Below are 72,089 nucleotides of genomic sequence, written 5' to 3'. Positions count from 1 at the left end.
AGAGATTATCTGAAAACAAAAAAGGACAGGAAGTTTTTGACAAAGTGCCCCATGATATCCTAAGTAGCAAACTAGCTCAATGTGGGCTAGATGAAACAACTATCAGGTGGATTCACAGTTGGCCACAGAATCCGACTCAAAGACTGTTCATTAATGGCACCTTCTCAAACTGGGGAGGGGTAACAAGTGGGGTACTGCAGGGTTCAGTCCTGGCTTGGTGCTCTTCAATATTTTTGTTAATGATTTGGATGAGGAAGTGCAGGGAACAACTATCTGACTTGCAAATGACACAAAACTGGATGGGATAGCTAATACCTTGAAAGACAGAAAGAAGATTCAAGGTGATCTTGATAGGCTCAGGGCTAGGCTGAAAACAACAGAATGTATTTCAGTAAGGACAAATGCCAAGTCCTCCACTTAGGAAAAAGAGATCAAATGCATCATTACAAGATGGAGAATAGTTGGCTCAACAATACCGCAAGTGAGAAGGATCTTGGAACTGTTGTAGATCACAAACTTAAAATGAGTCAACAATGTGAGGGGGCTGCAAAAGAGTCAAATGCTATGTTGAAGTATCACTTCCAAATCCCATGAAGATTATCTATTGGCTTGGAGGAGAATGTTGTATTTTAACTAATTCAGTGAGATTCATTAGGGACTTCTCCAAGTAATTCAGAATGCTTCTACTAAATAAGATCCCTCATGATAACATCCCCCTCTGCTTAAATTTCTTACATCAAGTTCAAAATAAATGCCAGACTAGTAACCCTTACTTCTACAATCATTATCTCTTTGTCCTGAATCTTTGTCTTTATACCCACTTCCATTGTGTTTATATTTTTCTCCCATTTCTATTGCCCTTCGTGCCTTCATTTCTCCATTTGTTAAGCCATTACTGTCCTCTTCAGGTCATGAGTGCCGGGGGGAAAAGGAAGACCCATTCCTGAACTGATTCCACCTACAACCTTGCAGCCACTCACACCTCCTATTTCTAGTGCTCTTTGTCCATTGTTGGGTATCAAGCAAAAACAGGGATGTAGAATGTGTGGTCTCCAGATGTTGGTGGATTATAAGTCTCACTTAAACAGTATGGAGTAAATGTGAACAATAATCAAGTGCAAAGTTAGAATTTTTGCACAAGGACTGTCAACATGTTTTGAGCTCTTTGGGGTATATTATAGAAAGTTAATAATATCACAAGAACCGTCATATGAGAAATGAACTCTTTCCAGGGGATTCACTAAAATGTGATTTCTGTACATCGCTGAATATAGTCCAGTAACCTCAGATCATGCTCACTTCCCCAGAGTAGGATATGTAAGTTCTAGCCTGATATAGAGATATACACAGAGAAGTTATTTTATAGGGCCCTGAGATCCCTATATCTTTTCATCTTTTATTCTGAAATCTCAAGCAATATTTACATGATTACAACATAGCACAGAATACACACACACACACACAGAGATTTTAACAAGTAAAGCACACTTCAAAAGTCTTTCAAATAATTGTTTCAGGAGTCTGTCTTTTTCAAAAGTGAAATGTCTTCCTTCATGACATTTCTGATCTGTCCCAAAAGGAGTAGACAAGGAAATGTGTTCTTACCCTGAAGTCTCTCGGTCCCTAATACTATATTATTTCTTACGAGCTGGTTACATGCTACTTAATGAAAGGAATCTTTAACAAATGCTTTCTATTTTTACCTAAATTTCCACATTTATATGAGAGTAATATATTGATTGTATTTCTTGTCAGCACGGATGCACAGCAGATGTCCTTTACATGACCAAAAGAGAACATTCGAGGGTCGGAAGTAACTTCTGATCTCTCTTCCTCAACCTCTATGATTTTTGCACTAGTGTAATCCTGAACTGCTTTCAGTTCTATTGTCTCCCTGAAATGTTTCGGCTCACCTTAACTCATGTTTATCATAAGCAGAAAATATTAAGAATAGCATTCTTACTATCCAGCCATTCCTTCTTCAACTGCTTATTAGAAACAAAAGGTTCTACCCTCTGCTTTGTATTCTACTTGTCATTTGGCTTAACAATGGCAGGCTAGGATGTTAGGAGAAAATACCTTGAAAAGTCAGACTGAATGTCTTTTCTAGAATCAAAATGGCTCAATCTTCGTATAAAAGTGTATCTGATATATGCTCTTTTTCTGTGTCCATTCTTTGTGAGAGTTGTAGGTTCATGTGGAAGGTGTAGAGAAGAAAAAATATATTTAATCAGAGTGAATATTTGTTAGGCAGCCTATTACATTGGCTGGTGCAAGAGTCTTGCAAGGTGCAGACACAAGAATTTGCTGGAGCAGATAATTATGCCCCTGAAATGAAGAGGATAATATGATTGTAGCATTGGCTGTTGGGAACTGATGGGGAAATCTACGGAGGGCCAGTACATAACATGAATGCATAGTTGGGGCAGGTCCAGAGAAAGGGGAGGCATCACGGGCAGGCACAATGTAGATTGTATGAGTCAACTCACAATCACACATTCGAATCCTTAGGAAACTGGCTTTTGTTTTCTGTGGTACATCTGAAAATAGGAGAGGCCAAAACTGAGGCTGTTATCTTTGGAACATCTTTTATAAAACTTGAAAAGCATCACTGTGACACAAGCCATTTGAATTGTCTCTCTTTGCATGATGAGTCCTTGAGGACATTGTGGGCACCAGTCACATGTGATCTGGCCCTTATTTGATATCTAAGCCAGTCCTTTTCAAACAAGGTATTTGCAGGGCATATGATATGAACCATGACCTATGTTTGCATCTGCTGTGAAAGGATGCCATGCAAATGAATGCTACTAAATGAAAGATTTCCAATACTGGAATGTTCATATTAAGAAATATAAGCAAGCAGGAGAGATGACAAGAGACTATAATAAATCCTGTACTAACATAAAATATGTGCTTAGCAACACCACTCTTAAAATGAGTGTCTGAAAAAAGATATCACCGTATATTGATGGCTGTAAAGGGTTTAATGAAGAGTTCATTTCCACAGTTGATTTGTTAACCATTAATCTTCCTGCAATAACTGTAAAAATGAAGTGAAAGTAATAGGAGCTTTGATTTACTACATTCTGTGCCTTGGTGTTGTATAATTCTGAGTGGAGAAGAAAGATCATTAATTTCATCATCACTATCATGGTAAGCCCTGGCTATTTGAGATTTCATAATCATGGACAGGTTAAAATGTATTATTTCACTGGGAAAATACACATCTTCAAAGCTTCTCAAGGGAGAGGGTATGATCAGTAAATTGTGTAAATGATGTAGGTTGCAATCTAAATGAATTAAGAAAAGTGTAGCAGCTGCAAGTATATTTCAGATTTTATTTACAGCAGCCAAATCCTGCAGGGTTTTTAGTTCCATCCTGTTTTAAATTCTGTATTGCATTTTAAAGCTATCTACTGCTGCTAGGTTTTATACTAATTCTCACTTTTATTGTATAATGTAGTCTTAACTATTAAATTGTATACTGTATTTACTGTATTGTTATACTGCTATTTTAGGTTTTAAATTGTTTTTAAATTGTTGTGACCTGCCCAGAGAGCTTTGGCTATTGGGCAGCATAAAAATGCAATTAATTAATTAAACAACATTTGAAAACTTCTCAATGGTATATTGGCTTGTCTGTTTGAAACTGGGAGGTGCTGCAGAGAAATGCTCGGAGTATAATGCAGCTATACAGAACATTCTCTTACTCATGTGGAAATGCTGTTTTTATATTGCAGACCCTGAATGAGACTTCAAGGTAAGATTAAATGAGTATTTGGGGTTTTGCACTCTCTACATGAAAGGCACACATCTGAAAATATTGTTATCACTATGTTAAGGGATCCTGAAAAAGAAGAAAGTATCAGATCCTGGATGCTGACAGGAAAGTATATGGAAGAGAATACTGACATGTGTGGAAACCTCCCCAGTTATGAATGTGGTTTTCAAAGGAGTAATTGAGATAGTTGAACTAATTAAAATGTGGGCTCCACTGAGGATTTTGCTGGATTTTTTTTAGGGTACAAGTCAAGTTTTCAAAACAGAGTTGGCAGTGAACCATTGTTGCTGGAATACTGACAGCTAATTGGACATATTGAGACCTAGTTGTGTGTACTCTGCAATAAGGAAGTCTGGTTAAATTGATATCTTTTGTTATTTGTTTTTCGGCGCCAGGCCAAGATCTTTTTATTTAAAAGTTATTTTAATTGTTAATTTATTGATTGTATTTATTGGGTTTTTATGTATGTGCTGAGATGTTTCCGGCTTTTTAAGGCTAATTATATAATTGTTTATTTATGTTGTAAGCCGCCCCGAGACTTTTTGCGAATGGGGCGGCATAGAAATTGTTTAAATAAATAAATAAAATAAAGACTTGAGGGCAAAGAGTTTAAACAGGCAGGGAAGGCTTTGAGATCAAATTGAACCCTTTGTTTTGGGATTTTAGAGAAAACACACATGCAGGATTTTCTCACTTAGAATTAAATGCAATATATTGATGTGAATTTATAATACTGGTGCTAGAATATATTTGTGACTTGCAAACATGTCTGTACAAATATCATAAATCTATTTCTTTTTTTATTTGCTACACAGGTTGGCAAAGGGTAAATCAGGATCTATTCATTAATCTCTAGGTGCTTTGCAGTTGGTCAGCAACGGTTTCTGATTTTGGTTGAGAATAGCAGCATAAAAACTCTGTACTCCTCTGCTCAATCTGCTTCATTGGCCAGTTGCCCTCCATGCCTCCGTTCTCTATAAAATCATTCCCATTTCATGCTTACGAGCCCTGGTGCTACATATCTTCCTTCAAATCAGAAATACACCCATCTTTAACATTACTTATCTCCCCTAATTAATATTAATATGAATTATGCATTATCAATTATGTAGAGATATTAGTTAATTGCCTGTCTGTCTTTGTGCAGGTCTGCCAGCCAGTTCGAGTGTTGTGTTAGAATCCCTCATAGGCACCAACTCTGATATATACTTGTCTGTGCAGGATATTCTGATGAATAAATAGCTCATAAGGTGTGCTTGGTAAGTGTCTTTATCTCCTGAGCCAATATTTGCATCTGTCTCACCACCTTTTTTTAGTCCCTGCTTTGTACCTGCAGGTGGATCTTGGATTTCTAGCCCCTAATTTTTTTAAAGGTCCTCACTAGCCTAAATTTGACCTACTCCTGATTTATAGCATATACGGAGAGCCTGAAATGAATACTCTAAAGTCAGATCTGAATATGCTGAAGTTCAAATATACCTAGAAATTGTGGCCTAAGATTAAAAGGAAGGGAAAGTTTTGTGACAGTATTTCAATTAAAAGAATTTACACTTTGTCTGATGGATCAACTACATCCAACTAAGGTAATAACAACAATAATGCATACATGCTCTTACTGTGATTTTTTAAAAAGTTTCTTAATGCTCTTTCTGGAAGTGTTTTATTCACTGAGGACCTCACCATTCATTTGAAGAAACATAGCACATTTTCATCCTTCTTACTGTCATTTAAAAATAAAAAAGAAAAATATAATGTATTGCCCAAATGAATACAAAAGGCTTAGAGAAACAACCATGGCCAACAGCAGCAAGAAAAGGAACTGCTAATGTATTGTTCTTTAAACAGTTTGAAATGTATGATTATTTAAAAATGTTATCATTAATGCCTGCCATTTTACCATTTTCACACACTATTCAGAGGACAGAAAGTATATGCTGCTCTATAATTTTAAAAAATAAATACTTAAAAGTTTTATGACTTGGATCAGCATTTCTCAAACTGTTTATCAGGTGGGCCACACTATTTTGGGCAGAGAAGCACTGCTTTTCACCTCTCCATCCTTCATCCCCACATATACCTCTTAGCATGTCGGGAGGAAGGGGCAGAGGAAACATCATGACCTCTCCTCTCTTCTCCTCCCACTGGAACATACCTTTTCTTTCCCTTCAGGGTCACATTGACAAGTTCATGAAACAGCCAGTGTGGTTCTCCCTTTGGCAGCTGCAAGGGGCAGGAGAGGGGTCAGATTCTAGAGTCCATCTTCCAAGGTTGTTGCTGTCCTCAAGGCCTTCAGGGGATAATCCTGAAGAACAACTTTCCTCATAAAGCTGCTTTAGCTGGGTTCTTACATCACATGTGCTTGGTTGCCACTCCTAATAGGTAAGAACAATTCCCTGAACTGTAAATAGGTTTTCCTTGAGATCAAATCCAGATAAACCAGAACAGAGGCTGTGCACATGCCTTCCTCTGCCTCCAACTCTTCCTGAGCCTTTGGCTTCTCTAGATGTTGGAGCAACTATTCACTGATGGTCTCCTGGGTCTGATATAAAGGAGGAACATGAATACATTCTCATGAGAAAACACATTCACATGAATATATTTTAGATGCCTAGTTTAATTGGCTCATTCAATTATCACATTTGGTATACTGCATTAAAAAGTATCATTTGTTCAGATGACAATTATCAATGTACTTAGTCTGAAATGCTTTTAATTTCAGTGATAAATCCAATGATATGAACAAACCAAGTTAGACATAATACATTTTTCCTCCTAAAGTTATCAACGCCTAAACTACACTGGAGCATCTTTTGACAGTGAGCCAAGTCAATCACTTTTAGAGCACGCATTTACTCCTAGGAAACACTGGAGCAATTCATTCATTTTTGAGCCAGTATAAATTCTGCTTTTTTTTCTGTGTCATATTATTCTTAACCTTTATTACTTTTGGTATATCTGGGTAGATTTTCCAGTTTAGTAATGCAGTATTTTCTGCTCTGTTGTCATATAGCTATTACAAACAGGTATAAATAACCATTTTGTTTGCGTTATTTCTTTTATTTACTATTCCTTTGCATGCATGCAGGTTCACAGGTATGTGCAATTTTTTTTTCTTACTTTTGCTAGCCAGTCCTATGCAAGTTTGAACTCGCACTCTCAAAGACTGATGATACCTACTAAAAATGGATGTGGAGGCACTGCAGATCTGCCTAGCAGTGCTAGCCATACTTATGACTTCAGTGACTTCTCCAGGCTTGTGTTGAGTTTGAAACCAGACATGCTTTGAGACAGAAGCTTCTGTATTCAGACAACATTATTAAGACGTATATTTATATGCAATACTGGAATAGAGTGACTGGAACTGTTTCCAGTGTTCTGAATGTGTATAGACCAAAGATACACCAGCTGTCTTGGGTTCTGCTTATCAATCATGACTAGTGAAATAATTTTGTCCTTTGAGATTGGACGATGAATAGTGCCTGATGTATTTCAGTATATTCCATATAATGATTTTTGAAATTGCCAAACTGTTCTGCTGAATTACACAGGACAAGTCCACAAATGTATGAGCCTGTCCCTGTGGTCAAGTATGTTGGAGACTTGCCAATCTTTGCATCAACCTATCAGACAGCATCACAATACATAGGTGCTGATAGGACAAGAACTGCAGTCATTTTTGTCAAATACTGCTTTGCTATGAAGCATTTCTTACCGAGACTCACTGTGAAGCTTGAAACATCAGGAAGGTACTCCATGTTTGCAAACATATATTTGTCTATTTGCAGATCCACACCTGCATGTCAACTGTCTTCATGTATAGTGTTCTCTTCAGAGTATCATGTCTCCAGATCTACTGTACTGAAGCCCCAGCATTCCCAGCTCCAGGAAAATGCAGAGAAGGAGAGGGTATTTCAGGACAAACATACCTCAACATGTTTTATCCGTGTTATGACTAAATGAACAGTTTTCATCAGATAATGGATCATTTTAGAAACCTGAGATTTTCCCACTGTGTTGGAGTGTGTGATGGATGCCACATCTTCATTGTCTTGCCAATTAGACAAAGTAATGAGTTCATCAACAGGAAAAATTTCTCTCCATTTTACTGTAAGGCACAAAGGATGCTCCTCAACATGGAGGTTGGGTGAGTACACCTATATTTTCTACAACTCAGCGCTCTTGGAGAGCACTGGACTTTTGTTCCCAGGAACTCAAGCATTACATTGGATAGAGGACAAATCCCACTGCTCTTGATGGCAGGTGGAGGACAGCCAATAAAAAAATGCTAACGAACCTGCATGGGTGGATCCTTAACAGAGGTCAGGCACAATTCCACCAGTGCCTTAACTGGGCAAGAATGTGGTTGTCTGTGTCTTACAGGATGATTCGAAAGCTGATGGCGTTGCCTCACACTGAAGTTGGCGCTAATAGAGGAGAAAGTGACCTCCATCATAACATATTGTATTGTGATTGAGATGTATTGTGATCACTTTGCTATTTCATTTTTTTTATTGTATGTTTAATCTTATTTTTAATCTTGTAATCAGTTCTGAGAGCAAATGGAGGATGGTATGTAAAAGCTTGAATAGCAGCAGCAGCAGGTTGCATTACATAATATCTGCATGAGACATGATATCCATCGGAACAGAGCCAAACAGGGCCATGAAGCATACCAAGGAAGGAGAAGTGGTCAGAAATGCAATCACTGACATTTTTGGTCTGTGTGTGGGTAGCGGTAAGAGAGTATCCCTGCTGTTGCATTACGGAGTTAAAGCTAACATTCAAGTTCAATCTGCCGTTATGCTTGTTAATACATTTAGTTTCAATTTTAGTGATGAGTTCTGCCCTCTTCTGTTAAAAAATATTCTCCGGGGAATGTGGCATTGTGTCATGCAGCAAGGTTTAGAATTACACAAGGATACTGAACAAAGAGAATGTTTTTGTGGCACGCCCAAAAGAAAGTCTGCCTATCCAGGAGAAAGTGTGTCTATCACACACACCTGCACACAGAAAGCAAAGGGCAGTTTTATGGTTAGAACCAAGGGACTGACTTGTAAATGAAATGTAGCAATGACACTGTGGGCCTCAGCGGTTGTTATAACTTGCTGCCTGGCTGTTCCTTGGGCTTGTGGGTGCATGGCAAAAACTTACAAATTGCTGATGGGGTTTGCCTGCCAGTAAGAGCAAGTTCATCAAGGGATCGATGGCTGTCAGTGGCTGCAAACTTATATCAGCAAGTAACCACAAAGTGAAATTCATCGAGCTTACAGTAGCAGCCCTGCAAACTAGTGGAGGAAAGCAATTTTGCATAAATAAATAACCCTCATCAGGAAGTTAGTCTTTCACTGCAAATCTATTCTCTGTGAACAATACTTTCCTGTCAAAAGTGGCACCAAGCAAGGTGCCATATCAGCAAGATCCAGAAATGGAAATACTTAATTGATCTTTCTTAGAAAGTGGCTTTGTGGACAGCATTGCACAGAGCTCTTCCTGCAATCCATATTTTTGGGAGGCTTGCAAGATTTTCCAGCTCTGGGTACCCCTGGACCACGATCCATTGCAGAACAAAGGCAACTCCATAAAGGGGCCCTTCTTTGACGTCCTGGAATGGGGCAATGGAAGCCCTCCGTGTGGAGGCAGATCCCATTGCTATTAGGAGAGGCACCAGCAGCGGGTCAGGGTAGGAAGACCACATGGGTCTTTATGATTTCTATACTGTTTGTAAGCTGCCCACAGAGCTTTGCCTATGGGAAGTGTGGAAATATTAGTGTCGATAATCATAATAGTAACAGGCCGGAGTGTCAACCAGCCAATCAACACTCCCTAAGCCTAGCAAGCATCCCAGGCAGACAGCAGCAAACCACTGCTCACAATTTTAGCCCACCACAGGGTCCTCCCCGCAGGACTATTTTCCAGTGGCCATGAGAGCTGAAGAACGATTGGCAGCTGTCAAGCGACCTATTTTCTGAACTGTAATTCATCAAATGCACTGTTCAATTAAATAAATTGGCAAGCACCACAGGTACCCAACTCCATTTCTCTCATTAATGGGACCGCCCTTCCCCTTTCTCTCTCTCTCTTCCCTACAAAGGAGAAACGGTCAATGATTGTGCTGACTGGAAGAGGAGCAGCACTGTTGTTCTTGCACCTGTGTCTCCTTGCATGCTTGCTTTGAATGCTCCCAGCTGCCAGCTGCTTATGTCTTCACTGTGGGATGAACCTCACATGCAGCACCTGGCTTGGAAGCCGCAGCCCCAGCCCCACAGGGTGCCAGAGAGAACGGCTCAGGTACAAGGATGGCCATGACAGCCACTTCATCTATTTTAAAGCATCCCAGAGACTTGCTCCAGTAAGAGGAGCAATAATAGCATCTGCTCTTAATGGTAAATACTCTTTCACCACTTTTTTAAAAACAGTGTTATCTAGGAAATAGTTTGCCTGAGCCTAGTTTGCAAACTGTCCAATGAGCTTCAGCTATTAGGTGGTGCAGAAATGAAGTTAATCACCCCCGCCATCACATGCTGAATTCTGAACATATGTGAAGTGCATCTGGCAGTGACAACGCTGTCATTTGTTTGATCCCTCTTCTCTAGAACTTAGCAAAGATAAGATCTGGAAAATGCATTGAATGGAGAGGAGAGGAGAGGAGAGCCAGCCTTCCTGAACCACTCAATCCAATTCATGAGATGAACATGCAAATCAACCTATCACTGTATAAGTCATTGTGCTGTATCTTTAGTATGAAAAAGCTCACTACAAGGCAGATTGCAAAACCCACGACTGGTTTCCCTTTTTTGCCAAACAAACAAAACAACCCCTAACCAAAAAAAGTCCCTTTCTTCCAGGCATAGTAAGAGATGTCTGTGCAGGGCCCATAGTATACTCGAATTCCCTAGGGATGAAGGAAGCCGTGTTCGGAGCTGCCCTCTGCTGCAGGCTGGACTGGCTCGATGCACCCCGGCTGATTAACGCTACATCCACGATTGTGACCATGTTCTGGTCCCCACAGCCCCACACCCCAGTAGTACCGGCAGCTCTCAAGGCTCATGAAATGGAAGACCCTCCAAATCTCCAAGAGGAAGAGCACGAGAAGATAAGCAGCGCTTTCCCCCTCCACACGGACAGAAATTTTGACAGAAATTTTTATAATACGCTTTGCATAAAGTAGTTCAAACAGCAACTGCTGTACCTGTGTAATTATTCCCTTCATACTTAGGCACAAGGTTTTTCAGCATGAAGACAAGGTAGAATGTATTAGACTTCGACATACCCTGTGAAGCAATTTTGATAAGGCACAAATTTATTCAGAGGACTGGGTAAAACAAGTTAACACTTTTTTAATGGCGTCATTCTTACTTGTAATCCAGAACTTAATTCCCTGTAATATATGGAGTGAAGCTCTGCATCAGGGTTTTATGGATTGTATTTAATGCTTTTCATTTTTTAAAAGGAAGGAAGGATAGTTCTCCATCTCTCACTGGATTAGCACTTCCTCATTCAGAAAGCACTATTTGTGCTGTCAGGGTGCCACTATTCTTCTTGGAGTCACTGCTCAGGGCAGGACTAGAGATTGTTCTGGTGAGCAAAGATGCAGAGGGACAGTCAAGGGACAGCCAGTCACGATGGACAACCTCTGTGCTGCATTTCTGGCACTTTGTGGCTCCCTGCAAAGATCACATGCGTTCTGAAACTCATGGGATGGGTTTAGCCTGACCGCATGTGAGGAAATGTGAAGCAAACTGCTTCTCACTGATCCTGTAGCACTGAGACTGGAAAAGCATGTTTTCCAATTGGAGCATGGCATCTTCAAAGCACAGTGACTCAGAGAATGGCTGCAGGAAAGGAAGATTCAGATGGAGGAAACAAATACTTCTATTTTTATAAACATATTTAATATTGTTAACAAGCAAATTAAAAAGAGTTTATAGGAGCCCTAACTTAGCAGTTACACATTCCTGCACTCAGACATGGAAGACTCCAGATCAATGAGATCCTTTTATCACAGCACCTCCCATGCTATAAGCATAATGCTTGCAGTCTTCAGAAATCACATAGCTGATGCCATTGGAAAGAGTAACGGCATTATGGCTCTTGAAATAGTTCCATATCAAAGTAGGGCATTGGGTTCTCTAACATTCCACACCAATGGGACAGATCCTAGAAACAGGCCTGACTTATCCCAAATTCCCCATTAGAGATCTGAGCCAGCTTTGCCACCAGCCTGGAATCTCCCGGTGCAAGAATCTTGGCCTTGGGATCTGAGCAACTTTTAGCTGCTTCTCCGCGAGGGGAAGGAACCGAGCTCTGTTGCTGGGCTCTGAGGCAAGGAAAGGGATTCTAGGGAAGGACTGGAACTACTGCATACACTCCCACAGAGGTCTGGGCCACCCCTTTCACCTTGGCTGGAAACTCTTGGTGCTCTGAGTCCATGCATGTCATCAGGACAGATCTGGAACAAGATCAGAATTGAATCCAAAGTAACTCCTCAATGCAGAGATTCCAGGGTCTAAAGTCATCTCCTTTGGAGTTTTTACTCCACATGAATCCAGGCTCAGGAATGTCCATAAGTTAGGAATCAGCCCCAAGCCAGATGGTCTCTGGGCTCCCTTGGTGGTGAGGACACGTATCCAGGGCCTAGAAGCATTCGCCCTCTATGAAAAGGAGCATCACAGCCCTTTTCATGGTAGGTTCTTAGCAATAAATGTCCAAAGGAGGGAGGGGATCCAGATTGTGTGGGGGGCATGTGCAGAGTGCTGCATTCAGCTCAGACAATGGAAATTCCAAACAACAAAGATACAGGCAGGAAAGAGGAGATGCTCTTCTCAAAGGCAAAGACATTGGAAGCAAAGATGTGGCTATTTTTTCCCTTTGACAAATCTGCTAATTGACCCCTCTGACTAATCCCCTCCTCAGATCCATGAGGACCCTATCAGGGGGTGGGATGGGGCTTTCACACACCCCAGGCTAAGTGCAGTCTTGCTAATATGAATGAGCTTCTGCCCAGGACCGAGCTATGGTGGTAGCTGTTGCATCTGACTTTGCTTATCTCAAATCAGCTTAGGTTCAGATCAACAGGCGGTGTGCCTCTGTAAGGGAAGGTGTTGATCTGAACCTAAGTTGGTTGCCAATGACATCGACTTCCAAAGATTCCGCTCAAGCTCCTCCTCTGAGGAAAACAGAATCCCCTCCACCCCGCTGACATTTTGCACATACATACCACCTTGTAGGAAGAGTGAATTCCCACTAGAATGATTGTTTCCCAATAAATTTTCCAGATATTTTGAAGCCATGGTGGGGGAGTATATGTTTTGAGGGTGGGTCGTGGGGAACTGAAATTCTCAGGGAGTGCCACTGATGGGAACTGACATTCAAGTATGTCTCTGAGGCAGTGGTGGAGAGGAAGAATTGACTTGCTCATTTGAATAAGCTAGTGTAGGTTTGGGAAGGCAATATTCTTGAATTGTTGAAAAGGGCCTGCTTCTTAGCCACTCAGAGCTTTTCCTTCTTTGGGAATACTCCAAATACTCCAATACTGAGTGTACAATGGAAAAATGACCGTGGAGTTTTACTCTGAACCTCGTACAGGTAAGTTCAGACGCCATGCTAAGCACACATTGTACTTTCCATTGAGAGCCAATATTAGTGAATTCCTTTAAAGGGCTCTGCTTAATTGGATGGCCTCACAAGTTGTGATTTATCTGCTGACTGCAGCTCTTTGTATTGCCTTAAATCAAATGTCCTCCCTGTCAGTTGTCCAGAATAAATATGTGAGGGCCAACTGGACAATCAGGCTAGTTGTGGTGAATGATGGATCATGATATGCAGGGCTCCTTTTCCTCCTTCCAAAAGCAAATGAATCTGTCAAGCACTGTGCCACTTACATTGCAATCCTTGACCTACTTAGCCCCATGGAAATCAAATGAACTCCAGCTGGACTACACTAGAGGAATTAGTTTGAGGACTTTCTGGGCTGCCCATTAATTTCGTGGGCATGAATGCTGGAAAGCTTTTCTGATGAAACCAAGGTTCTCATAAGTATCAGCAATTATAAACTTCCCATGTGCTCATGGGTGAATCTTCCTTCCTTCCTTCCGTCCGTCCTTCCGTCCATCCTTCCTTCCGTCCTTCCTTCCTTCCGTCCTTCCTTCCTTCCTTCCTTCCATTTGAGAGAGAGAGAGAGATTTCCTGTCATTATAATCCAAGAACAACCAGCAATAGACAACCCTTTCTGTACTATAATAACGTAACAAACACATTCCGTGCCTCTTTGATCATGTTAAAATGCAGTCACCTGCAGAGATCAGTTCCAGAGAGTGGCACTGGGGGACTGTGTCTGAGCCCCCTGGCCATTTTGCTTTGGGCTGCCACAGAGCTGTTGCTAGTGCTGGCCCCACTGGGGATTTGGGCGACATGTCATCAAAATGCAGGGGACACCCAGTTCTTTGTTCTGTACCATGTTTCCAGGGACAACTGGAGACATACTTGTTTGTCCAGGCATTTCCCTGACCATTAGTAGTGTCCGCTACCACCAGTTATTTTAATTAAGATGCCATTGTTTTAACACTGTTTCTAATTATAGCATTATATTGCACTCCACATGGGGCTGTCCTTGAAGACGGTTCAGAAGCTGAAACTTGGGCAAAATGTAGCAGCCAGATTAATAACAGGGAGCAGATGGCCCAAACACAAAACAGTGGTGATGTGGGCATCTGCCCGGAAACTGGCCCTCTTGCATTGGCTGGACTTCTTTCCCACTCTCAGCCTGGCCGATGAAGGGAGCTGAGCTGCAATCAAGTCCACAAACACTCAGGAACGCTAACGGGCTCCTTCTTTGCACTGACTGCTTGTGCAAAGTATGCAAAGCCATAAGTCATGTGTGCAGAAGCAGAACTATGCTTGCACGCTGGGCACACAGGCAGTGTGTTCCCAGGGCAGCCTTGCTAACTATACCTGCAGAACAGGAATAACTTGCTGTCAGAAGCCCATGAAAAAGTTTGATGTGAAGCAGGGAGAAAGCAGTACGGAGTCCAGGGAGCCAGGCTGAGGAAATCCAATGAATTTCTACTCCAAACCAGATTTCTCACACATCATCACTATATAACACCAATTCTGTCCCTCACGTATATGCTGCAAGCCCAGTTCAAAGTGCTGGTTTTAAGCTATAAAGCCCTGCACTCTTGGGACCACAGTACCTGATGGGACACCTCTCCAGCCACCATTTTCTTGGGTACTGTGTCCATGATCCAGGGCAGGCCCTGCCTCCATCTGCAGTCTTCATGGGACACTTAACCCATAGAAAGGCATTTTCAGTGGTGGCCCTCTGGTTATGGAACAAGCTCCTCACTGTGGCCCACCCAATGTCAACCTTAATATTTTTTCAGCACCAGGTTTAGACTGCTCTGTGTCACAGGCATTTAATTAGTTTGCTGTTATATTGTGACTTATGTTAGCTTAAACAGGTCTTATTTAATTTGTATAAGCTATTGTAGCTTTTTATATTTGTTTAAATTTGGCTTTTAAATTTTGAATATTAATTTTATGATGTTTTATCATCTGTATTTTATACTGGATTTTATGTGCTGTAAATCATCCAGAAAGCTTTGGCTATTGTGCAGTATAGAAATATAATGAATAATAGTAATAGTAAAGTAGTAATAGAAATACATAATTTATCATGATTTGTCAACTGCTTAGTGATCTTCTTTTAAAACAATGAAAAGCAGTATAGCATGTTTTTCTTTCTGGGAAAAAAATATTATGGTATGGTTAAATAAGATGGAAAAGAACTAAGATTTACCCAGGTCCATACAGCAAGGATACATAATGTGCTTGTGATGAAAAACAATTGGGGTGGGGGAGGGGCAGGGGGAGATAGATTACTTTCACACCATTGTTCACACAACGCCTCCACTAATTTGATAATATGGAAAATATGCTTCTCAGACACACTTCTTCCATTGGAAAAGTTCTATATTCAATGATATTGAGCCATGGATTTCTGTGATCTTCTTCCCCTCTATTCAAGTTCTAGATGACTTGTTTACACTGCCCTTTCTTCAGTATTGTCAATCCTGCTGCAAGAATTCTGCTGCGAGACTGATAATTTGTGGGCATTGCAAATGCAGAGTTATAGAAGCAAGACTCCTAGGCAAACTTATCAAAAGTAAGGCAGAGTTCATAACGGCTGCCAGAAAGGTTGGATCCTGCTTTGCAAGAAACAGGACTGTCACTCAAATTGTGTAAACTGTCAGATTTTACAGCATTTTAACATAAGAATAATAATAGAACACAACATGTTAAAGATTATATTCACTGCTGAATTTTGGCTGGTATTTTAAAAACACTGTGCCTGATTTCCTAGATATCGATGCTTTTTAGAGGGGTGTTTTGGAGGAATAGAATGATGTCCGAGGTAAACAAGTCCTTGCATTTGATAATTCAAAGTATTCTAAACTGTGCACTATTTCTGGCTTACTATTGATATTCTTTGCTAGCTTTGTATTGCATCATTTAATGGACAATGTCCTGTGTAAAATCTAAGCCCTCTAGGCATTTTCCATTTATGTATGGTATATAGCAAAGATTTGCACTGCTCGTATATTTGGTCATTTCTTGACAAATAGCAGTACCAACTGCAATGGTAAAAATAGAACTCGTTTGATAGTTCATACTAGTTGCTTCCACATGAGCTTTTCCCTCAAATTCCACTCTTCCATTCATGGAATTTTTTAGGGAGATTTGTCCAGATGTTATCTTCTTCTGTGCTTCCTTCCAGGTTCTTCCATCTTTTTTTCTTACCAGAAAATATCAACCACAGAAGAAAAGACCTACCATCTTTTTGGCAAGCTTGCAGCTAGCTGCTGTTGACAATGGTGACACCAAGTTGCATTCTCCTCTGTCCTCAGAACTGTATACAACAATGCTCATCCTTCTGAGTTTCCCCACCTTTGCTCCTCTACATGGACTGCATGGGGAAACCACTTCTTTATTGGGCAATCCCACCGGTGGGGTTCTTTTTTCCCCCCCTAGCAACATTTTTATATTTCAGGGTCTAACTGAATTCTGTTATCGCTCCCTTTCAAACTGCCCTTTTGCACCTAGATAGAACACCCAGTCAATCAAGGTCGAATGCTTCCCAGACCAATTAAAATGGAATTTACCTGATCCAGGTCCCATCTATCAATGCTAAAAGTCAGTCACTCTCTCTCCTCTTTCAGGACTTGGCACTAAGCAGTTACTATGGGTAAACAGGCTTTCAGTACAGTAACTAGACTAGAGCTCAGATACATTATAGCCTCACAGAGACAATAGGAGGTATTTAAAAAACAGAGTAATATTTGTTATTTAGCCTCACAGAGTAATATTTATCCTCACAGAGTAATAAATACTTACATGGCATTTCTTCTCCAGAGTATTTCTTACATGGCATTCTTCTCACAGAGTAATATTTATCCTCACAGAGTAATAAATACTTACATGGCATTTCTTCTCCAGCTGACAATGTGAGGCAGCAAACCTTGGAGCAGTTTTTATTTTCTTTAAAACTACATGTTCACTTTGTTTTAATTCAGTGAGTCTTTATATTAATATCATTATTATAACGATTATCATCCACTTACATTAGTCTATAGCACACAGACTGCTTGCGAGATACAGGACAGGAAGCATGGCCAAGCTGGTGCCCCTCCACTCCTTCAGTGCACGCTTCTGCTTTTTTATAGCTCTTGGGCAAGATAGCTCAGTGGGGCCCATGCTCAGTTAATCTACCTCCTCCCCACCAGGCTCAGCGGATACGTTTGTGCTTCATCCGCCTTCCCATCCTTGCGTGCTTGATGAGCAGAGAGATGGTGAGCAAGTTGACCGCAGCCTCTCCTGTTCCTCCTTCTCATGACCAGACATGCCTGGGCCTGGGGAAACGGCCAGTGGGCAAGCAGCTTGCAAGGGTGAAGGGGAGCCCTTTGCCTCGGCAGGAGCACCAAGGAGGCCTCCCTCCAGTGCGGGGCCAGCTCTTCCTGAACCTTCGGATGAAATGCAAGGATGTTCCTGAGTTCGCTCTTGCTTTGCAAACCCTTTGTTCTTGGAGACCAACTATGCAGAAGGAAAATTTTATATATGTCTAATATTTTCCAATATTAATTACAAAAGTACATGGAACCAACGTTTCACATTTTGTGATGGTAATGCTGAAATTAAGAAAATGTTGCTTTTGTCTCCACCTCAGTGGAGTGCCACTGAGGTTCGACTCTCATGCTGTCTTTTGATGCTATAAATCCAGTGTTGCTATCCAAAAGTGAATATTAATTTGATTGTAGCCTTGCTTGGTAAGCTCTGGAATTTTGTCATAAGGAGTTCCTTTGAAAAGGCATGCTGTATCTATATGATAGAAATTATAGATAATGTATAGGCACAAATAATATTTTTAAAAAGCTGTTCTATGGAATTGCTCTCAGGAGAACATTTAGGGTTGCCACTTAATGAGTCAGTTTGCATGTGTTTTTTCAACACTTCAGAGTCATCATATAACAATTTATTTTGTCAGTTTTATATGGTAAGTGTTTCTTCCAAATGCGCTGCCACATAATGATATCTGCTTATCTGCCATGCCAGGGTAAGCGGTGATAAATGCCAGCCATCATCATTTAGCGGGTATGTTCTAAATAGCAATTTGCCACATGTACTTTACAAGATAAAGTAAATCATGCTTTGCAATAAGTAACATGTGAATCGTCCCCAAGTCCTGTGTGACAAATTGCCTACCCTACAGACATTTTATGGCAACTAAGGAGGCATCAGGAAGTTTAAATTGCTTGTGTACAAATACAGACATTCACTTTGCTTTATCCCATGCTTTCAGCAATGCATTTCCACTTAACTTCACATTTCTTGGTGGAGACAAATGAAACTATTGACAGTTATTGCCTTGTGAAGCTTAATGAGCAAAGAAACATTCTTAGACCATTTTTGCAGCGATTGGGCCTTCACAGATGGAAAATAAGCCGTGGTGGCTGATTTCTCCTTGTGTGCATGCCGGTCAGGAACGGTTTGCAACCTAGCTTGTGGCAGCCAGCCAGGGTGGTTGGGAGAGAGGCAATGGGGCAGCTCACCCATCATACTAAGTTACATTAGGTTAACTAACACCCTGGGCTTAGTGGTGCATGTGCTAAATAAACATTTTGCATATTCAGATTGCAACTGTGGCTTGCATTGTGTGAACCTCCTGAGGTTACTGGTATGCATGACAAACTACCCACACCCCTCTGGCTGTGTTAGGCTTATGGGTAATTTGTTAATCCCAACAACCTACCCAGTCCAGGTTTGCACAGCACAACAAGCTGCAGTTGCAGTTGGAATACACAAAAGTTTCCCAGCGCACATTGGCAACCCACAGTGGCTGAACTATACCACAGTGGGCTATGGTGACTGTGCAACTCAGTTCAGTGTAGGCAGGAGCTGGCCTTGTTCTTTATTTTCTTTTTAATTTCTTTTCCATTAACCATTTTTATTGCTCTCCTCACCTCCCAGGTAGCAAACAAACAAGAGGAAATGTTGCTCTTTTAGTAAATGTCAGTGTTGGAGTCACGACAAGTTTTGCTTAACATCAGGAATAAATGAAATTATTACCAATGTACATTCAGCATTTTTCTAAGCACAGTTTAGGTGCTTCCTTTAATACCTAAATTATTTGCAAAAGTTTCCAATATGATTAGATTCACCATTATGAAGATGGCAACCATTGGCAGCTACTTCATACAGCTCAAAAATTATGCCGCATTTAATGCACTTGGTCTTTCCAACTTCTTATGTACCCAGAACAATCTCTATACAGTAACTTTGTGAGCGCACATGCTAATTAAAATGTTGCTTCAGATAAGCATGAGTTAGTGAACAGAGAGCCAACAAGCCTTGTCTTTTTTCTTCTGTACTTGATGCTCCATGTAGTTTTGTGGCTGCGTTTAACAAAATTTGAATGAAAGCATGACATGATATTTGCAGGTCATACATCAAGACTTCTTCACAAAGGAAGTCAAGTGAACTAAAAACTGAGAGAAGATAATCTTCTTGATATATTCATGAATATGCCACCACCAAGAGCTAATTTCCAACTGATAAAACAAGGGTCCATATGTGCTGTTGCTAATCTGAAGTTAAACTAGAAAATTATCTGTGATTTCACCACTGTGGCTGTGTACTGCCTGATTTAAATGAGTGGCTTTTCCAGGTAGGAGTCAAGCACCTCAGATGTTTGTATATAGGAAAAGCTCACCTTGTGCGAACTCTCAGCTGATGACTTGACACCCAGCTGAAAAAAACCCTTCTTACAAGTTGGTCTGCTCACGGCAAAGAGTCCTACCCTGCCATTCTGAGAAGGAGCCTGGTGGCTGTACTTGCGAGCAGGTCTTCTCCTAGGTAGGTTAGCTTCTACAAACAGTTACTCTTCAGAGCAACCCCTTCCAAGAAAAAAGTCTGATCAGCCTTTTGTGCCCTAATCAGAAATACGTCCTGTTCAGACTGCACCGTTTCCTAGGACATATTCTGGGGGAAACAGCTGGTGTGTTGATGCATCTGAAGTCATACCACCAAAATGTCCATGGGAATTCTAATGGAACCCCTTTCCTGAGCACCCTCAGGCACAATGATTCCCCCACTCACTCCTGAAGAAGATTCTTGTAACCTCAGTGTAACTCCAGCTTAGAGCTCGTTTTTGCCATGAGCATATTAATAAATTTTCTGCAATAATTCAGAAGTGTAAAGAGACACCAGTGTGGATGCATCTGGGAACTCTGGTCTACTTAGGATTCCCAGGTGTGTATAGCCATCCCGAGATGCCGAGGCATGTGGTGACAGGATATAAAAATGTTAAATAAATAATAATAAATAAATATATGCAGGTGTTTAAAGAAGGGATAGCTCAATCTATTTTTGGTCCATATCTATTTTACATCTATCCATTCCTTCATATTCCCTTTTGTACCTTTTTGCATTAATTTTCATTTTAAAAAATGACTGCGTGGACTTTCATATTTAAATATGCATTTATATGTTTTACTGCAAAACCATAATATCTAAGCATATACTGCCTTAAACTAGGCATTTCTATAAGTGCTTTAATAAATGATTTAAAATATTTTGACACTATTTTGGGGCTGAGGGCTATATCTAGACATTCAGAAACTGTGTTCTGCTCCTTACAGTAGTCAGGCAAAGATCAGGACAATTTGTTATGAATTCACAAGACTCAAACACCTTGTGCTTTCCTGGTTTAAAGATGCAATGGACACAGCTGTACATGATCAACTCTGTATGGGCTTGTTGACTAAACCCCTTGATTAACACTTGTGTACACACAGGAAACCCAGTAATGTGTGGAATTTCTACACTTATGCTCTTAAGGGACCTTTTGGGAGAGGAAGAGCCCTGCTCATGAAAGCTGCCTCCACTAGATCTTTTGATATGACCCCAGCTCATCCCATTCAGTAGTGCCTCCTGGCTCTCTGTGTAGCATTTTTAGGGGGCTGCAGAGGCTGCCTTGGGAAAGGCGTGGGGGGGGGGGCTCCACTTACACCAGCACAGTTGGTCCAGTATAAATCTGACTCCCACCCCTTGGGGTTTTGTATTTCTGGGGTTGGATTGTCTTTCACTAGAAGTCACACATTCCGTACAAAAAACAGACACATTTTGTATCAAAAGTAATTTTCATTACAAGATGCAAAGTACTTTCCATTAGTGACTTTTAAAATACCTCAACAATTTAAACATTGGGGCATTTGGGCATTTTGTTGTGCTTTTGAAAGTCTTGCTTGGATAAAAACAGGCAACTCTTAAATTCCATGCCTGTGCTTGCAGCATATAATGAGCGTAAATTCAAATCTTGCTAGATTTTATGCTGTTTCCATGAGTCAAAACTCATGTCTTTAGAGGTCTAATTTTACTGCGCTGGTGCCCTTCAAAGTGTTTGCTTAATCTTAATTATAAGCCAGAAGTCACGACCAATGCACATTTAATTAACTGCTTAAAAGGAGAGGGTGGGGCAATTTGGATTTAACACAAAGAATTTTAAACCACTTCCACAATAAAAGAAGCATTGCTGAAAGTCTCTGGAAAAGGAATTAACCAAGAAACCCTGTAATTTCCTTACTGCATTAAGAATGAATATGTATAACAGGTCTGTGCTTTCTTTCTATCACAGTGGAAACAACAAGGCAAGGGTAACACCAGGACGCCCTGCTTCTAAGCCTCTCAGAAGCACCCAGTAGGTCACCATTTCAAAAAGGCTTCCAAGTTTTATGGAACTGGCCTGATCCAGTAAGGCAAATCTTATTAAAGGAGACATGCTGGTGTCTCCTTTGTGAAGTCTCATCAGAAAAAAAGGAAGGAAGCAAGCAAGCAAGGAAGGAAAGAAGCAAGGATTCTACCATGTAAAATAGTAATTGGTAGGGCTGGTGTGACTAACTTGTACAGGACTTTATTTTCCTGTTGTCAGGTATATTGGGAGAGGACATCAATCAATGAAGGAGTACATACTTTGCAAAGGATCCCAGATTATATCCATGTAGGGTTAGGAGAGAGTCCCATGTGAAACTCTCAAAGCCACTGGTAGTCAGTGGTCCCTAACCTTTGGGGACCTGTGCACCTGTTTGGCATTTTGAGAGTGCCATGGCACCCTCACAACTTAGCTGCCATGGGAGGCACCTTGTGAATGTGGGCAAGGCCAGTAGCAGAACATTCATTTTCCAAGAACCTTAATTCAAAGCTGAGGTATAAAACACAGCCATTCTTCTGAATCCAAATAAAAGTGATGTCGGAAGGCAACCCTTTGCTTTGCATCAAACCAGCCTCACAGACTTCCAAGAAGTTCTGTTTAGAAAAAATATTAAGAATAAAATTGAAATCATTAGTGACGAGGAGCTTGGTGGATGTATTGGCATCCATAGGCACCATGCTGGAGCCCTTAAATGTGTGAATAGTACTAAGCTAGGTGACCTGACTTGGTATGAGGCAGTCTCATACATAAGGAATGTACCATGTATCGTCTGTTAGCCAACATATCTGTCCCATAGTCCAGAGCAGCGAACATCCAACATCTAGGGCACTGTTGCCTACATGGTGGTAAGCAATGGTCTGGATTTAGTGATGCTTAGTAGACTCATATAAATCAGTGGGACTTAGATTAGTTAGGACTAACAAGTCTTGTTGAATTTGGTAGATGCACTCTAAGTATGATTAAGTGGCGATCCAACCCACTGTTCCTACATCTCAGCCACTCTTAAAAAGCACTGAATTAATAGAACTTCTCAAGAAATTAGTTTCTGTGACTGTTGTTATTGGGGTGCTATTTGGTCTCAGCCAATGTCATGTATTTCAGCTAAATCAAAAACCAAAATCTCCCACTTGTTTTTTAAACAAAAGTTATCCAAGGAAAGACAAGTGCTCTAGAGGGTTGTGAACCCCACATGGCTATGCTTTGGATTATTCTCCTACTCAGAGTTACACTGGAATCTTTGTTGGGGTAGTAAAATATCCCCTCCACCTGCTACTTCTGTGAGAATTCAGTGGCACTGCGTGAGGACAAGGAATGGGTGAGAGAAGCTTTGCTTCATGCCAAACAGAAAGCAAAGAAGGTGCCACAAACATACCTGGGGAGGGAATTTCATAATTTGGGAGCCTCCCAAAATATCCTTGACCAAGAGAGTTCTTCTTGGCAAGCCAAAACACCCCACTTCTTAAACCCAACCCAATTTAAAAGTACTTAACGCACTTTAAAACTGCCAGCCATGTTTTTTCTATATGAATTCTCATATGAAACTCTGACCTTCCTGTTAAAGTAATGGTGGTATTTAAATAAAACACAAAATAGAGATCATAAGGGAAAAACCCCTCTAAGGTGAAACATCACTCTCCTTTTTGTTATTCTTAGGGTGCTCAGCCAAACATTTTTCCTCTGGGAATTTTTCCTGGTTCTGACACAAGAGCCAGCAGCACAGCCAGGAGTCAGCAGATGGCCAGGAGGACCCTCTCCTTCCAGCTCAGCCTCACCCCAGCACTAGCAAAATGGAGTGCTGCAGCACCCAGCCAGGCCAGTCTGAGGCACCGCATTTTTGAAGCAGCTTGTTTTCTATTTAAATCTTGAGTAGCTGCAGGGTGAACCAGTCAGGTGCTGCGCTTGGTGCAGGGAGGGTTAGGAAGCAAGGTAAGGAAGACGTGCAGGGCTCCCTCAAAGCTAGGCGAGCCCCTGGTAAAAAATGTCAGAGGGGCACTGCTGCCTCAGTACCAAGGCTCTGTCTTGTCCAGCATCCTGTCTTCCCATCCTGGCTGACCAAATGCCTCTGGGAAGCCCATGAGCAGAACGGCCAGGTATCACCACACTCCCACCCATGTTCTCCAGCACCTGGCACTGAGGATACTGCTTCTATCTGCCTTGACCAGGAGCCATTGATATCTAGATGCTCCATGTATTTGTCTAATCCTCTTTTGAAACCATCAATATTTGTGGTCATAATCACACCTTGGGGACTCGAATCCCACAGTTGAGCTATAGACTGCATGGAGAAATCTCACATTCGATCGATGGGATAATCAAAGCAGTTGTTCTTAGAGGGCATCTACAGGGGTGCAGGATTGAAGGGCTCCCAACCCCACCTGAAGCATTCCCTTCTTCAACAAATCACTTTGATGATGTTTCTTCATCTCACTATTTGCAGTTTCAGAATGGCTTAATAAGCTCTTACATTTCACTTTACAACCTCACCACCTAGTGGAAGCAAATGTGATTTTTCATAAATGATACATAGGGACAGAGGGGACTTGGGCTGAAATGATCTGAGTGGTTAAGATAAAGAGGCATAAATAGTCTTACCTTGAGCCTTATTCTTTTTATCCTGCATAGGTGACAAAGCAAATACTTGAAGGAGCACCAAAGGAATTCGGTGCATTAGCAGATCGCAAATACCTGTAAGCAAATACCTCCAGTGTAAGCAAATGTAGCTAAGTGAAGACATCACTATCACCACAGTTAATTACATGTAACAACTGTATTATTGTTAAGAACTGCATTCATATACACAACTGACAGGATCTCTCCTGCCAGAGAAAATCAAATGCAGCACCAACAATACAATCTTGTAAAATTTAATGCAGAAGAGATCTTTGGCTATTAGCTGGCATAGAAATGCAAAGAATGGATGAACCAACATGCTCAGTGCTCAGTGAGACTTACGTCTTATAAATGTGCATGGGACTGCAGCCAAAAAGAAGCCTGAAGCATCCGCTTGAATAAACCAAGGGTTTCTAGTCCATAAGGGCAAATACATGATGATTTACAGAGTGAGTGCTCCACAAAAAGAGATGGGAGCATTCTCTGCCCCAGAAGAAGAGAGACTAAACATGTTGTAGTGACATCTTTTCTTTCTATTGGGAGTTACTCCCACAAAGATCCTGTTCCCAGACCAGAGAGAGAGAGAGAGAGAGAGAGAGCTGGATCTAATCTATGTGGGTTCAATTCCCAGTAAAGTTTACTGGGCAACCTTGTGATGATCACTCCCTCTCAGGCCAGCCCACCTCACAAGTCTGCTGGGAAGAGGAGATATAGAAACCTATGTAGGTCATTCTGGAGCTCCTTGCACGATAAAGATAAAGATGCTTCATGAGGATACTTGGCCAGCCAGTGCTGTCTACCCCTTTTGTTTCAGCACTGTGCGTAGCTGCAAGAAGTCACATCCATTTTCTGCTGATGATACCTGGCCCTATGGGACCAACATCCCCACTGTGGCACCCTCCAGCTGGTCTGGACTCCAAGTCCTATCATCCCCACCCAGCATGGCCAATGGGCAGGCATTATGGTAAGTGCAGTCTGAGCCATCTGGAAGGCACTAGCTTCAGGAAGGCAGCTGTGCTGTAATCCACACATGTATGCCCCTCACTTGATTGGTGTTCTTACCTTCTCCTGTTTCTTCCCTCTCATTCTGCAGGGCCAGCAGCAAACACACACATCAGCCTAGTAAAAATATATTTCCATTTTCATTTGCTTTTTTGCTCAAAGAAGCCAATTTCTCAACTGAATTTTATTTCACAGCTAAAGCACATCTTTTCTGAGGCAAACGGATGCCATGCGGCATTTCAACTATTAACAAAAATTAAAGATGGTTTCACTGATTTAATTAAAGAGACAACCTCCCCACCATTGCATTTGTATTATACATACAAATGAAAATATGAAGAAGTATGACAGGGCATTTGGAAGCACACAAAGTGCAATGTTGCTGCTGGTAACCTTAAAATAAAAGAGGGGAGAATCACTTTATAAGCTTAGTGCATGCCTCTAGCAATCAACTGTGGAGACAGCAGGGGGAAAGAAGACATACCTGCTTCCCACAGTGGTTGCTCAGACCCCTGAAAACATTGCACAGAAAGTGAGGATGCTGTATGAGGTGGGCTGTGTTGCATTGAATCCTCATTGTCTCCAGATTCCTAAATAATGATTTTGATAACCAACACATGTCAATCCTTAATTTTGGTGACTATCAAAAAATATGGATTTGGTGACTATCAAAAAAAAGGTATTATCTCTGACTTTTGGGTTTTTAAAACTCCAAGCATCTCCCAATTGAAACATCTCCATATAATTAAAGAAATTTTGGGAGAGTTTACCCCCTTTAGTTTTTTTAATGATCCTTGTTTGGATCTATAACTCCATATCTTCAAGAAACATTATCTCACCTTCTTGAAAATTCAATAAAGATTGAACAAAAAAGTCATAAAACTTTTCTTTTGCATTATTTGGAGCATAAATGGCTGCCAGTGTACCCATTGGAAAATCTTGCCTTGAGGGTAAGAAATGTTCCTTCTGGATCATTTATTTCTTCTATTACATTTAGCCCTTGATTGTAAAGAGATGAGGTAGATCACAACCCCACCCCCCTTTTTTTTAATCTGCTGAGGCTTCATATGCTTTACTCAATTTCTTATTTTTCTAAGATAGAGCATATTTTTCCTTAATGTGGGTTTCTTAGGTACATATTGTACCAGACTTTGGTTAAAAGAAAAATAAAAATTTTGTTCAGACAGAGGGAGAATTTAGACCGTTGATATTCATTGAGCGAATCTTTTATCTCTCTCGTTTCTCCTTTCTTATCCTAGTAATGAAGCTTGATCCAGCTTTTCTTCTTCTTTGCCTTTCAAAATCAGATGGAGGGACCTTTTATGGCAGGCAGATCCGAGATCTAACCCACTATGTGTGCATTCTCCTGAAAGGCATCCTGTTTTAAGAGTCAGGCATCAGGTTGGCTCGTGGCTGTGAGGGGCGCATTGCCCTGGAGATGCCCATATCCCTCTGAACCGGGAGGATCTGGCGCATGCTGTGCGGGGCAGGAGGAGCACTCAGAAGGCCGATTCCGGGGCATTGCCGCGCTTCCGAGCTGGCGGGGAAGAGGCTGAGGTGCCACCAGGATGCACCAGATCCCGCCAGGGCTGCCCTCCCCCCTTTCCCGCCTCCCGAGCTCCTCCTCAGAGGCCTCCTCAGAGAGAGAGTTGCTGGGCTCCTTTCCGCGCCATCTGTGCGCTTGCGTGCGTGCGTGCGTGTGTGTGTGTGTGGGGGGGGGGGGAGGGATTTGCATGCAGATCCCAGCCACGAAGTCAGAGTGATTTCCAAATTGGCCAGTTGATCTTCATAGCTGGGAATCTGAAAAATAACCTCCTACGACTGGCTGGAGTCTAACTAGTGGCCACAGGACTGATCCGCAATTGCACTTTTGCAGTTCAGGGGGTCAGAAAGGGCGGCGGGGAGCTAAAGGCTGAGCAAAGGCGGCTTCGACCCGCAAGAGCCGGGCAGCGGGCAATTCAACGTCCTCCGCCGCAGATGCAGGTAAGCTGCGAACCTCAGAGGCTCACACGCATCCCGTGCACGGCGCAGAGTCACCTGCTGCTGTTCCCCCTTCCCCCCTACACACATCCCCTGTACTTTTTCTCTAGATGGCTGATTCTGGCCTTCGGGATTAAACTCCAGGGAGTGGGAGGGAAAGGGGCTAGGGGCAGATAGGAATCGGCATAAGCCCCTGGCCCCTTCCCCAGGCACACCCTCCTTCCACCTCAGACAGAGACTGGCCATGTTTTCAAATCCATGAACGTAAAATGTCCACTGGCAAGATGAGCTATCTCTTCACACGGCACGTAAGGAGTTAAAGCTGCAACCCTATAGCTGCTAGACGGAGTCCAGACAGGCATAGCATTACTTGGCGTGCCAGCTCCGACCTCAGAAACCCACTTCACAGGCAAAACTGGAATTCCAGACTTTGAGCCCCCTCCTCTGCCATGTTCTGGGTGGTGGGGAAGGGGAGGAATTATGCTCCTCCAATGTATGAGGTACCTGATAGCACTTCAGCCTCCTCTCCTTGCACTCTGGGGCAAAAAGACTTAGGCAAAGTCATCCAAGTATTTTGCAAGATGGGAGAAGCACAGAGGTGCCTTTTCCATTCACCCTTCTTCTGCCCTCCATAAGCTGCCCTTAATCCTCTGAGCTTGGGCAGTATGGCAGTCTCATTGAATTGCACAATAACAGAATTGATTATTGCAAAGTGTGGTGATGCCCAATCACATAAAAAGCAGTATTGGTCCCTGGAGAACATTCCAGGGGCCAGATTCTTCCAAGTCCCTCCTCTGAGGCTGTAGACAAGGCTGCCACTCCAGAAGGTGGATTCTCTTCCCTGCCCCTTTGCAGCAGCTGCAGAAACAACCATCCTGGCCTCTCCCTGAGATTGCTAAAAAGGCCTCAGAGAGAAGGAAAAGGAGGTGTTCTAGTGGGTAGGGAAGGAAAGGGAGAGGTGAGGCTGGGATTTAAAGAATCCTATGGCTTCCCCAGCTGGAGTCCTTCACCCACCAGTGTGCCCTCTCTACTTTGAACAATCAGGTCCTTCTTTTCTTTTCTTTTCTTTTCTTTTCTTTTCTTTTCTTTTCTTTTCTTTTCCAGCAGGGGTGGGCAAGAATAGATTTCATAAATATGCAGGATCATATCCACAAAATTACAAAGTCTTCACCAACCTGATACCTCATTTCCATTGTTAATTGTTTGCTGACACTGTTTGCTCACAGCATTGTTTGTTTAAAAGATTATGGTAATTGATCTGGTTGGAACTGATATGAAGCAGATGGCTAGAAGTATAGGTTTGGAAAGCATAGGAATGTGGAATAAAACAGCTACTAATTAAGCAGGAGAAATATACCATCATTACTTATTCTTTCTGTTCTATTTTCAGAAAAATAATTAGTTAGCCAAAACTGATCTAGCTTTATTCTCCCAGGAGACAGAAGGAGAAGACTTGCAACAAGCCATGCATGCCATTGGATGAGAAGGTTAAACAATCATCTTGCTGCACTGCCATTTCTGCTGTTCAAGTCACAGGATGCTAATCCAACAACCTCTGCACAGGCTTCCTGTGCTGCCTTGGTCCAGCATACACTTCTTATCACTCCTTTCAAAGAGCCATTCCCCCCCTTGGATCCCCAGATGTCCCTGGATAATAACTCCCATCAGCCTTAGCCAGCATGCCCCATGGTATGGAATGACTAGAAATCTAGCCCAATCAAATCTGGGGAGACAAGGCTGGGAAAGGCTGCATTTCTAAACTTTCCATGGATTTGCCCCATCCATTCCTCTTTCCCTGTATCTCCACATATACTTGCTTTTCAGCCCTGTTCCCTTCAATTACTCGACCTGTGCTTCCTTCCTGGAAGCAGCTCCTTCACCTTGGGGCCCTTGCACTGGGCATTCTTAGCTGCTTCTCCTCACTGTGGCTGCTCTTCCTGGCGAGGTCAAAAACCAGCCCCTGCAGGGCAATGCGAAGGGTTCAGTTGGGCTCCTGGCAAATCAGATGTGGCCACAGCACCCTGGGCCACGGACTTTGTGGCATCATGAATGCTGCTGCTCGTTGCCACCTCCTCTACACTCCTTCTGTCTTCTGTTCCGACATGTTGATCCCAGAGAGAGCCCAGAAATGCAGCCAGCAGTGCCAACCCGTATCAACAAACCCACTCCAGCAGTTCTCATCTTCACCATGAGCAGGTCCTTAGTAAAGCTCTTGAGTCTTATCTGCCCATGCAAGACCAGCCCCCCCCCCCTTGATACGCTGCACTGTAGTAAGAAACAATATCGTGTCACTAAGGAAATTAACCTGCCCTCCACTTTCTGTGAGGATGTTCTCTAAGCTCAGAGGCAACAGGGAATCTGGGGATACGGGCAGGTGGCAGATGACGTCAACATCCCACTTGGCTCCACTACACCACTGCTTCCGTCTCCGCATCTTTTATTGATTGCGTATGTGTGACCCTGGAGGGGATATAGCCAAATTCCCACACACATGCAGATGCTGGCCAAGTGCTGGAGGACTCAGCAGCATTACCTTCAGCAGCGCAGCCTCTTGTGTCATGTGGACCCAGCAGGGTGGCTTGTTGCCAGGGGAAACGAGTCACCCAGACACCATGGGCTGTTGCAGAGTTTGCGGGTGGCCTGTTACCCATAAGCAAGCCACCCTGGTGCAGTTCGTGCAACATAAGAAGCCATGCTGCTGAGGGGAGTGATGGGCAATGATGCCACCTCCCATGGCACACAGCTGCCACACACGTGTGTGGGGTGGATACTGGGCCATTTTCTGAAATGCATGCATAGAACAAGAGAGCTTCTCTTGGTCCCCCTCCTCTGTTGCCAGCTACTGTTCTTCCTAAGGACTACCCCTGTTTGACCAGCCTTTTTCAAGAGAGTGCTCTTTGGATTTTTTATTTGTTCATTGGTTTGTTTGCAAAGAATTTTTTACTGCTTCACATGCAATCAGATATTGAAGTAGTCAACAGTACATTATTAAAACAAATGAATAAAAACAATGTATAAAATGAACCATTAAAAATAAGATGGCATTAATACCCCCCACCCAATCTCTAAAACATAAAGACACAATAGCACTTTGGATTACAATTCCCAGCATTCCCGATTGTTGGCCAGGCTGCGTGAAAGGAGCTGGCATCCAACCTGTCTGGAGGCCAACCTGCCTCATTTTTCATCAGCTCTGCAACTGACAGCCCCAGTAGCAATGATCCTGCAAAAGTTTATTTCAGGATTGAATAACAATTTTGAAATTATTTGTCCATGGTTGCATAAATGGTTTCATATAAGAATGAAAAACCCATGAAGCCTTTGGGTAGCAAATACAAATTGGGGAACATTCATACGGGTAGGGTCTTGAAGTAGGAGTATAAAAGCATCCCAATCTGTGCTTTAGAGGAATTAATTTGAACCTGGAAAATTGCGTTCTGCTCTGAGTTTTCATTGCATGAGCTTTGCTGTGTGTTTGCAGAAGGCAGTGCATTTATGCAGTGAGACTTAGCCGATCAATCCAGATGCCTTATGACTGACTTTTAAATTTTCCCTACCTTGCTATTTCAGTCAACAGTGCTTTAGCCAGAACTTTTTGGGAATGTGCTTTCTTTCACACAGAATCCTAATAATCATGTAGGGAGTCCAGGGAAGGAGACAGACTGTTCAAGGCAGACTGAAGTACTGCAGAGCATGGCAAGAAGGTAAAACAGGTCTGCTTGTTCTGCTTACTACTATTACTATTACATTTGTTTGCTGCTCCATAACCCATAGGGCTCTCTGGCTTACAATAAAACTGAAATAATACATATTCAATTACAAAATACAATACTATAATCAAAACAAAAATACAATATTAATTACAAAAGCAATGCAGAAATCAAAACATGGTAGGCATGTCGTGAGCAGAGCTGGCTAGAGCCAGGGGTCAGACTAGATGGCTCGAGAGGCCCCTTCTGACTTGCTCTGTTTCTTTGTTTCAAAACAGTACTATAACGCAAAATATAAAGCAATATTAAAATACTCATTTGAAGAACTTCCAGATAGATTCATTGAGAGAGAGAGATATGAGGAGTTGAAAAGTTTAATCTGCCCTTGACTGCCTCCACCTTTTCATCTTAGTTTTTCCTTCTTCATGCTAAACAGCTAAAGGATCCAGAAAATGCATACAAGCTGCCCCCGTCCCCATCTACCAGGCAATAACATTAATTAATCCAATGATCTCCAAACATGAATAAACAAAAGCTAAGTTTCTTTGGACAAAAGTGTGTGTTAGGGAACTCATGTTTTGGAAAAGTGTGCTTAAACTGGCCAACTTTATTTTAAACAAAAAGCACTTTCAGGTCCCCAATCCAAAACATGCTTCTGACCTGGATTCATACCAACCTATCTCCTGCCCTCCTGTTTGCTCCCAAAGGTACTATTTGAGTAGCCTGAAGTTTTCCTCCCTTTTAGCATCCTTGCTGTACACCTGAAAAGTGGAAGACTGAAAAGTGGTACAAAATGTTGCATCCTCCATTAGGTTAACATTTATAGGAGAGGCAGTCATCCATGGTGTGCAGCAGGTGAACAAACAAGAAACTCTGTGAGATTAGACTTTTCTTTTAAAAGGCATCTTTTTCTGACTTCAGTCTTATATATCATGTTTCTCTGTATTTTTAGTACTTTATGTATGTGTGTGGCTAGCGCTACTGCGGCATTTCAGAGCTGTGTACATTATTGTTACTGTTGTCATCATCGTCATCATCGCTATCACTACCACTACCACTGCCTTTACATGCAGGATCCTGGCATGTTGATGGATTCATCTGGGGCTTGCTGCAAACCTCAGACGGGAGCTCTCCAATGCCATAGCTGTGGAAGAATGCACGCTCTTCTGGCACCTGCGGCGCTCTCTCCAGCCCATCTGTGCTCCCACTTTTGTCTGGACTGAACAGCACGTTGAATACAATAATAATAGGGAACCCAAGATGCATCTAGGGAGCAAACTCTCTGTGTTCAACTGCAAAGCCTGTACTTTGGAATGAGTTGAAGGCTAGAATCCAGTATTCAAACTGTAGCAAGTGGGCTTCGCTACTTGCTTGTCTGGAAAAACAACCACAACAACAGTCACAGTACACACACATGCATTCAGCTCCTTGCCCGAAAGTTTTGGCCTATACCCCCTCATTAATCTAGCTAAAACCAAACTAATCCCCTCCCCTTCTGTATTCTTTCATTACTTATGAGTACAGCAACCCACAGTGCGAAAAGGATGGGAGATTACACAGGCCTTTGCTTTGATCCAGTGCAGTGCTTCTCATGTGCTTATTTCTTTACCAATAACATTTAACTGTGTCCAAAAATCATGCCAGTTTGAGCCCATCTCAATACTGAGAGATGAAGTGGCATGCTAAGTTCTTTGCCAGCCCCAGGAGGAAAACAGGTCAAGTCGTAGGCTGCTTTCTCCAACATGCAGTGAACACATCCCACCAGCTAAAGCACCAGGTGAAGAGTGTCATCCAGATGATGGGAGAAGGGTGGTCCATAGACCACCCCCTGGACCCTGGATCATATGTGGTTTCCTACGCAGTGCTAGAGAGAGCTGCATATCTAACTTCTTTAAGCTTCCTGCCCCTCTGCCTTGAGTATGTGGCTCTGCATCCACACGTATTTACTATTTTACCTGACTTGTTCATGAAGAGTCATGCCTATCATTACTTGTGAAGAGACCTTTCCAAGGTTCCAGGTAGTCTCTTCTTTGAAAAGAACGGGCTACCCTTGGCCTCTGCCACAGGACAGGTGCCTCCTCTGTTGGTTGCTTTTCCCTTGCTGTGCAACCTCTTCCAGAATGTGGGAGTTTGGTGAAGTTGGTGTGTCCCAGGCTCTCAGGACAAGGGAGAACCTCGAGAGCAGGTGTGGACAACGGCTCTTCAGATGGCCCAGTCTGCACCTCCCATCAACTCTAGCCAGCCTGGACAGTGGTTAGAAATAACAGCAATTGTAGGTGAAGACATCTGCGGGGAAACAAGTCCAGCCATGTTTGAGAATGTTGGACATCCTGGGTTTTTTCCTTCATGGATCTGTCTAAAAGATGGATAATACCAAACATCACTTACCTGCCTTGATCTTGTTTCTTGTCCTCTAGTATTTTTTCTTTGTTTAGTGTTCAAGGCATATACATACAACAGAAGCAACACAATTTCCATCCAAAGACTAGAAAGATTAAGAGCACAATCCTATTGCAATGGCAATGAAGCCCCAAACCTGGAGTCTTCCGGAGTTCGGTGGTGGTGGTGGTGCTGAACACCATGTGACACTGCAAGTTTTGTTAGACACTTCCCTCCCCACATCTCAAAGGGGGAGGAAAGGAGACCGGAGAGGCATCAGTTTAGCTCATGTCATGGACTCTCCAGTCTCTTCCCCCTCTGCCCCCTGAAATGCCATCTTTTCTGCTTTTCTGAGGTCTCTTTCCCATACCTCAGAGAGGAACTGGTGCATTTCTTTCCATGCCCCTGGGTGAGGGTGTGGGATGCTGACTCCCGTTCCCAGCTCCAAGGTTGGAGTGTAGACTCTGACCTTGGATCCAGCATAGTGAAATGTCCTTTGACCTTCAGATGCTTCTCTGTGCAAACTTGTGCATGCCTACACAAAAGTATATCTGTGGCTCTTACTCCTGGGTCAGCGCGTTTGGGATTACAGACCAACTGCATAATGACAATGGAAAAGATCAAAGCTTGTTGAAGAAATGGTAAAGAGAATTGATTGGCTACCTTTAATTGCATGTTCTAATTTTCTGTTGTTTAATTATATGGCTCTTTTGGGACACAATGTTTGTGTATATATTAAGCACAGGGAATCCAACTGGGAAGTAAACACAGATGTCTCTTTAAGCATTTTGGAAAGGCATCTGTTATCTTTCCACTTTAGCAGATACTTGTCCCTTATGAGTGGTTTTCCAGAGTGAAACAGGAATCTAAGCCATCCTGGTTTGAGTTCAGGTCTCAAATGACAAAATTAAAATCTAAGTCTCAAGGGAAACCTTCCCAGAAAAGGAGGAGGAGGTGTGGGACAGGGAGATTAAGCAGATGGCTCCCTCTCTGCTCAGCAGAGGAGACAGGAATTAGACTGAAGACACTTGTTTCAAAATCTGTATGTATCACACTTCCTTGATGCCTGCCCAAGAGTATCCAGGAATTTGTAATCCAGAATCTCAGTGTGTGAAAGCACGAATGAGGAGCAGAGTGATGGGCACCTTGTTGTCCTACAAATGAACTGGCCTAAGTTCCCATCAGCCCCAACCAAGATGGACAAGCACAAATTGCCCTCCGCTCGGGTAGATCAAGGTGGAGAGCAGCAGGTACTACTGACCTGGGCTACCTCTCTAGAATGAGGAGCCAGGAAATGGAATGTCAAATAATGCATATCTTGATAACAAACAAAGGACAGAAATATGTGCACACCACTTAGTGAGGCTGGTAGCTAGAGAGTTAATTATACTGCACGGTCGTGTATTGGGTAAGATGATGGGAAAGGATGTATTGTGCCTTTGTGTTGGTTAGATATAGAGGCTGGCCAAATAAGCAGGGGGCTGAAGAAACTCGCCTTCCACAAGTCCTATGCTTGTGAAGACGCTTCACAAGCAAACTGGAGAACATGGAGAAATCCTTTCTCTCGGATGAAAGAGTAAAAGAAAAAAATGCAGCCTGTCAAAGGAGTGGGTGAAAGGGCATTTTGCATGCATGTGTGAACAAGTCAGCAGAAGCACAGGCAAATGCATTGGTTGGGATTTTGGTCCAAAGTTGCTGGAGAAGTGTGTGTAAACAGCTAGAACATTATGGGGCATCGGGCTGGTATGTTCCTGCAGTGAAATCAGTGTTACTTCTAAGGACGGACTCACTCAGACAAAAATGGCATTACGCCATAAAGTGTGAGGGGAGTGCAAACAGGGAAATGATTTGCACCCCTCCAGCCCCACCTCCATCATCATTTGCCCTGCCCACAGGAACCTGCATACAAATTTGGCTCACCCTGCATTTTAGCACAGGCTCCTCCTCCTCACATCTGGAGATGGCCTCTGAATTCCCATACACATCTGGTTGGCCTGTGTTGGAAACAGAATCCTAGACTCGATAAATACTGGCCTGACTTTAAAGCAAGCACTAACCATCTTCTTAAATGTAGCTAATCAGGAGTAAATCCATCGTACTTTTACCCTAGGAGGATTACATTAGGGCCGCCAAAGCTCTTTGCTTGTGTAGTAGCTAGGATGCAGAGAAACCGAAGCCCTTCTCTTGATTCCCCCTTTCCAATATTGCAAAAAAGGGGAATGACACACTTGCAGGGCTGCATGGAACTGCGCTCAGTTGCTCTTCACAAAGCTTTCATGACCCACTCTGCCAATGGCGATAATAGTTGCAGAGGAGTATATGTCTGTGAATGTCTTCAGTTCCTTCATTTGCCCAATTTCCAATCATCAGGCACATTTGCTTTCGTGACAAAACACCAATACCTCAAAGTGCAGCAATAGCCTTGCAAATGATGGTGTTGTTTTGGCTTTATGGATGGTTACATTTAATTAGTGTGGAGGGGTGGGAGGAGATGGGGGAAATGAAATTAGTTTCTGTGGTTTCATTATACTCAAGACTTTGTGAGCTCCAAACATGAATAAACTGTCCCTTTTCACATTAAGGAGCAATGTGCTTTATTATCTGAATTACATAAGTGGCACCACTGCAGATGCAAAGAAGGATAGGCCCATTGGCAAGCTGATCCTGCCCTAGCTCCCTCCCGGGACGATGATTTAGAGAAAAGTCAGTCATCTCTTCCTGTAGTTTTGTTACCGGCACCATTTGTACCTGTTCCAGAATGGGCCAACCAGAGCTGACCTTTTCAATATCCATCCTCCACACCCCTAAAATCACTGCCAGCCTTTTACACAAGGAAATAATTTGCAATCATTGGAATTTGGCTAATTAGCAATTACATAGCTTCCTTGCTAATGATTTCGAGGAACGATAGTCACACACTTTATGTGCTGATGTTTGTTTATTCAAGACACCTAATTGCATTTTGATAACAAGATATGGCATGGAAGCATCAGACATTTAGAAGTATGTGAAGGGGTCATTTTTTCTTGACAATAAAACGTGGTCTTATCCTTATAATTCTGTCCCAAATGGAAAGAAGATGAGGGCAAGTATTCCCATCCTGAAATCATTAAGCTCAGTTCCTAATATTTATATATTTCCTAATGAGATGTTACATTCTTATTAACAAGGAAAATAATTTAACCTCAGCACTATTTAACCATGCCCCATTAATTTAAAAATCTATTTAATTCTTTGATCTGAACTATCAATTTTCTTTAAGATCTAAAAGCAATTTACTTGAGTATTGGTCATGTCTGATTCTCCCCCCCCCCCCACTTGACTCTGTTGCTTAATCATCAACGGCTTTCAGTTCTGTTCACAAAACGTGCCATTTTCTCTTTAATAATTTTATGTAAGAAGATCGTTCTGTTTAGAGGACTTATAAGCCTCCTTTTAGGTATGTAAATTGTGAAACTACAAAACATAATAAAGCCATGATAGAAATAGAATAAAATCAAAATGGCACAATTGTAACTACATAATACCCTACATAACCAGTGAAGTCCTGACTCAGCTTTAGGCAAGAGTAAGTAACAGGGGCCCACTTGAAAGCCCAAAATGGCGAAGGTTACATGTTTCATTTAGCTTTACACAGAGAGTCTTCTTATGTCAGAGAAAACAGCTCAATATTTATGGGATGCTAAAAGCAGAACACTGACTTTGAACCAAATTGCAAGATGATAAGCTGTGTTGTTGATAAGAACCATAACTTTGTTCTAGACTCAGGCCTATTCACACAAGAATCCCATGCCTGAATTAAAACAGTACTTCATGTGTATTGCCAAAATTATAGAATAAGGGCCTTTGTTAAGTGCATTATTTAAACCTCTTGATTGTACAGGCAGTTGAAAAAACTACTTTTATATTTGCATCTTTGTAGTGCACATTTTCATTGCTTTCCATAGTTTCCCCCTTTTTCTTATAGTTAGCATTATGAGCAGTTGTGGTACTATATTGTGGCAACATTAATACTGAAGCTCTAGTCCAACATTGCATGAGCAGGCTTCCACCTGTACAGTGAGACTTCCTCATCTTCTCTGTCCCCTTGCAGCCCACACCTGTATGCCTTCCATATCTGCTGGGGGGAGGGATCCCCAGGGGGAACCTCTGCCCCACAGTGTCAAGAGCAGATTTCAGGTGCATGCAGGAAACTGTTACGAAATAATCTTTCTGTTATGCTGGAGGGTCTGCTTTGAATGCATGACTGTGCCTTTATAATAGTAAGTCCTTATTGATGGGCCTGTTCAGATATTTCTAATTCGTAGCCTCATAGGCACACGCCAAAGCCCTGTTGCTGTGCACACTGTCCCCTTGTTCTTAGGCCTTTGCAAAATAGCCCCGGGGAAAGATTGGCTTGTTGATAGTAAATAGAATATGGACAGCCAACCCAGCACAAGCCAGAGGATCATCCTGTTTCTCCAGTTTGGACCTAGGTTAGAGGGGGCCTTTAGCACTCCCTTTTTTTGGTCCCCCCTTTTCTTTGTGAGCCCCTCCTGTGCTGGCATGATCCACGCCTGATGGGCTTGACAGGATTACCGTGGTGCAGGCAGCAGCAGCGCACCAGTGAACACTGGAAACAGTGACTCGCTATTGAAATGGGTTAATGCCGGGGAACAGCCACAGTGTAGCATTGCTGTGGAAGGTCAAGGCCTGCGGCTGAAATCCGGCCCAGCCGGACTCCCAATCTGGCCTTCATCAGATCATTGCACCCCCTTCCTTCAGCCCCACCCACTTTTCCCCCACCAGAGATTGTTGGGTGACTTCCCAGCTTTTGTGCATTTCCCCCTTTCTGAAAGGTGGACATGACTCTTGTATGCCTTTGTTACTGGTCAAAAGAGCTGCACGTGAGAACATGTTGGCATTTGGGGCCTACGGTCTGTGTCTTTGGCCACACCTAATGCATGGATGGAGCCCCTTAGATCTTCTCTGAAATGGCCTTCAGTCCTTAGACAGAAAGAAACTCGGCACTCCTCTCCTGAAATACTAAGTGGCAGCTGTACAGTGGGAATGCCAAGCACAGGAGAGCTTGCCTTTCACAGGATGTGTTTTGCTTTGCATTAAGCCCAGACAGCAGCGGAGTATCCGAGTGTCCGTCTAAGGGCAGGGGACGGGGAAGGCATTAGCACAAGCCTTGGAAGGGATGCTCACACGCATTGCCACCTATGCAGAACCATGCCTAGGAAGGAAAAGTGCCTGGAATTATTAACATTAAGCCTAATGCTTAATTGTCTTGGTATATTCTGGCTTTCTACACTGAGGCGCATATTGTTTGATTGCTGGAGAATGGCTTATATATATGCACCAGAGCCAGTGAAATAAGAAAGCCTACATAATGAACCAATTAATATTTTCATGGAAAATTGTTACACTATTAAACATGGTCTATACTACTTACGGAATGTGGTGTTATTTTCTACCCACAATAATGCTATAAAGAGAGGAAGCCGTTTCCAAAGTATAATGTTTCCCCCTACGAATCTTGTAATAATATTTTCTATTATGGAATTGAGCCAAATCATATCCACGAGGTTCAAGCAAGCTCCTATGGTAGGAGGTGGCCCTTCAGATAGGCAGGTGCTAAGTCGCTTAGGGGTCTATAAGTAACAAAGTGGAACTTTTACTTGTGCCCAAAAATGAGCTGACAAGTTGCGTCACTCTCCTCAACCGCTCCCAGATTGTACCTTTGTGTTCATGGTCCCCGCATCTCCCTGCAGCTCGGCATACCCGAGCTTTCCAGCCTCTCTATAACTTTGGGGAGGCAGGGGAAGCCAGGGGGTCTGCTGTGGGAGGAGAGAGCAGGGAAATCTGCCTCATACAACCTGGTTGCATGCAAGCAAATCTGGATCCAACCTGCGAACCTTATTTTGCTTTGCAGCAAAGAAAGAGAAAGAATGTTAGCAGAAGATCCTGTAGATATGTTAAATGTCTGCCCGCCCCAACATTAAAGCCACTTTAGAAGGCCAGATACTGAAGATGAAACTCAAATACTTTGGCCACCTGATGAAAAGGAAGGACTCCCCGGAGAAGAGCCTAATGCTGGGAACAATAGATGGCAAAAGAAGAAGGGGACGGCAGAGGATGAGGTGGCTAGATGGAGTCACTGAGGCAGTTGGAGTGAGCTTGAGTGGACCCCGGGGGATGGTGGAGGACAGGAAGGCCTGGAGGAATGTTGTCCATGGGGTTGCAATGGGTCGGACACAACTTCGCAACTAACAACAACAACAACATAATTAGATGGTAACTGTTAGCAATACTGAACCACTCATGCTCCTGAGGAAGCAGGAATTTTTCAGGCCATGGCTTTGCTTCATTTATTTCAGGGATGGTTGTTGTTGGTTTTCCGACAATTCGAGTTTCATGCCCTGGGTTTCATGCCCTGCACTTCCCTTCTAAAAGGGTGTTTCTGTGAACACCACAGCCCAGCTTCTGCTCTGACTCCTTTGAGAGAAATCTCTTGCAAAAAAGAAAAAAAGACACAGCTCGCAGTACATATTAGGTAATTGGTGGTGACAGGCCAACAAAAATCCAAGCCCATTTCTCTCTGTTTTATGAAGTGCATGATCTCCAGGTGTAATTAAGACAGTAATAAAGAAACAGTTTCAGAGAATCAGCCCAACGTAGGAAAACACCTAGAAGATTTCATAGAAACATGAATACAGAGCAAGTCAGAAGGGGTCTCCCGGGCCATCTAGTCTGACCCCCTACCATGTGCATGTCTAGCCTATCCTTAGACAAGGACTTCGGTGTAATATGGAATGGCAGGGTCAAGAAGATCCAAAATTTTGGGGTGCTTCAACAAATGTCTTATTTTGCCTTCTGTGAAAAGCAGCCATGATGGAGGGGCTATCAGGATTGAGATTGCTGAACCCTGGGGAGGGGGTCGGTTAACTATTTCCCTCTTGCTTTGTTGTTCCAACATGCTGTTGAGTCATCTCCAATTTATGGCAACCCTGAGAATGAGTGCCCTCCAAAATGTTTTATCCTTCACAGCCCTGCTGAGCTCTTGCAAACTCCAGGCTGTGACTTCCATAATGGAGTCAACCTATCTCATATTTGGTCTTCCCTTCTCCTCCCTTCGACGTCCCCTACCAGGATTTTATTCCCAGTGATTCTCGCCTTGCCATGACGTCCCCAAAGTGTGGCAGTCTCAGTTCTTTCATTTTTGCTTCCAGGGAAAGTTCCAGCTTGACTTGTTCTTGCACCCACTTGTTCTTCTTTCTGTTGGTCAAAGCTCTCTTCCAGTACCATGTTTTGAGTGCCTCAGTTCTCTGCCTGCCTCTCTCATGCATCTTCCATGTCTCATCTAGCTTGGACCCAACAATTTTCCACCAAGGGCTCCCTAGAGAGAAGGACTAGCTCTTAAACCAGTTCAGATTTGTAACATATATAAGCCTTGAGATTACAGCCCCCACAACTCCTTTAAGGATGATCTGGGGCTTACTTTGTGTTAATTTATCTCTTGCACTGCACCCACTAAGGTTTCTCTTGATTTATTTACCCTGCTTTTTTGCATTTGCTGTTGGAGCTTTTTAAAGGGGCTGTCAGTTCCAACCCCTGTAGGTTAAAAGGATGTGCAAAATCTGCAAGGCTAATGCTATGCAAATTGCTTTAGTGGCTTAGTGGAAGTATGCTTCATTAGCAATCTTTTTTTTAAACTAAGGTACCTGTTTCTCTCTGATCATGAAAAAGGGCCTTTCCTTTCCCCCATCTCTTTGCTAATTAAATTGCTTCATTTTCATGTTAATATCCCAATTTTTATTCCTCCTCCATATCTCCCAAGCATATTCAGTGCAAATTGGTTCATCTTCTGAGAGCAATTTGCTAATTGTGCTGCTAAAAGTTACATTGTCAGACTGCTTTCATAAATCAGATTGCCTTGTAAGAAGTTCTTTCTGCATGATTTTTAACACAACCAGAACACAGAAAATTGGCATGGCTTTTGGATTCAAGTTCTAAAGCACAAGCTGAGATAGCTGTACAAACTACAGCAAGCAGGAGACTTTTGTTTTTTTTAATGGAGAACAAGTATTTCTCATTACACTGATGAAATCACTCCATTTCACTTTGACTGCATATTCTCTTTCTATTTGTCCCCTCACCCCCACTTCCTCTTTCATGTGTCTGTTTTGGAGTTCTCCCTGATATTTTCAGTTCATCGCATTGCATATCACGGAATTTTAATTTTTCTATTGCTTTCTTTGCAAACGCCATCTCAAGAGCAAAGACTGCTTCTGAAATATCTATAGAGGCAGATCCTCTATATGCAATTGTGCACTTGGGCTGAAAAGGGGGCTAGTACATTGGGAGAGCTAAAAGCTCTCTGTGATAGCAGCTGCTGGAAATGACTGACTGCTGGTTTGCCTGATAGACTTCCTCTACCTAACACAGTTACCAGCAGGATGGACATTCCTACTGGGGCACCTCTAAGGAGAAGGTTCTCCTAATGTTGCTCCCAACCTGGCTACCATTCTTGTGACCCTGAGCTGGACCAGTTCTCACCTAGCTACTGTATGTCTCCTGTAATGTGGAGCCCAGGACTGGATGCAGTACCCCAGTTGTGGTTGCACCAAAGGCGTGTAGAATGGTATCAACACCTCCCTAGATCTGGAAGCCACACTTCTGGCTATGTGTCCAAGGGTGGCACTTGCCTTCTTAACTGCCATGTCACACTGCTGGTTCATTTTCATCCTGCTGCTGACAAGCACCCTGAGATCCCTTTCACAAGTGCTGCTCTTCAGCCACCTGTCCCCCATCCTGTACCTGTGACACCTATTCCTGTGTCCCAAGTGCAAGACCTTGCCCTTATCCACACTGAATACACATTCATAGAAATGTTTTAATAAATAAATAAATAAATAAATAAATAATGCCATTCTCTCATTCTCTGCCCACTTCCACAGCCTGCCCAGATCCTTCTGGATCTGGATCACCTGCTCCTCAGTTGTGGCCACTGCCACCACTTTGGTGTCATCTGTAAATCTGGTCAGCAGACTAGTGATCCCCTCCGGCATGTCATTGATTAAAAGGTTGAACAGAATCAGTCCCAGAACTGAGCCCTGGGGATCTCTGCTTGTCACCGGCTGCTATCCTGATGATTCACCCTCTGCTTGCAGTCCATCAACCACGCCGTAATCCATCGCATGGTGCATCGATCTATCACAAAGCTCAACAATTTCTTGACTAGGATGTCACATGGCACATTGTCAAAGGCCTTGCTGAGATCCAGGTAAACCACATCTACTGCATCCCCTCCATCAAGCCACCTTCAGAACTTATCATAGAACTCCACAAGGTTTGCCTGGCAGTACCTGATTTTACGGAATCTGTGCTGAGTGGCTGCCAATCCCTACCTAGAGTTTCTGGAGCTTTCTCTATTATGAGCCTTTCCATTGTCTTTCCCATAATGGACATAGGGCTAACTGGCCTGTAATTCCACATATCCCCTCTGCTACCCTTTTTGAAGACTGGAACCACCCTCCAATCCTCCGGAACTTCTCCCATTTTCCACAAGGTGTCAAAAATGTAGGCCAATGGAATAAAGTTTCAAACGAAAGAAGACTAAGACTTAGAAGGCAGCAGTGAAAGAACCAAAAAAGATCATCAAGTGGAAGAAAGTTTCACTGGAGACCAAAGCCAAGATCAACCACACTCTTGTATTCCCAATCACTATGTATAGGCATGAAAGCTGGACAATGAAAAAAGCTGACAGGAAGAAAACTGATGCATTTAAAACTTGGTACTGGAGGAGAAAGATGAACTAACGGATCCTAGATCAAATCAAGTCAAAATTTATCCTGGAAGCAAAAATGATGAAACTGAGGCTGAAATCACATCATGAGAAGGCAAAACTCACTGGAGAAGACAATCATGCTAGGAAAAGTTGAAGGCAGAAGAAGTAGAGCAAGACCAAATATGAAATGAGTTGACTCCATTAAGGAAGCCACAGCCTTGAATTTACAAGAGCTGAGCAGGGTTGTCCAGATAGAACATTTTGGAGGAATTCATTTAGATGAATTGGCAGCACGTAACAACAGCATCTGTAGCCAATATTGAATGTTATATGTCAGATACTGCATGTCCGTTGTTGGATATTTTGAAATACTGATGGTTAACTTGTCCAATATTATTAAAACTTAACTTTTGCTTAACTTTTAAATGACACTGCTGCACTCAACATATGTGCTAAATATTTGTGAATATTCACGTGTCCAGAGACTAGCCAGAAAATATTGCTATAATAGACATAGAATTTTCATAGGGAAGTGGGGGAATAATTTCAACTGCAATTTATTTACAATCTGTTCTCCTGTCCAGATCTAAAACAAACATGCATGTGCTTTAAAAAAATTGTAGCTTTATAAGCTTTTAAAACTTCATTTCAAGCAGGTGAAGTAAAGCATAATCTAAGAACTCTCCTTAATTTGCTCCTGACTTAAGATGCAGGAACATGGTCATCTATCAATACACTAAATTAGCAGAGTAGAAACTTTACTGCCAGAAATGAATCAGTGAGCAAGCCACTACATTACTCCTCTGGAATCAATAGCCTCTGAGTGAAATCTTCATTTATTTAATAAAAGATTGCAATTTTGCTACTATGTTACCCTCTAGTGGCCAAATTTCTACTTTGAAGACTAGCACTTGCATCAAAAAAAAAAAAAAAAAGAATGGTGCAACCAGAGGCAACTTTTCATGTGCAAATAAAGCTTTTTTCAGCAGTGACCCCAAGGCCTGTCTAAGTACAAACAAAAGAAAAATAAAATTGCATTCTTTCAGAATAATTAGAACATGCTCCCCATGTTTGTATGTCTTCATGCCATGACCAAAACAGCTTTTTTCCCAAGTTAGTGTAAGAGCAGGCTGTTGGAGTGTACATGTGGGTGTGTTGCACACACGGGAAAAACAGAACAAGGCTAAAGTAGACTTCTTAATGTTGTTGGGTGCAGGTCATGTTGGACCATCAGAAGCACTGCAGGCGGAGCTTGAAGCCACCTTGTTTCGGCAAACACTGGACATAAAGGACATAAAGGGTGCCACCAGCAGAGGAGAAAGACACAAACCAGCAGAGGAGAAAGACACAAAGCCATGCATACCAGTATCTGATGGGTAAATGCAAAATGAACTTTGTGCATGCGATATTTATTTATGTATTTATTTCCCCCCTTTTTTGCTTTTCAGGACACTCAAGGCAACTTACATAATTCTCCTCTTCCTCATAATCTTATCCTTGCAGCGACAGTGGGGTAGGTTGGGGTAGGTTGAGCTAAGAGTCTGTGGCTGGCCCAGAGTCACCCAGTGAGCTTCATGGCTGAGTCCCTGCCTTGCACTCTTACCCACCGCACCACACTGGCTCTCTCAGTCTCTTTCACACAGGTAGCTTGCGTTCAACTAAGCTTTGTCGTAAAAGCAGATAGATTTTGTGGAGAGTGCTTCTGCAGCCAGGGAGCCCCATTTCTCACTTCCCACACTTTCTGGAAGGTCTTAAAGGCCAGTCACAGAGTCAACTGGAGCAATCTTTCCTTGAGGTTGCAAACACACAGGTGACTTCTGAGATCCACTGTCCCTGAGGCTCCATTGGACTAGTATGCAGAAAGTTCCATCTGGTGCTACCTGCAGTGACTCAATTATAAACGTATAATGACCTCATAGACCCTGTCTTGCCAGTATTAACAGCCTCTTTGGCTGCCTGAATGTTTCCAGGCACAGTTCAGGCTGATGTGTTTTCGATTTCTTTATCCTGAGAAGAAGAAACGCCCTTCTGAATTCCTTTGTCATTAGCCTTGCTCTGGAAAATCTGGTCCATTTCTCAATTACAAGCTGGGTAGGCTGACCTGGGCAGGAAAGAAGCATTGCAGCAGCATCCCCTTGATGTTCAGGTAAAAGCTTTTATGGGGATGAAGAAGCCTCACACAACCTCCTTGCCTTCCTGGAGGTAAGACGTTTCTCAGAGTCAGGAAGAAGGGAAGTTGCCTTCTCCTGATTGAGACCCCTGGTCCATCTAGCCCAGTGTTACCAACACTGGCTGGCAACAACTCAGTTTCAGGGTTTCAGAAAGGAGTTTTTCCAGGTCCACCTGGAGATGCTGGGGATTGAATTTGGGAGCTTCTGCATACAAGGCAGTGAGTTTTGGTCCCTCCCCAGACTGTACCACTGAGCTATGGCTCCTTCTGACCAAGGTGTCAGCGCATAGGTCGAATCTCTGCCAAACAAGATCGACTTGCTGCTCAAAACCTGATCATGGGATCTCAGTGTCCCCGAAGGAGCAGATGTACGCATGATGGCACTGTAGCCCACATGGTTGCTGTGGCAATGAATGATGGTTATTGTTTTTGAATCGGTCACACCTAATATGTGGACTGCATAAGGATGTGCCCCTCCGAATGAGTTCACCATCAGCATATGATGCCACAAGGCTTAGAATCTGGCTGAAGGACAGTATATCTCATTATCAACCTGCCTGGGTATTAAAAGCTGCAGAAAAGGCCCTTCTGCCTGTACCATTACTTGCAGAGAGGCCTGTTTTCTCCTGTGTTTCTCCCATGCCTGCATTCCCTCAGAATTATACCTGGGCCCTCAGTCTCTCTGCTTGCAGAAGGGTTGTGAAGATGCATCCTTCTGAATGACTGATGGCATTTAGCACAAAAAGTGGTATATAAATGGTACGAATAAAATAAAGAAATGAAGGCATCTAATGGACTGATGAAAGAGAACATCTGGGAAAGGCACACTTCTTTCCCAGATAATCGGAAGTGACTATTTTTTAAGGTAAAAAGGAAAAGAACACAAAACTACCCTGCTTGGAAAGGGGGAATTAGAAAATGGCTACTGCTTTGAAGCCTTCCAACTGATCCAAAATGAGGGCCTTTTCAGCAAGCTATAGTATTTTATTTGACAGGAATGACCATGAAATGCATGCTAATTGCTCCAAGATTTAAGATGGAGAAAGCAGCCATGGCGGTGTTGAGGTTCACCTCCAGACTTTCTTTTGTGCTTCGCAACAGCAGAGCCAAGGGGATAACAATGTGTAATGTGTCCAAACCTCTTTAGCACCAAATTACTGGGATCATTTTCCCCTGCTGAAAAGAAAAGAAAATATGAAAGGGTAATTATGACATATTTTTCATTGTTTTCATGGAACCTAAGCCCCTAATTATCCAAACTATTTATAGGGAGGTTTTTAGGAGCTAACAGATGTAATGTTTGGCTCTTTATTTCCCAGGGGCTCCATAGTTATGAGGTTCATTTCAGTAATCCCAGATTATTCTCTCATTTTACCTGACGAGTCCTTCCATTAAGCTGCTCACATTCAAAGCTCTTTTGAAAGAAAGCCATGGCATTTATGTCGGCACAATGCTGCCCAAGCAAAGAACATGCGAAACGAGGCTGCTTCCAGACAGGCAGGCCTTTTGCAGGGAAAATGAGTATTATCCATCATATTGAAAGGTTCAAAATTCATGTCTTGCCGGTCTTAAAGGTCTATTACCCCCTGAGCAGCCTTGCTGGCCCCTTTCTTAGCAGCCCAGGATACAAGCGAGGTCAGCCGCTCCTTAAAGAATGTTGAAACAAGTACTGTAGCGGCTTTAAAAAGAAATGCGAAGGTTCGGGTATTATTTTTCTTCCTTATAGCATCAGAGATGGCCAGAGATTTGGGGTCATGTTAAACTGTTTTTCTTCAAGGTGCTACAAATTTTTTCCCTGCCCCTCAAAACAAAGGGGGATTGTTAATGTCAGAAAAGGAAACACTTTGAAGTGTCCAACATCCTTAAAGGGATTGTAGAATCTGATCAAGAAGGCAATAAAACGAGAGGGAAAAATGTCACCAAAGCAGAGGTCATAAATTGGCCACATGTGACTATTTAGCAGTGCTCAGGTACATTTCTAAATAACACACATCACTGGACTTCCTTTTCAATTAACTGTTGCATTTATGTCCTGCCTTTTCTCTGGATGCTCAAGGCAGTGTGTGATTTGGTATCTTAGTCTCTGCTATTTTTATGCTCCCAACTATCCTGGGAATAGGTTGGGCTGAGAGAGAGTGCATGTAACTGACATGAAGTTATCCAGTGAGCTTCATAACTGAGTGGGGCTTCGAATACAAGTCTCTCCACTCGTATTCTCAGCACCAAACCAGAGTCTCCCGCTTCTCTTTCTTTGTCATGAATAACCCAGTGGAGACCACGCTGAGCTCTTAAAGGAAGACGATATACATAAATGTAATAAATGGATAGAAGGATGGGACTGCAACAGAAGGGGGGTTTGGAGAAAAACAGCCTTCTCCCTTTCCTCTGTTGGAGCTCAGTCCCTTCAAACAGAAAGGAGAAGGCCTTCTGGATCCAACCCGCTGTCTGAAATGTAGGGAGGCCAACATATCATCTGTCAGATCTTCTGAGCCTTCTTGCATTTGCTTGATATTTTAGTTATTTATTTTATTTATTTATTACATTTCTATTGTACCTTTTTCCTGCAGGGATCCCAGGATGGCTTGCATAGTCCTCTTCATTTTGTCCTCACAACAAACTTGCTGTGAGGTAGGTTAGGCTGAGAGTCAGTAACTGGCTCAAAGTCAGCCATGCGACCCTCAAATCCTGGTCCAACACGCTAACCGTTCCACCAAGCTGGCTCTCAGGTATACAGAATATACTAGGACACGTTTCATTTGGTAAATTTCTGTTTCCCAGGAATCTGTAACAGGCATACAAATCCTGCTTCCAGCAGGATGCATATGCAGGCAACCCATTTTACCCTTCCCCTCAGGGCTAGCAGCGATTTCAAAACTGAGACTATGTAAGGAAGGACTGATGACAAAACAAGCTTTCCACAGAACCGACAGTCTGGATCAGCATGGCCAAGCTAAATATAGGGGGTTACCTCCAGAACGATCATTCTGCCAGCAGTAGGATCTTACTTCCAGACCAGGGCTTTCTTCTCCTCTCCCTGCCCCCGACTGCTGGGGAGATTCCCAGCCCTCTGGAAGAGATTTGGGGTGTGTGCAGGGGCCATGCCATTCCTCACCCCGATACACAGCAAAGGACTTAGATGGATCTCAGAAGCCTATTCCAAGCATTCTGAGCACTAAGAGGGAATGGCAGACAGTTCCCTCTGTGGTGAGTCACACACCAGTTCCAACTTTCATCTGAACCTCCATTTAATCATCCTCCCTGATACCACAATCCCCTTCCAACAAAGAAACCACTGTCTCAAGTATCTTGTGATTTCTATGTTTCTGCTTGTCTAAACCAATAATAGTTCTAACAGTAACTCTTTTATCCACAGGAAGCCGCAACACTGCAAGAGGATACAGAGGGAGAAAGAGCAGGACGGACAAGACAAGAGGATCCTCCAAAACTGTACAATGAGTTGATTGCCTTATCGCCGTCAAAACCCCAAGTCAATAAATACGGCTTTTTGTTAGGATTTCCTGTGAGAGCAACCTGTAACTTTATAAATTCCAGTTTCGTCCAACAGATGGCAGACGTGCACCAACACTCCTAGCAGTGCTTTAAATTCCATCCTTGTCACTTAATGGGGTCAGTGGTTCTTAAATCTTTTAGACTGAAACATTGCAATAAATTATTCCAGAACAATGGCATCAGTGGAAGAATTTCTGGCTAAATGGCTTGAGGACTGGAACCTTAGGGGCTGATGAATTGTATCACCTTGCCTTCCTCAAGGCTTGCACCATGAATACCTGACAGGTACAAATTAACCAATAGCCACTGTAGTGTAACTTGATGGGCTGGGGATTTATAGCCCATAAGGGTGACCTCATTCATGATAAGGCATCATTTCATTACCCAGCAGTCGACTGGCAGCTATGCACGGATCCCATTGAAGGGCCTTGCATTTGAGGTAACGTCATGATACAAAATCCCTCTGAGTGCTTCATGCTTGATCCATAGAAGAGGCCTCTCTTGATGCTGTAGCCTTTACCCATAAAAGCCTCAATCGTTGATATAGCATCTCATTTTTTAATTCATTAACCACCCCGGGGGAGCCACTGCAGATATGTGGGCGGCCCTCTCTTGAAATATAGACCTCTGAGCTTTTGTGCATGAGGCTGTTAATTGGCTTGCCTACTTTTATTTTCATTGCAGAACCAAGATCTGAGCACTACATGAAGAGCATTTCCTTTCCTGCTTTTCTGCCATATAGTCATTTGGTGGTGCTGTGATATAGTAGAATACCAGAAATACACAGGTGGAAATAGGGATTTCTTGCACTTTAATAATTAAATGTTGCATTTTCCCTGCTCCAAGCAAAGCAAAGCAAAGCCAAGCCAAGCCCAGCCTTCACTGAAAGTGCTTGTTAGCCACAGAAGTAAAACCAGATGGCCATGGTGTCATCGAAATAATCCATAAATAACTGTGAGTAGTGAATGGCAAATGCATGATAAATGTTTCATGTGGAAAAGCCCAAAGCTGCAGCAGTGACTAGAATTTCACGCAATGAAAAAGGTGAATCCATAGAAAGCTGTTCCCATCGCTGTTGCAATGTAGTGCTCTAGATTTCAGCTATTGCCGTGTAACTGCATTATTGCAGCACGGCCTGTAGGGGGTGGTCTTATGCCGGGAAGATGGCTGCAGCTGGCGTGGACTGGAACTCCCATTAGCCTGCCATCTGATGTCCATGAATACTCAGTCCAGACCATGAGGGGAATTCTTGGGAGTTGCTCCTCAGCTGTGTGGGCTTTCAGCTGATGCCACAAACCTTTTGAATGTACTTCTAGCTTTCCCCCTTGCTCAATAAACTGAAACTAAGGCTTGGACTTATCCAGGTGATATATGGCAGAACTGCACAGGTGAGCTTGCTTCCCCAGCTGCCCAACCACCACTGCATCTTCCTTTTTGAGTGGCTCCAGATTTGTAAGAAAGCGAGTGGGGAGGCTTCTTGGCCTCCCCACCCCCACTCAGGAGGAGGGGAAGGAGCGGCATCAGGCACGAGGAGCGTCTCTACCTTCAACCAAAGCTTAGTGAGAACATAAGCCATGCTGGATCAGACCAAAGGGCCATCTTGCTGGAAACTTCAACCACACAATGACAAACCAGCTGCCCACAGGATCGCTTGAGCAGGATGGGTGCAAGGCCCTCACCTGCCCAAGCTCCTTGGTCACTGGTGCATGCGGGCAGGCCCCCTCTGGGGAAGGAGGGGGCACCCAGCCAGCAAGGCTAGTAGCCATGGTAGCCTCCTCCCTCATGAATCTTCCAATCCCCTTTGAAAGCCACCCAAATTGGCAGCCATCGCCACTTCCCATGGCAGCAAATTCCACAGTTTAGCTATATGCCGCTTGAAGAAGCACTGCCTCCTACCACTCCTAAGTCTCCCACCAAAGGCTGGAGATATAAGCACTGGCCCTCTGCACTACCCCAGGTGCTCTGGACCACTTTCCTCCTCCCGTAGCAGGACCACTTGCACCGATCTTGCTCCTCACCAGGATATTACACCACAAGCTCAGCATCCAATATGCTGAGCTATTTTTGAGCAGCTGGTTGTTGACTATAAAACTTAAGTGGAAGCAGAAATCCTTTACACATCTGGGCGTAAGCACTTGGAGTGATCTGCTTGCAGAAGAGCCACTGTTGACTGCATATTTAATTGAGAATTTATGTCTGCTTAATGAAGCATGATGATATGCTCAACTTGGTAAGTACAAGATGTGAGGCAAGTGTGCTGCCCATATGCAGAAAGCAAATGCGGCTTTACTGCAAGATCAGTGTGCGCATGCACATAACTCGCTCGAGGTTTTATTAGCTCAGATTCTGCGGACTGCCAAGGTAGAAACATGGAAGACATATGCTTCCCAAAATGTAAATTCTAATAAATTTCATCATGTTTCTTCCCCCCAGGCATGGTTATGAACTCGGCCCGTAGTATTTCTTTTTTGGTTAAATAAAGCAAGTCTAGATCATCAGCATCAATGAAATCTGAGATGCAGTGGTTCTAGGGTTGGACTAGGGGTGCGGAGACCCTGCTCCTTTGAGGATGGGTGGGATGCGATTTTGCCTGAACCACCTCCTAGTTCGTGACATAGGCTTAATTGTTCTGGCCTGAGGAGTTTATACTCAAGCAGGGAGAGCCTTATGTAGGCCTACATTTAGGTTTTAGGTTTCTCGGGCTGAATTTTCACAGCCTAGCATTAGCAAATATTCTCAACACCATTGCTTGGAAATTGCTAGCATGTAGCTCCATCAATAATAGTGTTCTATCCAAATTTGTGAATATGATACAGGCCAAGCCAAAAGTCTTCCTCTATCTCATATATGCAGAATTCACTGTGAAAGGGGTATAGAAAGGCAACTTTTTAGAATTATTTTTAAAGGAGGTCTCTAGTCCTCTACACCACCGGGCCTTATGTACCCATTCCAATCTTCCTGCTAGTTCTCATATTTATACCCAAAGTATCAAATTTTATGCACAGATGCATGCATGCACACACAAGCACAGAGTGAAAGCCATAAAATAAGGCATGCCCGTACGTGTTAATGTATACAAAATGAACATGTGCAAAAACCGGGGCTTGTGAAATGCATTTCGAACACGGAATTTGGTGTTGAATTGCTTGGCACATTCATAACGGGGCACCAGATGTATGGCTCGGGGCTGCTGAACGCGTGGCCAGCCACCACAGTGGTCCCCACACCGCAGCTGCTGCCATCACGGCGGTTGCGCATCCGGTGCACTGGCTGAGGCGCTGGTCCTCTTGCGGACAGACTGGCTGCGAGAATAACAACAGCCCTTTGGCTTACAGCTGAGGTACGAGAGCCAGCTTGCCATGCATGCCGGTCCTAACATCCCTACTTTAGCAAGTAAATCAAAAGGCAAATAAATAGACTGGGTTGGATCCAGAACAGGCCTATTGACACCCAATGGAATTTGACTCAAATCCTATGGATTTCGGTAGATCTCCTCTTAGCATGACTAAATCTAGATTTAGTGACTAGATCTAAATCTTTATATGCCCTCCCACCCCTTAAGATCTGAGGCAGAGGCCCTGCTCCAGGAACCCTCCTTGAAGGAGGTCAGGAGGGTGAATAGCAGAGGAGGGCCTTCTCTGCGGTGGCTCCCCAGCTGTGAAATATGCTCCCCAGAGAGGTTCACCTGGCACCGACATTATATTCTTTTTGGCGCAAGGCAAAAACCTTTTTATTTGCCCATTATTATAATATTTAATTATTTTAATTAGGTTTTAACATTATCATGCCCAGTACTGTACTTGTTGTGTTGTGATTTAGTTGTTGTAAGCCATCCTGGGACGTTTCATAAAGGCTGAGATATAAACATAGTTCATAAATAAAATAATAAATAGATCCAGCTTCTTGCAGCCGCCGCCACCAGGGGCACCTCTGTTCCCAAGGGACCAAACGGCATGATGCAAGGAGACATGATGGATATCGATACGAAACAGCTGAGCACGTGCAGCGTGTTGCAACTCGTGGTGAGGGAGATCTGGGCGAGCTGCGTTTCCCTTTCACTCTGCCCCGCGATCTAAGCCCTAAATTAAGTGTGTAGTCTCATACTCCTATTCATGTTTAAGAGCTGCTTGAAATCCACCATTTATAAAGTGTCAGCAGAAGGGGGATTACAAGGGAGGTTTACAAGAGTGTGTGACTTTCATTGCCGATTATGACAGAATACACTCGGCACTTGAAATTCCTGTTTAGCACGGCCTCAGAAGCTGCAAGACGTTTGCAGAAGTATGTAGGAGGCCTTCACTATGAGATCTTTGCAGGCTTCCTGGAGAAGGAGGGAGAGTACAGAAGGAATTTTTTAAAATAAACATCACTATGTTTCCCTCGAGCTCATGTTCAGTTTGGACTCATTACACATTTTTAAAGGAACCTCAGATGCACACAAGCTTGATATTGAAATCTAGATCAAACCCCTAAAAGGCATTCATTAAACAGAAAGCCCCCAAATGGACCTGAAGGTGGATTAGATCAAGCAACAATACTTTGTGCTCCTATCTCTCAACCATGCACTCCAAAAAACTGTTATTTCATTTTTTTAATGAAGGATGAGTGATTCTGTTCCTTGTTTTTATTTCAGCATCTTTAGTGTACTGAGAATATTAATCAAATAGATCATAAGCAGCTGGGAGGAAATGGATTTTTATAGTACCTTTGCAACTACGGTCAGAGCAAACTGCACAATGTGGTGAACCAGTATGATTTATTCTCCACATTTTATCCCATTTTTCTGTTTTAAGGGTGTGGGGGGAAGAGAGATGATGCTACGATTGTGAGTAGATACACAGAAACAAACAAACGTATTGCTCCCCAATGCACAACAATTCTTCAAACACGCTTGCAGAACTGATGTGACTGTTGTGTTCATCGTCAGACGTCTCACAGCTGCCTCCATAAGAACAGGGTAACTGAAGCAGCAGCCACCAGGAACCGGCAAAAGCCAGCCCCAGAGGAAACAGAACCGGTTCTTTCCTCAGCAAGTTGGAACAGACCCTACAGCAGCAGAGGACAAGTAGTGGCTGTCCAGATATTTTGCCTGCAGCTCCCATCATCTTTCTCCCCTGGCTGTGCTGGCTAGGGCTGATGGGAGTTGTAGGCAAAAGCCTGGCTGCTCTCCTGCGAACCACTCCAGGAGGTCCTCCAAGGCTTCCACCAGTCCCTCCTATGTGGCATCTTGCATGAGACCTCTCACAACTCATGGTCAATGGCGGCAGCCTCCCACACTCCTTGGGCTCTTACAAATGGGGAAAGCTGCTTTCCTCCAGCTGGGGAAGTGTCTTGGGTCTATGGTGTCCAGGTATCTTGGTTCTTTTGGACTCGAAGTGCCTCTGTTAAGACGCGCTTTCTTTACGAATTGTGGAAAGGCACACTTAGATAGGTACTGCCAGCCTTGCCAGCAGCAACAGGACTTGGGTGCTCGTTTGGCTCCTGCCCTATGGACATCCTCAGTGAGGTGAATCAAGATCCTAGCGAGGAAACACAGGTGAGCTCAGTGAACTAAATTTCAACAGGTTGGACCCAGGCTTGCCCTTCTGCGCATGGAAGGGTTCCTCTGCTTCACAGAAGGGGTTGTGGGGGGGGGGGGGGGTTGGGAATCCAGCTGCAGAAGAGAAGTGGTGAGAGGTGAAATCCACCCTTTCCCTCTGGGGCTGCTTGCCAGGCTGTTCTGCACGGTCCCTCAAGTTGGCAGGGCAGTTTTTCAGGGGTGCAAAAGTGGCTGCCAAAAGGAGGAGGGTGGCCTCCTTCCTCTTTTTTCGGCTGGAGCAGCCCAGGAGTGGTCAGGCAATTCAAAAGTGCATTGAAATGGTGTGATCAGCCCAAAGTTAAGGCATGCTGTTAAGCTGTGTGACTGAAAGGAAAAACAGCACTCCCAGAATCCCTGCCCTCCGTGACTTCACTTGGCCCCGTTCAAGATAATAAATAAAAGCGGTGAACGTAAGAGGCTGACCTCATGGGTGCTGCCTGACACAGATTCCAAAAGAGCTCCTAGGCCCAAGATGCCCAAACGGTGGGATTCTGCAAATATGTCCTTTCCTACCTAAAGCTTCAGTAAGGAGAGCATCGTCAGCCAAGGGTGTTTTCTCTTCTGCAGTGCGGATGGTGTTTCTCTTAACAATGCAGATGCTATCACTAGGTATGGGTCTGGCATCTAGTAGCATTAGTACCATTTTGCTTAAAAATAAAATAAAAATCTAAGGCTGGATATAGATTTTACTGTGAATTGTATTTCTCAACCTAAGATATTAATAACTGGGACTCCTGGACTTGAAATAAACCAGAATGGCTGTTGTTTATATATAGCTCAAATATTCTTCACACAAATCCATAAGTGAGCACAGAGGTTTTAAATGTCCTAAAATTACACTGTTCTGAGAACATAAAGAGAAAACCAGAATTCATATTCTTGTATTTTAAGAGATTAAAAAACTAGAAGAGAAGAAAAATGCTGTTTAGAATCTTTTTGGTCTGTGGCTGCAAGTAGAGCCCCAGTTCCATATTTAAAAAACAGCTCCGGAAATTTTCAGATCTGATTAATCATCCACTTCCTAAGGAAGTTACCAGTGTGAAAGGTCTCCACCCAATATGGGCCAAGATACGTTTTTTCCTCAGGAATAACCCGAAAAAAGGGTGATATTGCTAAATATAACAATCCTAAACCAGCCATGAGAGTAGGAAATAAAGGTCAGAAGCACACAGAATGGACTCGTCAACTCTTGCAATGGGCTGAAACTGGGAGAAGCCCTCCCGAGCCATGCCAGTGGGGTTGTATCCTCACCCAGATCCTAAGCCCCATTGAAACCGGTTTGCTTCTGAGCAGACAGGCCTAGGATCGCCCTGCACAGGGCCATTTCTTCTCCCTAAGAAAATCCTGGGTGTTGAGGACTGAATTGTACTTGCCTGCCTACCTGTTCCTCTGTTCAGTTTTGAGCTGGAAGCCAGCAGCCATTTTAAATTTCCTGGGATGCCCCAGAATGCCGCTACTGTGCCTGAGCCCGCTGAAGAGGGCTGATACGGGGGGGCCCACAGACATCAGATGGCGCTTTGCTGGGGAGCAGTGGGAGCACACACCTGGAGCCAGCTCTCACAATTGCACGCACAGGCGTATGCGCACAGCCTCGGTAAAGGAAGTGGGGTGAAGCACAAGTACAGTTAGCTGCTTTTTTAAAAAGAGTTTTTCACAGGATGTGATTTAGTGACTAGAAGAACAATGAGCAGAATAGCTTTCTTGCTTCCCTGCTTGTTTGGGTCTTCTTGCTCTCCGAATGGGATCGCAGTAAGAACAGCCGAATGAGTTATGAGGCAGGTTTTTCAAAAGCCTGCTCGCTGGGGGAAAATATCTTCACTTCAAAGCGCTGTTGTGTATACACGCACTCACAGTGGCATAAACATGAGCGTTCACGGAAAGAATGAGCATTCTTGGGGGAAAACACGATGCAAAATATCTGCAATTTATCATTTTGGTAAATAGAGAACTATGCATTTCCAAAGACTGTCGGCTCATGGATAATTTCAGAAAACAATCCATTTTTCCTTCTGAAGTAGCTTTAAAATAAAAAAACAAAAAATAAATCAAATAAAATAAATCACAGCTGCTGCTGCCGCCGCCACCGCTGCTCCCACTTCCTAACCTAAACTCCTTTGAGCATTAAGAAGCCCTAGCACTTCTGCAAGCTGGGATCTTATCTGTGGCAGTGGATACCCATTTTAAAACACCTCCACCAAACACCTTTGATACTGATCTTGCAAATGCTCCTGGCAAAACCCTCTCATTTGTCAGCAAAGTCAGTCAGATGTGAATTTACCAATGGAATAGAATTGTAAAAGACTTAAATCTACTGTTCATCCTTTTGGTACAATTTGCCCATGTGAAACATTGTTCATTTATCCATCCTCAGCATATATTTATTTACAAGCATGAGTGTATCAAATGGAAATATTATCTAATCCTTTTTGTTTTGTTTTGTTTTGCTTTTACCTGGTGTAGTAGCAGCAGCTAAGTCTTCCCTGTGATAGCCAAACTTTTGGAGATCCAGTCCATCAGCTCAGAATAGGGTCTTTAGTGTCTTAATGCCTACCTCCTGCAACTTTCTACTATTACAAATTAAGCAAGGATTGAGTCCAGTGGATTCTCAGCACCCACAGAAAGCATATTTTTTCCAACAGACTTTCCCAAGGCTTCTATTGAACCCATTTATAACGGGACAATTCCAGAATATATGAAAAAAGTACATAACCTCTTCTCACATTGCCAACAAAAATAATGAATTGTAATATAAATCCCACTTAAACTTATATGAAGTCAATTATCACTGTTTCTAAAGTTTTAACATATTTGTTTTTCGATCAGCCAATATAATTCTATTTGATACCTTCCTCCAGATCCATTACTTCCAATCCTTTACTGGGAAGGCTAGTCCCAAATGTTTTGTTTGTTTTCTTTCATTTCAGTGAAAGCACTTGACAGCAGCATTAGATCGAGTAACAAAGCATAACGTCATTTATACAATCTGCTCTGGACTTGGTGTTGTCAGTCAAGAACTCAGAACTTTTTCCCCTTCGTCCTTTTATATTTTCTATGTAAAGACAGTATGGTATATAATTCTTGAGAATCCTGGAATCTTGGAGGTTTTAAACCAAGCCTTGTGCTGTCCATTGCTTTGTACATCAAAGCTTGTTAGATGTTATGATCTGTCTATCTTATGCTTTTTTCCATAATGACACATTACCTGTCACACCAAAACATGTGCTAATTGTTCATTATTAGAAAATTATGACCCAGTAAGAATCCCAAAGAAAATCTCAGTTAATTGTATGTCACACATCTAAAGAAAAATGAACTGGAGGGATTTTACTCAGTTTTCTGCTCCAGTGTTTTTCCTGACTCCATATTAAAGTTTTTAAATCTTTAAATTTTTTTCTACTGCTTCAAACAATTTATTAGCAAGAAGCCAACCTTTGGGTTAAGCAAGCTTGGCAGCTTTTTAATAGGATATAACAGTAGGAATCATCAGTCCCTGTTTATTTATCTTCTTATCTAATTGCTACAGCAATGTTGCCACTTATTTAAAATAGATTTTAAAACCTGGAGCAAAATATTAATGAACAGAACTAATATTTTTAGAAAGATGTTGATTTTAATGGTTGAGATCCTCTCCCCTATGAACTGGTAATGATGTCCAAGGTACAGATCTTTTCCAAGTGCTCTATATAACTTCTACCATTGTTCTCTCTCTCCCCCCCCACCCCCCACCCACACAGTTAACCATACTTCAAGGTATTTTACAGGTTTTGACATTGAAGCAATAGCTGTCAGCTAGAGGAGTTCCTCTTTGACATACACAATGTCAACATCTATCCATTTTGATTTATTACAATTAATCTTGCACCCGACTGACAGAACAAATATCAGAGCCATGGACTGTTGAACGCTAGCTGGAAGGAAAAAATGGGGACAGAGAAAATGCAGTATTCTGCAAGAGATGCGTGGCTGGCTGGCTAGAACTCTGAACAGAATTCTTCTCTTAGGAGGTGAGGATGCATTGCCACATTTCATTTTGTATGTTTCTGCCACAGCTTGGTTGTTTCTACCATGTATCTCTGACGGTATTCCAATTTAGGGTTGTCAGATCCATACGCAGAGGGAAGTCTAAGGGTTTAATGGAAGGGAAAATAAAGGGAGATATTCTGCTTCCTGTGCAGCTCTTAACAGTAAAAGAGCTTTTCACATTCTAAACATAGCAACCATAATTTATTTATCAGTACTTTCAATTTATATGCCACTGCATTAGCCCACACTTGAGCGTTCTGCCTGGCTCTAATTGTGACGGGCATGGTTCACACAGAAAAGGTCCTTCGCTTTTGTAGATTTCAAGCCTGTCAGAGTTTAGTGACGGGAGTGCATGAGTCTTTGGACTGCCAACGAAGAAAGACCGGCTGGCTGTGCAAACGGAAATGCAGTGATGCCCCCTTGCAATGCACCTTAGTAGGACAGTGGATGTGCCTTCCCTTCTGCCTCTGTCAGGTGTGGGGACCCTGAGGCTTGGGGGTGAATCCAGCCCCGTGGTGCTCCCAGCCTGGTCCCCAGGCACCTCCAGAGGGCCACACGCCTCCTTGTACCATGGTGCTTTCAGGTTTACCTGGCAGTTTCTTCTCCATTCAGAGATTGAAGCGCCTCTCCTAAAGCTCCATGACTGGCAGTAAGGGGGCAGTCCTGTCAAACGTGCAGCGTAAACTTGGAGGCTCATAAGCACTCCATGCCAGGAGTAAGGGTCAGGTTCATTTCCCAGCATGCCTTGCACCTTGCATTTTATCTAGATGGCCATTTTGGGCCATCTAGATTTAACATGGGGAAGGGGAAGGGGAAGGGAAGGAGGCTGGGGTGCCAACTGGAAATGGCTATCTTCCTCTCCTCTCTACCGCTTGGCACACCCCTATCCACACACACTCTGACCCAGCTGAAACCTTTTGAAGGAGCAGCTAGCAAAGTGCTGTCCATGCAGGCTGCAAAGGGACACAGCAGGAGCTGAGCTTTTGGAGTCCCAACTCCAAGATTGTGGGATCTCAGAGATGGGACCTAGAATAATCCTATGGCTTTCCAGATGATCTTGGGAAGCCATCAGGTGGTGCCTAAATATGCTGCTATCTTATGTGCTTTTTTCTGACTCCTTTGGCATTGCCTCTGCCCACGACTGGGAAGTGGCTGCTGACAGCTTCTCTGAAAGTGAATGTAGCCTCAGCTGAAAAGGGTTCTCCACCCTTAGGATATGTAATTAGGGGCAAAAGCCCAGTCACACATGGCAGCCCCTCTTCCAATCAACACAGTGCGAACTGAACTACTGAGGATCCTAGTTTAGTTGAGTCTCTCTTCCACAGCATGTTTAGCACAGCCCCACATGCATCTCCTCCAAATTTTGGAGCCACTTACTCCTTGTTTACTGGCATTCTCTCTCTCTTTCTCTCTCTCAGAAAGCTCAATACCTTGCTTTCCAAGTAATAGCAGAATCCTATCCATGCTTATTAGATAAATTCTATTGTGTTCAGTGGTTTGTTATGTAATGCAAGCTGAATGCAAAAATAAATCTAAATGGATTGTGTGCAATTCATTAAAAGTTGAATTTCAAGAAATTACTTTAGCCTTTAAACATTTTATGAACAAAATTAAACTTGGCATCTTGTTGAGAAAAATAACTTCTTAGGTGAATGCAATTTTTTTCAAAGGTTTGAATGTGGCTCATAAATTTTCCAGGTTCCTGGAATACAGTTTGGCTAAATGTCAGGCCTTCAAGTGTGAACCAGTGGTGCCTTTATTTCCCTATCTTCTTCATTAAAATCTCCAATAACTTTAATCTTTAGAGAATCTATATTACATAAAGTAATCTTTACAGAATCTATATTACATAAAGTAGATATTTCCACTCTGGAAAGAAAGGTGCAGCACTCTACCTTGGCCACAAGAGGGAGCATGGATCTCGTTAGCATTGATTTGTGAAAGCTGGACCGCATCCGTTCTGTAGGGGCCCGGTGCCCTGCTTTTTAAAAGGAAACATGCAACTGATACTTTGGAGAATGTTCTTAAGGCTTTCAGAATGTCTGGCACGGTTGTGTACGCGTTTCTTTGGAAGTGAGTCCAGTTAAATACAAGCAGGCTTACTCCAAGTCGATGTGCATAGGACTGCAGTCTGACCCTAGGGGCAGATTCGGCTGCTTGCATTATGTCCTCCAGCATTCAGCTTGGGCGCCTCAGGGCCCCGGGCCAAGTGCTGCCTCCTAAAAGGATATTATCTACCTGCATAATTGCCGAGGCTCAGGTGAGGGGCACATGGAGGCAGCGGTGGTTGTGAGCATTGCATTTAGCACCAACACTGCCACGCTGGTGTGGCAAAAGGGGAGGCCCGATCTTCTGGACTCCAGTTATGACTGTAAAAGGCTTTCCGGTAAAAGTAGGCCCTGGCCAGACTGTGCAATACAATTAGAAAAATTCTGTGCACTCACAGAAGTTATACCTGAAGATAAAATAAGCTGCCGTATATATTCTTCATCAAAAATGTAAGACTTGATTTGTAAGTGTTTCCAGGGCCAGTTCATCCCAGGGTCCTAGGCACGCGATGGATAGGACCACCTAACAGTTGCAACTCAAATGCTAGATTTATATGCATGACGTTTACTTAGAAATAAGTCTCACTGTGTCCTTACTGCACAATAAGGCGGCAGTTCTATACACACCCATTCTGGGTAAATGCCACTGCACTTTGTGATACTTACTTCATAGTAGGTATGCGTAGGATTGCGCTGTTAGGGCCCCTGGGCATTTTTAGGCTGAGGAAAGCTACACTGGCTGCAGCTTCCTGGGACCTGTGGGCTTTTTTCCTGTCTAAACATGTATAGGATTGAATTGTTCATAAGAGTAGAATTGCAGCCCAACTTTTCTTCCTTCATGTTTCATCACTTTAGGCCATTACCATCTGCTGTCTTCGGCTGTCAACAAATTGTTCACTCTCCTTTAGCAGATCTCGCAGACCTAATGCCAAAAAATGATGGTTTACTTTAATATTTCACTTAAAGAGTATTGAAATATACTGGCAGTATGCTAAACCTCCAGTGAGTGTTCAAGTATGGGTTGACAATAGATTGCCATTGGACCATGGGTGGTTGTACAGAGGAAGGCTGTTGTGTTGTCTGGATCCGCCTGCACTTCAGAAGTCGTGAACTGTATGAACCTATGAAAAGACTCCATGGTGCCTTGTAGGGTTGTGACCTGTGTGTGTGTTTTGTTATCTTGGCTCCAACAGAGTAACCCAGAGTTCAGTGAGAACTCAGTTTCACAACAACTCTTGAATATGGGTTAATACGCTGTCAGAATTCTGTCAGTAAGTTGCATGCAGATTTAGAGTTGGATCCAAATTTAGACTGTATCAACTATACTGGTAGAAGTAGATTTCACCTTCCTTTCTTTTCCCTCCAAGCCCCCTGAAAATCAGGGATCCCTGAAAATCAGGCAGTATGACCAGCCCCTTTCATTTCACAGATCCTGGATCCAGCCTTTAGAATACACCCATGGAAAACTACCACTGTTAAATTCGTTGTAGTTAACTTAAGTTTCATTGGTTTTTGTAGTTTGTCTCTAAGCATGATGAAGTCTGGATCTAGCCCAGTGAGTCTTCACACAGCACGATCGCATGCCTTGGTCCAGAAATCAGCCGCCTTGTCCCAGGAAGACACTTGTCTTGGGAACTCACATTCCACACAATGGCTACAAACACAATAGGTCAAAGCCCTCCTGTGCTATCATCTACCTGGGCAGCTTTCTGGGTAGCTAAACTATGAGCTGACCTTTAAGAAAATGTTATTTTAGGGTGGGTAATTTGAAGGTGTCTGCATATAGTTGCAAGGAAATAAATGGCCAGATTGCTATCTGACCCTACTTCTCTAGCAATCAGTGGTTTTCCGATTATGTCGTCTACAACGTGGTAATGTCTGTATTTTACTTCAAACCACCCAGCTTTTCTCCCTTATTTCCTAATACTATTTATATGATATAAGTTTATTTTGCACATTTGCTTTTTAAAGCAAGTAAGAACAACACCATCGGCCATGCTGTTTCTATTTGTGTCTGGGTGTGTGATTGGGAAAAGAAAATAACCCAATGCCTTGCTTTATTACTGAGAATTGTACATTCTTAAATACCACACACACACACGTACTTTATTTTGGCTTAGAGCTGATTAGAATAGCCACAGACTTTTCTCAGTGGTAAGCCAAAAATTTAGTTTCTACTCAGAGACACATCAAAACAATTGCCAGTAGGAACACCAGATACTTGGCACTGATATAAGATACAATCATATGCATGTTTAGACATAAAAAATTGCACATCTCCCAGCATGGCAAGAAAGGGAAAGAAGTTATCTGCTCTATCTAGACAATATAGCTCTGACTCTGCATTTTTGGTAGTTTGATCTCATGGTATTTTACTTATTTCCTATTAATGTATAGGTGGTTCTGAAGATATTTTGCAAAGTTAAACAATGTCCTTCTGTAATTATGTTTTTCACCTTTTCTACTGGTGTGGAGGCAGCCTTTGATTTGATTTTCATCAAACCATCTAACCAACTCCATGTGCATTTGAAGTGACATAGCACAAGGACCGTGCCACATACATTTAAATTCACTTTTAGAATGATAGGGATAATTCAGGGTACAGTCCTGGCTGTCTGAGCAATGCTGGGAGCTGCAGGGTTTTTTGATGTCTGAACATGCATAGGATTGTACCCTTGGAGAGAAGCAGGGTCCATCTCCATACAGGGTTCACACTGTGGTCCAGGAACTAACAGTAGATGGCACCAGTTCTTGCAGTTCATCCACCATCTTTAAACTGGACCTTGACCGTGGACAGTCCTCCAGACAGGGGAGGTACCTTTACACAGTGCTTTGTTTCTCTGGCAGCCCTTCCTAGAGAAGACTGTTCTTTGTAAAAGAGGAAACTTGGCCACCCTACTCCACATCTGAGCTGGCAAACGCTGCCTTCTCACCCAGTGACTTTGCACATGAAACCTGAGGGGGCAGAGAGCCCCACGAGAGACGGGACTGCCTCTGCCGGTGAACCTCTGAACAAGATCAGAGAAGCCTGTTTTCACTTAAAAATCCCTGGAGCACACAGGCAGAAGCAAAGGGGAAAAGGTGCAGCTGTAATTTACACACCATAAACTTTTGTAGGTTTTATTCACCTCGTCGGCCCAGTATTTAAACAACCTCATATGGGGAGAGTGTAATCTGGGAGCTACAAGCCCTGGCGGTCGGCCTGTTCCTACAGCACCGGTCCTCCTGTCGGAGGGCAACCTGACTTTAGGAGGGGAACCAGAAGCAGTGCTGATGGAAGGGAAATGAGAGCTGGGGGGGGGTGCATCCCATCAACTAATATGCATTTATATTACAATTACATCCAACATGAATAAGGTGCCATCGGGAGATGAACGATGCCATGCCAGAAGGAGCTGACAGATATAAATGACTTCAGCAAGATCAAAGGACTCGCAGGCATCCTTTATGTTTGCAACACATAAAAGACATGTTCCTCAGGGTTCCTTTCTGTGGAATGGGGGTGGCATAGGAATGGCTAGATGAATGTTTTGGGCAGCAGCGTAATAGACTCCAGCATATCCTGGAGTGAGGCGGCATCTCAACATGCTTTGCAAGAGAAAGAGCCAGCTTTGACCTCAGAAGGAGCAGAGGGGGACTTGCTGCCATTTCTAAACCCTTCAGGCCTTTGCCAACTCAAAGTCAATGCCATTCAGAGCTGGCCTGGGGAGCAAAACAAACAAAAAAGGGGGGGAGTGCTTTCATTTATTAAACTGATTTGCAGTTCTACCTTTCTAGAATTTAAAAAAATGCTCAAGGCAGCTTATGGCAGCACAACACAAGTAAATAAATAAACTGGGGAAAAACAAGGATGGAGGAACAGTAGGCAGCATGGATTAAATCTCATCCTTCAGTGAGTCACTGAAAGTGTCATCACCTTGGCAAGCCCATAATGGGCTTAATGAGATGGCGTGCAGGGGAGAAATGTGGGAGAAGGGACAAGGCAAGCCTCGCCAGGCAGGGAGTGCCAAACCTCAGGTGCAGTCGCAGAGATGGCCCTCTCCTAAGTCCCCACCAAACATACTTCAGGGGACCCGAATGCTGGGAACTGATGGAAAGCCTTGGCCATAGATCTTAATGGTCAGACAGCAGCAGAGATGGTCTTACGTATCTTGATCTCAAGCCATTTATGGCGACAAAGCAGTGGTCTTCACCTCGAGGCCTGAGAGCCACTGGCAGCTCCCCGTGACCTCAGCAGTGGCCCTCGGTCCCTCATTCCCCCTCTCCCTCTCAGCATGGTCTTTCTAGCCTTGCCTTACTGTGTGCTTTCATTGCTATGATGTGGCTACTGGAGCAGGCGTCCATGCTGGGAGTCCTGCTATGAGGCCTCAGCTATGAGACGGTTGAGAAGAAGAGAGTGCAGGAGCCATTGGCCAACTGGCAGAGGGTCCAAGAGGTAAAGAGGAAGCCGAATGGCTAGCCACGGTGGTCCACTCCACCAGTGCAGCAGGAGGAACCAAAAGAGCCATGAATACCTACCCTGGGAGATTCTGCAGCACGCAGTAGAACTCTTGTGGTAATGAGAAAAAGTTCCATCCCGTGCAAGAATCAAGGGAGCCTGCTGGAATCCCTCTGTCCGCTGACCTGGTGACTGACTGATGATTTGGGGAGGAGGGTCTCCAAAAGAGAGGCCACCTCAGCTCAGGAAAGGCCCAGCTGGCCTCAGCAGCAGTGCCTGAACACCAAGTGATTCCTGTTTGGAGAGCAGTGAAGAACGCTGCTGTAGAGGTAATAAACTAGGATTCTGAGCTCAAGCGCCCATGTTTTGAATCAGCTGAAGCCTCCGGAGCCTTTCTGAAACCACACCATGGGAAGAACATGTTAATGATCTGATTTCAATGCAGATATAGCATGTGTCCAAGCCATTCTCTCTAGGAATGGGGACAACTTGTACACCAGTCAAGGCTAAGCAAAAGTCCTTTTGGCCACGGTTATCACTTAGATACCCTGGAAAAAATCTAGATCCAGGAGAACCCCAAGTTGCAAAGCTGAGTTTTCAGGGAGAATACAAATCCTCTGAGGACTAGTTGGATTCCTATTTGCAGTTTGGAAGTTCGACTTATTTGGAGAACCTCTGTCTTGTCTTTGTTGGCCCTCATCCAGTCCCTTACTGAACTCAGGTACTGATTCAGCTTGATGGGTGGGAGTTTTAGCACCCAATAGGCTGCCTGATATACACCCCTTCCTTGACATTAATTTTGATGGATGGGTTAAAAATACAGTATACAGATACATTCTATAAATGTGTTTTCTCCACATGTAGAATTCTGGGTAGAATCCAGTGTTGTGCAAGTGAACTTCTGTTTGTGCACAAGGATCACCTACTGTATTCTTCTCCAAGCCCCCCAAATCTGCTCCAGAGGGTCCTCTAATCTTCAGTAGAGAAGAGGAATCTGTTCTCTTAGCAATGTCCATTCTGTTGGCAGGTGGACCCTATGAGGAGTTCTGGATACCACCCTTGAAAGAAAATAGACTAGACCAGAGAAAGGGTGTATGTGAGAGACTTTTAAAAGGATCATATACAGTGATGGTATTCCTTACAAAGATGCTTTTAAAAACCTCTTTTAAAGGAACATTTAGCTGGGGGAAAATGGTTAAAAGAAATCAGTAAGTTGTAAGAGTGTTCAGAGTATGATTAGGGGGAAAAAACATTATTTTTCTTCTCAGAATACAGGGGCATCATCAGGCAAAATGGATTGACTCCTGAAGTCAAAACAAATAATTGATATGCACAGTTCAGTACTATAAGCCACTGTGGTGGTGCATTAGAATAAGTAATTTTATGGGAATTCTGTAAATTCATAGATGCAAAAGTCATTAGCAGAGTTATTAGTTGTAAAGGTCAACCCAGTGGCTACGGATGCCTACCGTGGTGTCCCTCTGACTGTCAGAGCTCAGGGATTACAAAAAGAGAGAGGTCAGAAGTCACCACCTTTGCTAGCTTTCTTGGATTACCTGGTTAGCTAACAATGAAGACAGACTCTGATCTGACATTAGGATGCTGATATTCTCACCTACAGCTCCATCCCTGTTCATGAGTTTGACGAGGCTTCCCCAAAAGTTGGTGAATATTTTTCCCAGCGCTAGCTGATGAGTTAATATGGGACTAGGATAACCCACCCAGTTAAGATCACAATTATTCTCCTGCAGGACAAATTTCTCATCTGCCATTTAATGGTGAATGTGTTTATTATTTTGAGACAAGTACTGACAATGCTAATCCTCTCCTAACAGTAGACAGCCAAGTACAATTCTTATCATACGCAGGATAATGTATAGTCCTCCAGAAAGAGATCCTCAGCCAGAAATAGCACTTTATTCATCACATGTTCATTGAGATCCATTCATGCCATGTTCTTTCCAAAAAGAAAAAGAAATTCATTCTCTCCCCCCCCCCCGCCCCACCCACCTACACACTTTATAGTAACTTCAAATGACTATAACACTAATGCATGTTGGTTGGCATAGGATTGGTTTCCGCAGAATTACACCTAATATGAATTTGTCCTTATAGTCCAAAGTCTGGAGGGTATATGAATAGGGGCAGGGAGGAATGACGTACATCGCGGTTGATCTGGAGAGCGGGGCTGCAAACTGCTGCAGCTACACTCCACTTTTATTAAAAATGCCATTCTAACGAGCCCTAGTGGCCTCGGCGCATGGAAAACGGCTTGCTGTGTTTTGAATGGCACTGGGTAACACCCCCGGGCCTTAAATCGGTTCAAGATGTGTCGATGGCGTCTGATCTTAGCCATGGAAGAGAAACTCAAAGCAATATAGATTTAACCTATAGACCCTCCTTTGGGCTGATGCTTATCAATAACGCAACGAAAAGTGAATCCAGGAGATGTTCAGGCTCTTACGGTAGGGGTGTATGATTTTTGTAAATTATGTCATTCAGCACTTGCAGTCCAGAGCTTTGGACTGGTGATGTTATGTCCTTTTATTATCTTTTCGCTTTCCCCTTGGGTATGACCTGCCAAGGCCGTTCTTGCCTGGACCTTGATCCTCCAGCATTGGGCAGTGGCTGCTGTGGTGCCGAAAGAGAGGTGCTTTTTTCCTGCCTCAGCTGGGAAAGGGCTGGGACCCCAATCCGCTGCTATGCCACAATTGGTCCATTGTGGGAGCAGCTTTAGGAGCAAGCAGTCTTATCTACACTGTGGCCTTAATCATAACATTTACAATTTACAAACTACTTTCTAAGACTTCCAGGTTTTTCACCTGCATTATCTCAGTCATCATTCTAAGAATCCGGTGGAGCAAGTCATGCTATGATCCCTTGCTACTCATGGGCACAGAGGCTAAGACTCTTCCTAGGGAAGGCTGTTAATTGGCTGTTAATCTGCTGTCTCTACTTTCAGATTCATCACAGAACTGAGATCTGAGCACTTCCCTTCCTGCTTTTGTGCTACATAACTTCAAGATGATATCACCTTTTCCCCTTTTGTTTCCACAATGACATGCAGCATTTTTCCTCCTCAAACAAAACAGAAAAGCAAAACCCTCACCAAAAGGACTGGTTAGACACAGAAGTGAAACTGGAAATTCACAGTGCTGACTAAAGAACCCGTAAACACCCATAAGATGGGAGTGATGAGTGCACAGAAACAGCGCTAAGAAATGGTGCCTTGACCAAGGTCACCAAAGTTAATTTCAGGGACGAGATTTGGAGCAAAGATGTCACTGATCTCAGCTCACATGCCTACCAAGTTTACTTAAAAGAAACCCCTGTTAAGTTCCATGGTGCTTACTTGAAGGAAGTGGATGTGCCATTGCGCTCTTAGCCAGAGATCTGCATCAGTTTGGTCTTAGCCATTGAGCCTCTAGGCCCATATTATCTACACTAAAATTGCAAAGCAACATCTCTTCTTGCAACTGCTTGGGAGAACTTTTAGCTGGGGAATGGCAAGGGCTGAACTGAGCTTTTATTGGGGCATCAGTGGGCTGTGCTACTGAGCAGTGGCTTCCTTCCATCACCATCAGTGTCACCACAAAGGAATAATAGGAAGGCCCTGCTCAGCTTATTTTAGTTAATCCTCATAGTTTTAGGACTGGGTTCATGGAAATTGAGAGGGCCTCAGTGCAAATAGATCTTCTGCATCCTTTTGAAACTAAAGGAAAGATGTTGTAACACTGAAAGGGTAAACACTCCGTCATTGTAATGGCTGAGGGTGCAACAGTGCTTTCCATTTATGAATGGGTGGCGTATATATGTTACCTTCAAATGGATTTCTTGGGATAGTTTGTCCATTTTTGTTGATCCCTATGTATAACTGCTAAAAAGTTGAATCCATTCCAAGTGTATTGATTGCTATGGATATAGACAAAGTTTCCATGTTTAAAAACATGGAGAAAAAAATTAAAGCTTTTGTGGGAGCCCTCACTGGCAACCACTTTTTGGGACTCCTGTTCTAAAGACCCTAGACACTGAAACACTGTGACTTTTAATTAACTAGCTGCAGTTCTGATTAAATGATAATCAGAGATGGCTGGAGGATCCTAGAAGTTCTAGTCCATCCAGAGGGCACCTGATCAGGGAAGGGTATACTAAAGAATTCCATAGGCTGCACTCCGATGCTTGCTTACCCAGGATTAAGCACTGGAATTATAGTGTCCAAACTTTAGATGAAAATGGTTTACATTTCATTTCCTTTGCAGTGCTTGAATGGCTAAAAGGGATCTGCCAAAAAGACAAGTCTAAAGATAAAGATGTGGAAGAGAAAAATGAAGGGGACCTTGATATTCTCTTCCTTTCATCTTAAGTGCGTGTTCCCAAACCTATCCTGAATAAATTGCAAGATGGGGTCCCCCTTCTCACATTTAATAAGAATGTGAGAAGGTACCACCTAGTCTCTCTAGTCAAGCATTCCATTTCCAGTGGTGGACATAAGATGCCTCCAGCGACTCACCAGCAGGGCATGAAAGTAAAGATGCTGTTCATCTGCCCAATCAGCTGTTCAGAAAGATACCACCTGTCTATAAGGAACTCCCATCCAGCTTTAGCTATCAAGGCTAATACTCATTACATCAGCTTCTGTTCCATCATTTGCACTTATAAAGTTATCTAAGCTGAAGCCATCAGCACATCTGGTAGCACTGAATTCTGCATGCTTGTTATCTGAACTATCGGCTCAATGAGTGACTCTTACAAAATAATAGTTGCTATGATGGAGAAGGATGCTCGTGATTCTACTCTGGAGGAGCTTAAAGAGTGAAATTAGCTTACTTTTTAAACTCCTTGGTGGGCTGATCTAGAGTACAGTGGCTTGAACCCTCAAAGACTCCCTGTGAGCGGTTTACTAGAAATTTGGAGGACCAGTTTGCTCATATTCATGTAGACTTGGCTGTGCTCTTTTGACTGAGTCTGAGGTGGACAGGGCACCTCCTAGCCACGCTGCACAGACAAGCCTTCAGCTTGAAAAACTTGAGGATGTGGATAAACTGCTCAGAGGCCAGATGCGTGCTCTTCCGATCCTTGTCCAACATGGATTCCAACGTGCCACCTTCTTTAGTCCTTCAGTAGGCAAAGCCATTCCCTGAGCTATTATGGCACTTCCTTGCACCGTGTTGTTTAAATATTAGTTGAGTTTGCAGGAAGGAGAAATCCCAATGCTAGTTGAAACAGTCAGATCGTAAAAGAAGGTACATTTTTGAAAGAATTTCATTTATTCAGGGTGCAATCCTAGGCATTTTTAGACAGAAGGGGAGCCCTACAACCATGCTGGTTGTGCTTTCAAAGTAATTTTATCCCACTTCTAGAGTGGCTCACATACAAGCCAATTGAACAAGACATTCCCTGCTCACACACTCACAATTTAAAAAGACACAATACTCAAGGAAAATTGGATGGTCAGGGAAAAGGATGAAATTAAGCAGAAGTAAGATTAAGCAGACTGGTTGGTCTTGCGTCACCCTTTCTTCTCCTTCCGTGCAGCCCCCTGGTGGCTGCAGGTGGCAAAGGCTGATGGTGGAAGAACTTCCCTAAGAGGTCTCAGCAGGGCCTCTTCACTCGCTTCCTCAGCACAGTCTGCAAGAACATTGCATGTTGTCCATTTGCTTTCCTCGCCAATGTTTGTTTGTTTACAAAGGTCTTGTTGTCATGATATAGCATGGAAGCCTTAGGCTACAAGACAGTGCTTTGAGTTTCTCATGGAGTACTCTACAAAGCCCTAGCAAAGCACAATTGCATAGAAGCTATTAAAACGCTCCTCCAGACCTGGCATTTTCCTCTCACATCAACCAAGCTTTTGCCCCATTCTCTTTTGAAGTCTAACCAGGTGTGCCTGTGGCAGACAAACTTTGCTGTGAGATACTCCGATTGTTAGCAAGAGTGGGCGCAACTACAGAGAGCTGGAGGGAGGAATGAAGTGGGCTGATGAAAGGCCTCTTTCCCAACAGATGCCACCCATGTCTGAGACAATGGGGAAATAAATAATCTGCTACCCTGTCACCATGAACATTACTGGTTTCCTTCCCGCACTGACGTATTTAGCCAGCGTGTGACTGTAATGCTCAATTATGGGATAATTACTGTTATTGTGTATGTGACAATGAGTTGGTGGGAGTTAGGATGCCGATGGAGGTAAGAACCAAGAAGAAGGAAGTGAGTGGAAGACCGAAGAACTGTGGCTGTCCCTCAGAGAGGTTGCCATTGCTACTTCCTGGAATGAATCTGTTCGGAACACGCCTTCTTTATAAATGTCCACATGTTACAATCCTATGCATATTTGCACAAAAGAAGGTCCCTCAGTAGCAAGTAGGAAGTTTATTTAAGATGGGAACCTTATAGTGAAACTCTACTCAGATGGAATCCCATGGAGTTCAAGGGGACTAACAGGGAAGTGTATGTGGGACTGCGTATGGCCTCAACGCTGTTTATCAATTAATAGCTGGGAATGCTAATAATGTACTCTTGTTCCCGAAGTTTCCAGTGATCTGAAAGAATGTTGTGGGGCAGCACATATATTCAGTAATAGAGTTGCACCAGATTTTTTTGTAAGCTTTATTTTTAACCAGTCATTTTACTTTAATTTTTCCACCCAGGGCTTTGAGAAGAAAATAATTGTTTTTTTATTTTTATCCCGCCCTGTTTCCTCCGGGCAAGCCAAAGCAGGTCACATAACCCTCTTTCCCATTTTACCTCCCAGCAGCCCCATGTGGACGGTGAGCCAGTGACTGAGCTTCCTGGCAGACAAGGGACAAGAAACGGGATCTCCAAAGTC

The sequence above is a fragment of the Varanus komodoensis genome, unplaced genomic scaffold (genome assembly GCF_004798865.1).
Source record: "Varanus komodoensis strain SLA01 unplaced genomic scaffold, ASM479886v1 scaffold7_3, whole genome shotgun sequence".
In the NCBI taxonomy this organism is placed as follows: domain Eukaryota; kingdom Metazoa; phylum Chordata; class Lepidosauria; order Squamata; family Varanidae; genus Varanus; species Varanus komodoensis.
The sequence above is the reverse complement of the archived record's forward strand: the minus strand, read 5'-3'. Positions refer to the sequence as shown.